This window comes from Equus asinus, chromosome 17 (genome assembly GCF_041296235.1).
Source record: "Equus asinus isolate D_3611 breed Donkey chromosome 17, EquAss-T2T_v2, whole genome shotgun sequence".
NCBI lineage: Eukaryota > Metazoa > Chordata > Mammalia > Perissodactyla > Equidae > Equus > Equus asinus.
This window is the reverse complement of record NC_091806.1, coordinates 20,389,547-20,461,635: the sequence shown is the minus strand read 5'-3', so window position 1 is coordinate 20,461,635 and position 72,089 is coordinate 20,389,547. Positions and strand designations below refer to the sequence as shown.

Sequence of the window (72,089 nt, the reverse complement as noted above, 5' to 3'; positions counted from 1 at the left end):
TAGCTGCTGGAGACACAAAACTGAAGTGCCTCAGGGTTTACTGGTCACAGAAAACTGAAATATTCATCTAAAGACCCTAAAAAAATGGTTTCAATGAGACAAGAGACAACCTAGCACAGTGACCTTCCATTCATATTTGATCTACTCACTTTGACTATGTAAATTACCCTAAATGGGTCTCAAGTATTACACTTTTTTGACTTTATGAACGGTGCACCTTTCATGGAATTCCATTTCCATCTTCTCTTGTTCTTTCACTTTTCATTTAAAACCCAGCTAGAACATTGCTTCCTTTGCGAAGCCATCTCTTATTCCAATTTGGTTGATACATTCCTACACTGTGTCCCTTAGCATTGTGTGAATATTCTTATAATGGTTCTTATGACAGTAGTCTAGAATTGACTTGTCATTCAATACATATCAAATCATTGAGGACAGGCAACAATGTCCTATTCAATTTGGTAATCACTGTGTCCATGACTCATTTGCCACAAATAGATACTGTTAATTGAATGAATAAATAAAATATTAAATTTATAGTACATTTAAAAGGTTTCCCACTTGCTTTGTAGGTAAAGTGCTTCTAATATCTGAAGTCAGCATCTAATAGAGATTAGATGGAACCAAGCAACAATGTGACTTACTTTGTCCTCTTGGGCCTCACGCAGAATCCAAAGGAACAGAAAGTCCTCTCCATTATTTTCTTGTTCTTCTATATTTTGACCATGGTGGGCAACATGCTCATTCTTGTGACTGTAACTTTCAGTAAGAGGCTGGACACCCCAATGTACTTTTTTCTTGGTAACCTGTCAATTTTGGATGTCATTTATTCCTCTTCCATTACCCCCTGGTTGATTTCAGACTTGTTCTTTGGGACAAACACCATGTCCTTCCAATATTGTATGATGCAGCTCTTTACAGAGCATTTTTCTGCTGGATCAGGGGTGTTTCTTCTGTTGGTGATGGCCTATGACCAGATGTGGCCATCTGTAAGCCCTTGCATTATTTGGTCATCATGAGGAGGTGGGTGTGTATTTGGCTGCTAGTAGTGTGTTGGGTTGGAGGTTTTCTGCACTAGTAATTCAGCTTTACACTATTTATGGGCTCCCATTCTGTGGACCGAACATCATTGATCATTTTTTCTGTGACATGTACCCCTTATTGAAGCTCATCTGTACGGACACCTATGTCATTGGCCTTTTAGTGGTGGCCAATGGAGGACTGATCTGCACTTTTGCTCTTACTCATCTCTTATGGTGTCATCTTGCACTCTCTAAAAAACCTTAGTCAGGAAGGGAGGCTGAAAGCTCTCTAGACCTGTGGTTCCCACATCACTGTGGTTGTTTTCTTCTTTGTTCCTTGTATTTTCATAAATGCAAGACCTGCACAGACTTTCCCCATTGACAAATCATTGAGCTTGTTTTATACAGTCATAACTCCCATGCTGAACCCATTAATCTACACTCTGAGAAATTCGGAGATGACGAATGCTGTGAAGAAAGTCTGGAGAAGAAATTTCATATCTTGTAGTAAACAAGTTTATTACCTACCATGAAGAGAGTCATTTCACATTAGGGTCCATTTCCTTGCAATGCAGAAGTCTTCTTAAATCTGATACTGACTTTCTTCAAAGAATTTATGATAATTATAATTAAGCAAAGAACTATGTGATTGTGCTATTAATTACTGCTTCTCTCCCTTGTTGGGGATCAGAACTGGTCACCTCAAAATATGTCTGTTTGGCTGGATTATTTTTAAGAACAAAAGACTCTGAAAGAAAGTTTGCCCTCCCCTACCTGCCTAAAAGAATTTAAGATAAAAGGCCTGTCCCCAGGATAGGCCATCACCATAGATAACTCTGGGTATTGATAGACTGAAAGAGTCCTTGCTAAACACATTCTTATCAAAGTTCTGTTTACCAAATATTTGCTTTTCCATTTCCATGTGAATTGCCTTCCTCCCCTTTGAAGTCCCAAACCACTACCACCAACATTCTCTTTTGTCCTTATCTAAAGATGCTATTTAAGGTGACAACTTTGGTCATTCTAGGGAGATACTCAGTTTTCCTGAGTGTCTCCCAACTACACACATTACAAAGCTTTGTTTGATTTTCTCCTATTTTTTTTTTTTTTTTGGAGGAAGATTAGCCCTGAGCTAACTACTGCCAATCCTTTTTTTGCTGAGGAAGACTGGCCCTGAGCTAACATCGATGCCCATCTTGCTCTACTTTATACGTGGGATGCCTACCACAGCATGGCTTTTGCCAAGCGATGCCATGTCCACACCCGGATCCAAACCAGTGAACCCCGGGCCACCAAGAAGCGGAACGTGTGAACTTAACTGCTGCGCTGCTGGGCCACCCTGATTTTCTCCTGTTATTCTGTGTCATGTCAATTTAATTTATAGCCCAGGCAGAAGGACCCAGAGGATAGAGGATTTGTCTTCTTCCCCTACACCCTGCTAGAATGTAGGGTCTTATAATGTCCTGTTTATCACTTCACCTAGAGCAGTAATGCCTATAAAGCAACGAGTCAATAATATATAATGAATTAGTGAGGAAATTTTTATTTAGTTACCTTAATTTTTAATCAATTTATACATTTCTCGTTTTTGCTTTTTTCCGAGACTATTATTTCTATTCAGATTCTCGTCATTTAAGTTCATTCTTATAATTACAGTATTTAAAATACTTAATGCTATATACTCTGTCTTCTTTGTGAAATTTTAGTTGCGTTATATATGAAATTTTTAATGTAATACGTCTAGATTTTAAAGAAAAATTGAAGTGTAATATATAATAAGTAGTAAAAATGCAAACTGTACAAAACGGGATAAAGTGAAGATAAATTTCTTATTTATCTCTGTTTAGTCTCCAGTCCTCTTCCCCAGAGGCAGTCACTTATCTTTTTCTTAATATTCTTCAGGTAATAATCTTTCCAAATGCAAATGCATTCAAATATATTTGTGTTTTTTCTGTGTATGTTAATACTTGCATTTGCTATGCAACATCTTGAAAAGATTTCCATACCAGTCCATATAGTTCTAACAGTTTTTCTCAAACTGTATTATACTGCCTTATAAACATATATTAAAATTCATATATGCATACCTCTTCATGCTATTCCTCTTTTTCTATGACAAATAATTTTACAATAAATATGCTTTTGAATATGTGCAAGTATGAGTTCCTAGAAGTGAAACTGTCGTACATATTTGAATCAGTGGTCAGATACTGTATGTATATGAAATGTTGGTATTCATAGTTACTGCCAAACTAGCATCCTTGAGGACATACAAACTGCCACACTCCTGCCCACCATCTATGAGGATACTTTTGTCTACAATCTCAACCAACAGCACCTGATAAATATTTATGCATACATCTTGAAGTTATTTTATTTCATTTTTTATACTTTATTTAAAATCCTTTTGATATAATTGAATTTGAGCATCTTTTTGCATTTACTGTGATTTGTATTTCTTTTCCTGTGAGTTGTCTATTAATATCTTATATGTATTTTATTCAATAGATGTTTTGCATACTGATTTCTGTGAGTTAATTGTGTACGGGAAATGACACCTTTTACTATTGTTCATGCAGTTATTATTTTTCTGGCTTCTGTTATGGTTTTGACTTTATTATACTATGTAGAATGCTTTTGGCATGCAAATTATTTTTCTTTACATGTGATATTTATTTACTTTTAGTTTTTTGTTTCTTGCTGAAAGACTTTCTCCACTTTACTCTTACCAAAATATTCTTCAGCTATATTTGGCATTTAATTTTTAAGCATTTTTGTGGTCCTTATCTTATTTTAAAACTTCTAATCCATCTGAAGTTTATTTGATATAGGAGTTAAATAGGGATTGCACTTTAGTTGTTTTTCTAAATTTTAGTTGTTTTTCATAGTTGCATAATTATCTCTTTGTCATTGATTTGAAGTCCTGACTACTGTTTTCTAAACTCCTATATATATTTGGATCCAACTGAGGACTCTATTCTATTTTGTTGATCTCTTTGTTCAGGTACCAATTGACACACAATGTAGTTGCTTTGATATATAATGCATTTTGGTATATGAGATGACTAGCAGTCCCTCATTACTATTTTTTTTTCAGAAGCTTGTCTAGTCTTGCATGTGTATGTTGCAAAATTAAGTTTAAAATAAAATAATAAATTTAAATAAGAAAATAATATAAGTTGAAAATTAAAGTAAGTTTACAATTAAATTGAAATGTTTAAAATAGTTTAGTTAGAAAAAGTTCAGTTATTATTTTCAAGAAGATTCAATTTAAGAAGATTAATTTAGGAAAAGTTTATATCTTTAGAATATTGAAGAGAATATATCTTTTCATTCATCAGGTCATCTTCTATACCCTTGGGTAGTGCTTCCATTTCCTGCCTGTGTTACTTTTCCCTTAGAGATAGCTGCTCTTCTTCACTCATGACCCTAAAATGTCAGCTGACACTTAGGCTGTAAAGAAAATCATCTCTTCCAGGAAGTGCATGACTCAAGTCTTTGCTGAGCATCTTTTGGTGCTGCTGAGATTGTTCTGCCCATGATGGATGCCAGTGACCACTATGTGGCCATCTGTAAACCCCTGTACAATGAAATCACCAAGAGTGACAAGGATGTGGCTTCCTCTTTCAAGTGGTTTGAGCCAGAGGCTTTGTCCTTGCAACCATTCAGATCCTCCTCACAGTCTGGCTGCCTGTCTCTGGCTCCAATGTCATGGACCTTTCATGTGTAACTTGAACCTTCTGTTGAAATTCGTCTTCATGGGCACTCATACCCTTCATGTCTTTGTTGCTGTCAAGAGTGAGTTCATCTCTCGGTTAAATTTTTCCTCTTGATGGTCTTCTATGTGGTCATCTTGTACTTTCTAAGGATGTATAACATGCAGGGGAGATGCAATGCTCTCTCCACCTGTCTATCACATGACTGTTGTCATCTTAGTCTTTGTGCCCTGCATATTTATATGTTTGCACCCAATCGCCACCTTCTCCATTGATAAAGCGGTGGCTGTGTTTTATACTATGACAACTCCCTTGTTAAACTTCTTAAACCTACACACTCAGAAATTTAGAGGTGAAAAATGCTATGAGAAAGTTCTGGAGTGAAAAAGTGACTTTGAGAAATAATCATAACAATATAAAATGAACTTATCCTTTAAATGGAGAAGAGAAAAGAAGATAATTTCTATGGTTCAGAGCCAAATGAACACTATTAGTTAAAAGTATGTTGATGTCATCCTATAAGCACATCAAGGAAAAGTCCAAGAGTAAAATTATATATCATTATAAAAATATTCTATTTAGATTTATGTATTTCCCAATGGTTGTAAAATTTTAAGGTAGCATCAAAATTAGAGTTTCTATAAAATTCAGATTATCATGACAGTGTTAAATTTAGTAAATTTGTTGTTGGATTGACATACCTACCTTTTAAATAAATTACTCAGGTGCGTCTGAAGTCAATGATCTTTGCATACACTTTGAGCTATTTTGCTGTAGTTTATGTTCACATAATGAGCCTATTAATGCAGTCACCTTAGTTCTTAAATTTATTTTTTAAATTATGTTCCAGTATATATAACAAAATTTGCAATTTTAACCATTTTTTAAATAAATGTGTTTTTTTTTTTGAGGAAGATTAGCCCTGAGCTAACATCTGCTGCCAATCCTCTTATTTTGCTGAGGAAGATTAGCCCAGAGCTGACATCTGTGCCCATCTTCCTCTACTTTATATGTGGGACACTTACCACAGCATGGCTTGCCAAGTGTTGCATGTCTACACCCAGGATCCGAACTGGCGAACCCTGGGCCACCGAAGCAGAATGTGCAAACTTAATTGCTGTGCCATGAGGCCAGCCCTCCCAATTTTAACCATTTTTAAGTGTTCAGTTCACTGGCCTTAAGTTAATTCACATTGTTATGCAAACATCCCCACCATATATTTCCAAAACTTTTTCATCTTCCTAAAACTGAAACCACACCCATTAAACAATAATTCCCCGTCTCTGAGCCCCAGGCAACCAACATTCTACTTCCTGTTAATGAATTTAACAACGTTAGTACCTCATGTAAATGAAATTATATAATCTTTGCCCTTTTGTGACTGTCTTATTTCACTTAGGATGATATACTGTATATTAATCTATTTTTTAGCATATGTCAAAATTTCCTTCCTTTTCTAAGCTAAATAGCATTCCATTGTATGCATATACCTCATTTTGCCTATACATTTATCTGTCAGTGGACACTTGAGCTGCTTCTACTAGAAGGACCTACAACTAGAATATACAACTATATATTGGGCGGCATTGGGTAGAAAGAAAATAAGAGGAAAAGAAAAAGATTGGCCACAGATGTTAGCTCAGGTGCCAATCTTTAAAAAAGAAAATCTGAATATATAGGAATGTTTTAGGTCTCTATTCTCCTTATTCTTTTTTTTTGTGAGGAAGATTTGCCCTGAGATACTGTCTGTTGCCAATCCTCCTCTTTTCTTTCCTTGAGGAAGATTAGCCTTGAGTTAACATCAGTGTCGATCTTCCTCTACTTAGTATGTGGCATGCCTCCACAGCATGGCTGATGAGTGGAGTAGGTCTTCACCTGGGATCCAAAGCTGTGAACCCGAGTGGCTGAAGCAGAGTGCATGGAACTTTAACCACTCAGCCATGGGACTGGCCCCTCTCCATATTCTTTTTTTGTAATTTCTACTTCTGCCATATCTGGGCTGATTCATTCTTTCTCTTTCTGCCCCCAAATGGAAGGTCTAACATTTACTGTACATTATTTGTACTAAAAGTCATTGTTATTGTTATCTTAGCTGCTTATTCAGAGTGAGAGCCTTTTTTTCTTCACGATTCTACTGTGTGAAAGAGATTTTCTGTATTATTTTTGTAAGCAAATTTTGGAGACATGGGTGATAAGATTTAGTATATTAGAATGATATATGACTATGACTGTTCTAATCATGATATGATATGATTAGAAATATTAGAGCATATTGTTTGAATTAGACAGTCCTAAGATAAAACTTAATTTTTCCACTTAGAGTTTGAATTTCTGCAAAACACAACATCTTGAGGATTCAATTAAAGAATACTGATAGAGACATTATCAGGATCAAATAAAGAATTCTTGGAAAGCTCTTAGTACCACTGAATACTTAATAGATGTTAGTTATTATGAACATTCTTTATTACTGGAGTCTGAGAGTATAATAGAAATATTCATTAATCTAAGCTTTCTGTGAGCTTTAGAAGAAATGATACTCTGCATTTTTTCCTGTTGTGAAGAATATTCTGAAAGCTGACTGCCATTTTAGAAGCTCTTGGGTACTGGAATGGTTTCCAACCTCCTCGGCCATTACTGAACCTCTGTCTCCTGGTTTTCTAATCTACATTTCTAATCTACATTGCCTCCACTTTCTTGGGGCTGAGTCATTTGTGCGTCTAATTTTCTCCTGACAAGTCCTTTTTGAGGAGTCAAGGTATTATTTTGTTATGAATCTGAGGCCAACAGAGCAGGCAACCAGAATATGAACTGAGAAAATAAAGGGAGATACTTGTCTAGAGAAGATAGTATGTGATAGAGGTTAAGAGAAGGCACTACAGTCAGATTTCCTGGGTTTCAATGCAACCTGGGAAAAGTTTTAAAATTCTACGCCACATATTCTACATCTGTAAAAACAGTAATGATAGTGATTATCTCATAGAGCCATTGGGCCAGATAGATGAGTTAATATTTGTTAAGTGCTTATAACAGTGCCTGACACATAGAAAACATTATAAAAGTGTTTTTAAAAGCAAAGATATGACCTTGATGAGTATGATTAATTACTCTTTTCTGAGATCACCAAACAACCCTAACCTATAATTAATTCAGCTCTAATTAAAGTCAGGATGAAGCTAAATGAAACCTTATATACTTATATTTATCTATCTATCATCTATCTGCATCTATCTCTCTATCTATCTACCTATCTCATCTATCTATATCATACATATTCAAGCAAATATTACCTTAAGATGCTGAACTATGCTGATTGGTAGAATGAAAATTACCTGGCCAAATTTACACTAAAATATAATAGGCTTTTCATAGCATCCAGGGCTAGGCACGGTTGCTCACCACTCAAATACAAATCTCTGTAGATTTATCCAGTACTACAGTTTACCATGTTGCCTATGTTTCAGTCCCAATGGCTTCATTTTTGCCCTAAGGTCTCAGCACTAGTTCTTTATCCCTAAAATGCTTGCCTTTCAGAGGTCTGCACGAGTGGCTCTTTGTTATTACTCAGTTTTCACTCCAACTGCCACCTTCTAAGAGAGGTCTTTCTTAATCATCCATGTAAAGCCATCCTCTTTCTCCTTCAGTTACTGTCTATCAAACAACCCTGTTAATTTTCTTCTCAGCATTTTTCACAATCTGATTCATCTGTTTTTTGTTCCTCTCTTCCAACTAATATATAAACTCCATAAAAATAGAAGCATTATTTGTTTTGTTCACTACTACATATCTAAGTATCTAGAACAGAGATTGACACAGAATAAATGCTTAATAAATATTTACTCAATAAATTACCATCATATCCATGTAATACTCTTGAGAATAAATGCATTTGTAAAAAGAAACCTTCTTAACTGCAATGCTTCTGAAGTTGATGATCTTCTACCTTGCTGGTAAATTGAAATGGAGAATTTCAGATTAGTCTGGTGTATGTCAGAGTTCTCCCTTGAAGAGATAGAATCATATCTAGAGAGATTAATTAGAAGGCACTTACTACATGAAATTATAGCATAAAGAACTTTTGGAAGAGCTAGAGTCACAGATTCTAGTCTGAGTGACAAGAAACAATTTGCATAAGCACCCCTGACAGGACTGTCAAGCTAAAGGACATGCTGTGTCTGCTGACACCATAACCATGCTGGCACTGGCTAACTGCAAAGGTGCCATCACTGCTCTGACCTAGAACCACTCTGACTCTGTTGACTTCATACCAGAAGCCAGCCTCAGATAACTAATTTCTACTTTAAAGACTTGCACAGATGATCCTGGTTGGCAGAACTAAAGTCACATGTCTGCACTCAATTGTCAAGGAGATCTGGAAAATGTAGTCCTTTGGATTTTATGTTGGGAGTGTGGACACTACATCCTCCGGGACACTAACAAAATGTCTGGGTGCATTCAAAGTTTTTGGGCAGCCACACACCTTTGGTTTTGAGTACGGTTGCTGATGGAGGCTTGTGTAAAGTATTTTATTTTATCTGTTAGATAGTTGTCCCTGTTTCTGTTTGCAATACACATAAGAAATAAGGGAGTCATAAAGGACCACAAGTAAGTTAGTGAGTAGAAACATTATTGATACTATAGAGAGCTGTTGATATATTCACTTAAATTTTATTGAACACCTACTCTGTAAGCATTGTGCTTAGTGCTCAAGCAGAAACACAAATAAGTGATATTTCTTAACCTTTCCTGTATAGTAAAGCATGTGATTTAGTAGCAATTTTAAAATAGCTCTTCGATCTTAATTTTGAAATATTTCAGATGGAAAATTTCCCTAATTAAAAAAATATCTAAGTTATTTACTCCCACTTTAAAAGACTTGAAAAAATAAAATCCAGATTCCTTGCTAAGCTCCGTACTGCCCTGAAGAGTATGGTTCCTATTCATGTCTTCAATTCCAGTTTGTTTTCTCCTCTGTCTTCCCTATTACCTCTATGTATACTGACCTTTCAGTGTCTTGAACTTGCTACGCTCCTTTTTTTTTTTTTGAGGAAGATTAGCGCTGAGCTAACTACTGCCAATCCTCCTTTTGCTGAGGAAGACTGGCCCTGAGCTAACATCCGTGCCCATCTTCCTCTACTTTATACGTGGGACGCCTACCACATCATGGCTTTTGCAAAGCGTTGCCATGTCTGCACCCGCGATCCGAACTGGCGAACCCCGGGCTGCGGAGAAGCGGAACATGCGAACTTAACCACTGCGCCACTGGGCCGCCCCGGCTACACTCTTTTCAACACTGAAACTACATGTAACAGTGCTTCCAATGGAAGCAACTTCCTCTCCTTTGGGTCTCAGTTTAAACATAACATTTAGGAAAGACCTTCTCTGATGCCATTATCTGTGATAGAATTCTCCTTCTTTTCTGTCTCAGTACCTTGTTTGTTGCCATTAGCACTGATTAAGATTATAATTATTTTATTAAAAAGTCCTCTTATTTATCATCTGTCTCTCTATAAGAGTATAAGGTTGATGCAGGCATGGTCTTTTATATGATTTTTTCCCCATGTTTTATTAGTTGCTGTGCCCTCTTTCATAGCAGAGTTCCTGATATAAAATACGTGCTCTAATTTTTTTTAAATAACCAAAAGTTGGATAGTTATTTTATCTAAATTGGTGATAAAATTTTTAATGTTTCTAGCCACGCTTCAAGACAGAATAAATTGAGTATTAAACAAAAGGAAGGAAACACTTGCTAGGACAAATGGGGACACTTGATAAATTAATCTTCACTGGAGCAAAATGACTCAGCTGATAATTTATTCTTGACTGGCAATAGTATCATAATTGTTCTAAAGCTATTTTTTTCTCCATGTTACATCTTTCTGATCCTAATTATGTGATTTGTCCTGGTCGTATGTTTACATATAGATGTACTTTTAAATGTTGTGGCAAATCCCAGTGAATTTAATTAAGGTAGAATTAGTCTTGGATATATTCCAATTCCAGGACTCAATGATAAATGTGGTTAGAAGGAATAAAATGACCAATGATCTTTGCCCCTGTTGGGAAGCAGAAGATATCCTCTTAAGAACTTGTATAAATTTTTCAGGAGGTGCATTGTTATATTTAAAGCATGACATAAAAAAAAGCACAAGAATGTCTCTCAAAATCTCAAGACAGATAGTCTGGCCAGACCAAAATGATAGAATGAGAAGGGCTAAGCAATTGAATGGTGTTTTCCTATTTGGAAGTTCATAGGACAGAAGTTACTCAGGAAAAATTTCCATGGGAAATGGTTGAACAGACAGCTGAATGAAACCAAATATATCCTCAAGTCATAATGCATCTTTTTGTCCTCTGTTGTCATACGGGATTAATGAAAAATTCCAGGTTCCTGTGAGTGAGTTAAAAAGTCTTCCTTCAGACTGTGAACAAGCCTCCATAAGGTAAGACTAACAGTAAATAGTGGCAACTGGGTTTCACAATTGTGTTAATTTCTTCATTCTGTAAGAAATTAAATCACTTTGAAATAAACAGATTCCAAGCCTAGTTTTATCACTTAAAAATGTGTGACCTTTGGGAAATTAATTAGATGTTCTGAGCCTCAATATCTTCAACTGGGAAATGGGGATTATAGTTCTTGTTACTGTAAACAGTAAATGGAATACATTAAATTGTGCGTATGTGATTGGAATCCACTGCAAGAGTTTTGAGCAGTGGAGTGATATAATCAGAGTGAGATTTAAAAGGGAATATTTGAACTGCTTCAGGAGAATAAATTATTGGGGACAGAGTTAATTTGGAGAGTCTTGGTAGGAGGTTATTGCTGTGGGCCAGGGAGGAAATGGGGGTTGGGAAATGATCAAATTTGTGATACACTGGAAAGTAGAGTCAACAGGATTTGTTAAGGTCTGAATAATAATTTGAGAGCACTAAAAGAGTGAAGGATGCTGTGAGATTTATTGTCTGAACAATAACATGAAGGTAGTACCATTTAATGAGATGAGGAACACCTATATGTATCATGGAAAATTAAAAATTTAGCTTTATAAATACCAAATTGACAGACAATTGGAGATGTCCAAAATTTGAGACGTAGCATGTATGTTTGAAAATTAGTGGAGAGAAGGAATGGAGACGCAAAATAGAAGTGCTTCTGCATTTATTGGTCACAGAAAAGTGATCTATCCATCTACAGACCTTAAGAAAGAGGTCTCAAGAGGTCTGAGACACTCCAGGTCAATGAGTTTCCATTCACAATTTGTTATACTCACTTTGAATATGCAAATTACCTTGAGAGTCAGGTATTACGCATTTCTGACTTTACAAATGGTGCACCTTTTCATAGGATTCCCTTATCATCTTCTTTTGTTTTTTGCCTTTTCCTGAAAAAACTCAGCTAAAGCACTGCTTCCTCTCGGAAGCCGTTTCTGATTCCAGTTTGATTGATATATCCCTGCATTGTGACACTTAGCATTGTGTGAATATTGTTATAATGGCACTTATTATATTGACCTGGATTGTACTGATCTCTCATTATGCATCATATCACCAAGGGTAGGGGACTATGTTTTATTCGACTTAGTAACCAAAATGTGACACATCTGACACAAATAGATATTCTGTACACTTTCTTTTAATTGAATGGATAAATAAAAGATTAAACATATAATGCATTTAAAAGTTTTCCCTCTTGTTTTATAGGTAAACTGCTTCTAATATCTGAAGTCGGCACCTGTAAAGACTAAATGGAAACTTGGAACAATGTGACTTACTTTATCCTCTTGGGCCTCACAGAGAATCCAAACGAGCAGAAAGTTCTTTTTGTTTTGTTTTTACTCTTTTACATTTTGACCATGGTGGGCAACATGCTCATTATTGTGACTGTGACAGTCAGTAAGAACCTGGACTCCCCGATGTACCTTTTCCTTGCAAGTCTCTCATTTATCGATGTCCTATATTCCTCTTCCATTTCCCCCAGATTGATTTCAGACTTGTTCTTTGGGGAAAATACCATATCCTTCCAGTCTTGTATGGCCCAGCTCTTTACAGAGCACTTTTTAGGTGGATCAGAGATCTTTCTTCTGTTGGTGATGGCCTATGACCGCTATGTGGCCATCTGTAAGCCCTTGCATTATTTGGTTATCATGAGGCAGTGCGTGTGTATTGTGCTGCTGGTAGTGTGTTGGGTTGGAGGCTTTCTACACTCAGTAATTCAGCTTAGCAGTATTTATGGGCTCCCATTCTGTGGCCCCAACATCATTGATCACTTTATGTGTGATATGTATCCTTTATTGAAACTCGTCTGTACTGACACCCGTGTCGTTGGCCTCTTAGTGGTGGCCAATGGAGGACTGATCTGCACTGTTGTGTTTCTGCTCTTACTCTTCTCTTATGGTGTCATCTTGCGCTCTCTAAAGAATCTTAGTCAGGAAGGGAGGCGGAAAGCCCTCCAGACCTGTGGTTCCCACATCACTGTGGTTGTCTTCTTCTTTGTTCCCTGTATTTTCATGTATGCAAGACCTGCAGAGACCTTCCCCTTTGACAAATCATTGAGCGTGTTTTATACAGTAATAACCCCCATGCTGAACCCATTAATCTACACTCTGAGAAATTCAGAAATGACCAATGCTATGAAGAAGCTGTGGAAAAAAATAATTATGTCAACTAGTAAGTAAGTTCATCATCCATCATAAAGAAAGTAATTTGGCATTAAACCCATCTCTTTTGAGTGTAAAAGTCTTCATAAATCTGATGCAAACTTTCTGTTTCTTCAAAGGATTTATGATAATTATAAGTTAAGGATAAACTGTGTTTGTGCTATTAATAGCAATTTCTCTACTGGATGTAAGTTCTATAATATCTTATTTATTATTTTACCTAGAAAGGTGAAATGCATGACAGTAGGGAGCCAATAAGTAATATGTAATGAATTAATCAATGAAATTTTTATAGTGTTGCACTAATTTTTAATTAATTTATGTATATTTTTATTACTTTATTTTTCATTCTTAGCCCTATTTTTAGTCATATTCTTGTCTTTTATCTTCATTATTTTCATTGTACTAGTTAGGATATTCAATGATTTATAGAGTTTTTTTTTATTCAATTTCATTTGTGTTACATATGAGCTCTTTAGTGTAATATTTTACCTTTTTAAATAAAAGTTTGCACGTATAATAGATGATAAATATTAAAAATAGAATCCTTACTAAGTGGTAATAGTGTAGAATAAACCTCCTACTCATCCTTCACCAAAGTCTCCGAGTTCTTCCAGATGTAATCACTACAGTCTGTAAGATTCTGCAATTAATAATCTTTGCAAATATAAGCACATTTCATATATGTCTTTGTGTTTATATCTGCATATAAATTTTGCATTTTACTACTCAGCCTCCTGAAGATCTTTCCACATCAGTCTATATAGATTGAAATCATTCTCAGTTTCCTCATATTGCTTAATGCTCCTTTATCGAGATACACTAAAATTAATTTATCCAGTCCTCTTCATGTTTCCCCCAATCTTTTTCTATGACAAATTATTCTGCATTGAAGTCTTTATGAAATTGTGTAAGTATGAGTTCATAGAAATGGAATTGCTGAGTCAATTGGTATGTGTATTTAAATTGTTGATGTTCGCAGTTATTGCCAAAATGCCATCCATGAGCTTGTACTAAACTATACTACTGCCCTCAGTCTGTAAAATGCTGTTTGACCACATTCTCAACAATCAGTGCTTGATAAACATTTATGGTATTTGACAATCTGATTAAAGAAATTATGTTTCAATTATATGGCTTAATTTGTAGTTAATAAATACAGGTGAATTTGAGCATCTATTCACGTTTGAAATGATTTGTATTTCTTTTTTGTGAATTGCCTATTAATGAATTTTACCTGTTTTACTTGATTGCTGATCTTTTCCATACCGATTTTTATGATTTAATTATATACTAAGAAAATTAACCTTTTTACCATTGTGTGTGTAATTATTATTTTTCCAGCTCATGATTTATTTTCCATGTTTTTATACTGTGAAGAATATTTTTGGCCATATAGAAATAGATTTATATTTACATAATCAAATCTTTCAATATATTCTTTGGCCTTTCTGTCTTTTAGAAAGACTTTATTTCAGTATTATCAAAATATTCTTCAATTTTTTCAATATTTAATTTTCTTCATTTTTGTAGTTTCATATTTTATGTTTAAATTTTTGATCTATCTTCACTTTATTTTGATGTAAGGAGTTAATTAAGATTAAATTTTAATTGTTTTTCTAGATGGCTATTTTCATAGATGCATAATTAATTTTCCCCACTGCTTTGATTTCCCCACTTTGTATTCTAAAATAGGGCACATGTTTGGTTCGAATTCAGGGCTCTATTATCTTCCATTGCTCTCTTTAATCCTGTGCTATTTAACACAGGATGCAATTGAATTTGATTTATAGTACACTTTGACATCTGAGAAGCTTAGCATTCTTTCATTACTATTCCTTATCAGAACTGTGTCTATTCTTGCATATTAATGTTTTAAAATTGAATTTCAATATGTTAGTCTAGTGTAAACTAAGTTTAGTTAGTATTTTCAATAAGATTTGATTTAGAAAGAGTTTATATCTTTAAAGAATTGAGAATTCTTATCCACAAACTGAGTGAATCTTTTCACTTAGCAAGTTTCCTTTTATGTTCATATGGATCTACTATGGTTCTTTGCAAATTTAGTATTTTTAAGTTTGTTTCTTATTGTGCTGTTATAATTAGGACCTTACCTTCTATTATATTTTCTGAATATCTATTTCAATGTAGGAAATCTGTTTTTTTAAATTTTTCAGTAAGATATAATCTTCACATTGCATCATTTATCCTCTTGTAGTCTAACTTATGCAAGTTTTGACAAATACGGACAGTTTGTGTAAGCACCATCACAATCACTATACAGAATGTTTCATCACCAAGAATACTTCCTCATGTATCTTAGTAGTCATCTTCTCCCTTCCTCTCCAAATCCTGGCAAAAACTGATCCATTCCTCTCCTAATAGTTTTGTCTTTTCCAAAGTGTTATATAAATTGAATCATACAATATATAGTCTTTTTGTCTCCCACATTTATTGAGATATAATTGACAAGTTAAAATTGTATATATTTAAGATATACAAATGTGATGATTTGAGAGAGATATATATATATATACACACACACACACAGTGAAATGATTACCACAATCAAGCTAATTAACATATCCATTATCTCATCTTATTACCATTTCTTTTGATAAGACCACTTAAAATCTACTCTCCTAGCAAATTTCAAGGATACAATATGGTGTTATTAACTATAGTCCCCATGCTGTATATTAGACTCCCAGGAATTATTTATCTTATAACTGGAACTTTGTACCCTTTTGAGAAATATCTCCCACTCCCCCACACCAAGTCTCTAGTAATCAACATTTTATTCCCTGCTTCTATGAGTATGACTTTTTTAGATTTCACATATAAGTGAGATCATACATATTTTTCTTTCTGTATCTAACTTATTTCCCTTAAGGTCCTCTAGGTTAATCCATGTCCCCAAAGGCAGAATTTCTTTCATTTTTATGGCTGCATAATATTTCATTGTTTATAGGTGTCCCATTTCTTGGGCAAAGAAATGGGGCACATATAAATCTAATGAACACTTAGGTTGTTTTCATATCTTGGATATTGTGAACAATGTTTCAGTGAACGTGGGAGTGCAGATATCTCTTTGAGATACTGATATCATTTCCTTTGGATATATAGCCAGAAATGGGATTGCTGGATCACGTGGTAGTTCTATTTCTAATTATTTTAGGCACTGTTTTCCGTAGTGGTTACACCAATTTATGTTACCACCAACAGTGTACAACAGTTCCAACATTTCTATATCCTTGCCAACATTTCTCTGTTTCAAGGGCATTAATTTCAATTATGAAGACTCTGCCCTCATGATCTAATCATCTCCCAAAGGCTTCTCCTCCTAATTCCATCAGTGGACATTAGGATTACAACATATGAATGTTGGGGGACACAAACATTCAAACCACAGTAAGTGTTCAATTTTACTCTTTTGCATATGGATATCTAGTTTTCCCAACAGAATGAAGAGATTTTCCTTTCCCCCTAGTGCGTTCTTTGTCCCCTTTTCAATGATCAGTTGACTGTATATGCATGAGTTTATTTCCGAGCTTTCTGTTCTGTTCCATTGGGCTATGTATCTCTTTTTATGCTGGTACCATACTGTTTTGGTTACTATAGTTTTGTATTATATTTTTAAATTAGAAGGTCTGATGTCTCCAGCTTTGTTCTTCTTTCTCAAGATTGCTTTGGCTATTTTGGATTTATTGTCCATAAATTTTATGACTTTTTTTTACCATTTCTGTGAAAAATGACACTGGGATTTTGATAGGGATTGCACTGAATCTGTAGATTGGTTTGGATAGTATGGACATTTTAACAATATATATTCTTTCAATATGTGAACACAGGATATCTTTAATTTATTGGAATCTTTGATTCTTTCATCAGTGTTATATAATTTTCAGTGTACAAATCTTTCACCTCCTTGGTTAAATTTATTCCTAAATAACTTATTGTTTTTCTACTATTGTAAATGAGATTATTTTTTAATTTTGTTTTTGGATAGTTCACTATTAGTATAAATAATATACTAATTTGTTTATTTGTTGAATTCATTAGTTTTTTTATTAGTTATAACAGTTTTTGATGGAGTCTTTAGGGTTTTCTATATATAAGATCACATCCAGTATGTAGTATATTAAATCTGGCTTCTTTCTCTTAGTATAAGCATGTGAGATTCATGCATATCATTGTGTTCATCAATAGTTCATTTTTATTGCTGAGTAGTATTCTCTTTTATAGAAGTATCATTTTTCAGTTAAGACATCTCTTGATTTTTTTCCAGATATTTCAATTTATAAACAAAACTATTATAAATATTCATGAATAGATCTTTGTGGGAACATAAGTTCTCATTACACTTGGATAAATACCTGGGAGTGGAAGAGCTGGGTTTTATGGCAAGTGTATGTTTGATATTATAAAACACTTTCAAACTGTTTTCCGAAGTATAGCATATGGTTTTCCTACTAGCAATAAATGATGTTTTTAGGTTTTCTCCACCTTTTTCAGAACTTGGTATTGTCAAGGTTTTTATTTTAGCCATTCTATTAAGCCAGTAGTGATATCTTGTTGTAATTTTAATTTGCATTTCCTGAATGGCTAATGATGTTGATCATTTTCATGAGCTGTTTTTTGCTATTTATATATCTTCCTTGGTGAAATTTCTGTTCAATTCTTTTGACTATTTTATACTGAGTTGTTTATTATTACTGAAAGTTGAGTGTACTTTATATATTCTGAAAACGAGTCCTTTATCAGATATGTGATTTGCAAATATTTTCTCCCAGTCTGTGGCTTATCTTTCCATTTTCTTTAAAATACCCTCTGAAGAGCAGAATTTCTCAGTCTTAATAGAATCCAATTTACCATTTTTTTTCTTGTATTGATCATGCTTTTTTTTGTTATGTGTAAGACATTTTTGCCTAACTCAGGGTCATAAAGATTTTCTCTGATGTTCCTTTTTAGAAGTTTTATATCTTTAGGTTTAACATTTAGCTCTATGAGCCATTTTGGGTTAACTTTTGTTTATGGCTTGAGATATTGATCAAAGTTCACTTTTTTGCAAATAGATATCCAATTATTGCAGCACCATTTATTGAAAAGATGACAATTTCTACAATGAATTACCTCTAGTACTTGTCATAAGTCATCAAATGTGTGGGTCTATTTCTAGACTATCTATTCTATTTCATTGATCTACATGTGTAACCTTTTTATAATACTATATATTAAGTTCAGAAAGCAGTAGTGTGAGTCCTTCAACCTTGTTCTTTTCAAAATTATTTTGGCTATTCTAGTTATTTTGCCTTCCCATATACATTTTTGAATCAGCTTGTGAATTTTGACAAAAAAATTATAGTGGGATTTTGTTTAGAATTGCATTGAAACTATAGCTTATATAGGAGATATGAATTTTTAATAATAATGTCTCCCAATTCATGACTACAGTATATGTCTCCATGTATTTCATTTTTGTTTCATTAGTATTTTGTAGTTGCATCACACTATAGCACATATTTATAAAGGATTCACAATTTTTGTTATTAATTTAAATGGTACATTTAAAAATTAAAATTTCAAGTTGTTCTTTGTTAGTGTATAGATATATGATTAATTTTTGACGATGTATCCTATGACATTACCAAACTCACTTATTAGTTCTAGCAGCTGTTTTTGTATTCTTTGAGATTTTCTAGGTATGTGACTATTTTGTCTGTGAATAAGGACATTTTGATTCCATTCTTTCCAATACAATACATTTTATTTCTTTTTCTTGCCTTATTGCTTCAGTTAAGACCTACATCTGGTGTTGAACATGAGTGGTGAGGGAGGCCATCTTTTCCTTGGTCATGATCTTAGGCTGAAAGCATTTGGGTTGTCGTCATTAACTATGATGTTAGCTATAGGGTTTAGGAGATGCCTGGTATCATATTAGGGGGTTATCTTCTATGCTTAATCTGCCAAGTGTTTTTATCTTAACTAGAAGTTGAATTTTGTCTCAGTATTTTTTGCATCTATTGAGATGATCATATGATTTTAATTTCTTAGTCTGTTGATATGTTGAATTACATACATTGATTTTCACATATTGAATCAGCCTTGCATTCCCAGGATAAATCTCACTTGATCATCATGTATAATTTTGATTTGCTAGAATTTTGTAGAATATTTTTGCACCTATATTCATGAAAGAATCTGCACTTTTAAGCTGTTTATTTAGTTTTGGTGTCAAGGTAACTCTGTCCTCGTAAACGGATTTGGGAAGTTTTTCATACTCTTCTGTATTTTGGAAGACTTTCTATAGAATTGATATTATTTCTTCCTTAAGTATTAGTAGAATTCCTGAATGAAGTTATCTACCTTTGCATTTTACTTTGTTGAAAGGATTTTTTTCTATAAATTCAAGTTATTTCATAGCAAAAGGGATATTCATGTTATCTCTTTCTTTTTGAGTGGGCTTTTGCAGCTTGTCTGCTACAAAGAATCTTCTCTTTAAGTTGTCACATTTATGAGCATAGAGCTGTCTGTCGTATTTCCTTATTATCCTTTTAATATCTGTAGGTTTCTATTATGTTCTCTTTTTCATTCTGATGTTTATAACTTGTGTGTTTTCTCTTTTTCATTCTGATATTTGTAACTTGTGTGTTTTCTCTTTTTATTTCTGGATTAGTCTGGCTAGAAGTTTATCAATTTTATTGATTTTTTTAACAAATTGTTTCTTCATATCATTTGTTTTTCTCTGTCCTTTTTCTGTTTTTAATTTCATTGATTTGTGCTCTTTATTATTTCTTTCCTGTTGCTTGCTTGGATTTAATTTGTTCTTTTTTCTTTTATTTTTTAGGTAGGTACTTAGATAATTGATGTGAGATGTTTCTTCTTTTCTAATTATACATTTAATATTAATTTACATCTAAGGACTGTGTAATGGTCCTTTATATATAAAGACTGTTTTAGCTGTAACCCATGAATTTTTAAAGGCTTTTTAAAAAAAAATAGTTAATTAATCTAAAATATTTTTGAATTTCAGTTTTGATTTTTTCTTTGGTCCTGGGTTATTTATAAGTTTGTGTTTAATTTCCAAATATTTGATGATTTTTCCTAAATATTTACTGTTATTGATTTCTAGTTTAATTTCGTTAATATCTAAGAGTATATTATGTATGATTTGAATCGTTTTGCATTTGTTATTGTATTTTTTATGGCCCAGAACATAGTTTATCTTGGTGAATATTCCATGTTCACTTGAAAAAAATGTATGTTCTACTGGTCACTTAATTTCCAAATATTTGGGAGATTTTATGGATTTTTTTCATTATTGATTTTGAATTTATTTTCTTTTTTGCTAAGGAATATGGTATGTATGATCAAAATTCTTAAGAATTTATCATTTCTTAGTCCCAATATGGTTTATTTTGGTGAATGGCGAATATTGTATATGCACTTGGAGAAAATGTATATTCTGTTGTTTTTGTCATTAAGGTCAGGTTGGTTAATAGTGCTATTCAGTGTCATCTATCTCCTTACTGATTATCTGTCTACATTTATATTGACTAATGGGAGAAATGAGTTGAATTCATCAATTAAAATTGTGGGTTTACTTTGATTTTATTTCTATTATTTTCTGCTGCATGAATTTTGAATTTCTCTTGTTAGAGGAACACACATTTAATATTGTTATGTGTTCTTGGTGAATTAACTCCTTTTTCATTATGTTATAGTTCTGTTTATTCCTGGTAATATTTATTTTTCTGAAGTCAGCTTTATCAGCATATTTACTCCACCTCACTTTTGATCAGTGTTTACATAGTATATGGTTGTGTATTCCTTTACTTTGGCATATCTATCTCTTTCCATTTCAACTGATTTTTTGTAGACAGTAAGCATATTGGGTCTCATTTTCTATCCAATCTGACAATCTTTGCCTTTTACTTGTGTTTAGACCATTTTTTCTTCTTCTTCTTTTTTTTTTTTTTGAGGAAGATTAGCCCTGATACAACTGCTGCCAATCCTCCTCTTTTTGCTGAGGAAGACTGGTCCTGAGCTAGCATCCATGCCCGTCTTCCTCTACTTTATGTGTTGGACGCCTACCACAGCATGGCTTGCCAGGCGGTGCCATGTCCTCACCCAGGATCGGAACCCGCAAACCCCAGGCCACTGATGAAGAATGTGCCGGCCCCTAGACCATTTTTATTTAATGAAATTGTTGATTTCATTGTCTCAAAGTGGTGTCTTTACTGTTGGTTGTTTTAACATTGTGCAACCAAGATCCAGTCATTGTATTTGTTTGGTATTCTCTCAGGTGACTTTTATTTTCTAATATCCACTCTCTCATTTTAATCTATTTTAGTGATTTAAGCTATCTATTTTTCAATCCCAAAATGGTCCATTTAATGGTCATTTTAAAGCTATAGATTTGTTAGAGAGACCAGGTCACTTTTCTTATAGACTATTCAAAAGTTTAAAATTGTTTGAGTTCAAATTCAAGTATTGTTTAAGTCATTCCTTCCTTTTTGGTACTTACTATGAGCTAATGGTAGCTAGAACTAAAGGCTCGAAGGGATTCAAGTTCAACTTTTTTAGCAAGAATTCTTCATTGCTGGGGTGAGTACTTCCTATTACATCATAGTAGAAGGTATATGTTGATGCTGTTTGAAGTGCAGGTTCTGGTTGTGTCAGTCTTTTTGCTTCATTTTAAAGTTTTCCATTAACCTTAACCCAATAGTTTCAGTATCCACTGGTTATATTGCTTATATCTATTATGTCATTATGGGTTTTAAAATGGTGATATTGTAATTCTAATATTTCTTCTATTAACTGGATTTCTCATTTAAAAAAGGAGTTTCCCTCACTTTTCACACCCTTCCCTGAAAGAAAGTTCATACAAGAAAGACAAGATGAATCTTTTTTTTTTTAAAGATTGGCACCTGAGCTGACATCTGTTGCTAATCTTCTTCTTTTTTTTCCCTTCTTCTCCCCAAAGCCTCCAGCCAGTACATAGTTATATATTCTAGTTGTAGGTCCTTCTGGCTCTGCCTTGTGGGATGCAGCCTCAGCATGGCTTGATGAGCAGTGCTTGGTCTGCACCCAGTGCCCAGGATCTGAATTGGTGAAATCCTGGGCCACAGTGTGAACTTAACCACTCGGCCATGAGGCCAGCCCCAAGATGCATTCTTAATTATTTCACTTTATTTAACAAACTTCACAGTAATAATTTGGTGCCCTAGTAATTCCAGTTGTGACCAATGAGTTTAGTATCTCATCTATTGGCTATAGTTTAATTCATTGCACTTCTTACTCTTTTTACTGGACACTTGATTCACCTTAGTTTAGTGAGAAGCCTTTCAAATGTGTCCTCTGTCTTTTTGGTATGGCTACGTTAGTGTCTGAGAGCTTCTTTGTTTTCTTATACTACTAAATATCCAAGCCTCATCTTTCACATTTCTGCACTGTGACTGGAATGAACCATTTTTCTGAAGAGCCCTGATTCCTTATGCTGATGAATCATTTTTAGAGATTATAACCTGAGTATCGGTTTTCATATTGCTCCTCCATTTTATTAGTTCTAGGCATTTTCAGTGAGTAAGACTAGAAATAAATATTATTGGAGAGAATATAAAATGACTCTTCTTATTGATATTTTTAATTCACAGTTTTTATTAACTTATTTGATATCCAATATGACAAATCTTAGTTCATTAATCTATTTCAATTTTACCTATTTATTTTATCCTACAGTATACCTATTTTAAAGTAACAATGCTGCTACTACTAAAATATAACTGCTACTCATTGCAGTTTAAGATTTCTTTGCAGTTTTTTTGTCTGTAGAATATACGATCATATTTTTTGTTTGACCTATTTTCACGAAATATAGATACATTTTTAACCATTCAATAATCATTGTACTTGGAAGGTTAATTAAGTCCAAGATGGGGAAATAGGAACCAGATTTACCCTCCTGCTTAAAACAAGCAAACAAAACAGAAAAGAATGTATGAAATAATAGTTTTCAGGATGCTAGATGTCAGAAACAATTGACAGTAATAACTGAGAAATGGGAAGTGAAGAAGCTGAGCCCTAGAATTGTCCCAGTTTATTGCCTTTAAAAAGTTTCCATGTCATGGTGCAGAGAGGGATACCTGAGAAGACCGTGGTAGACTCCTTGAGTTGAGAAGATGCAGCTAAGAGTGTGAAGAGATCAAGGCACCGAGGCAGACCAAGGCAGCTAGAATTCTGAGGGTAGAATACCAAAGAGAACAGAGCTGGAGAGAGAGAGTGACAGAGAGAGTATACTGGAGAACTGCAGAGGCTCTCCCTCAGTTATTCATCAGCGTACAGCTCAGTGCATGCATTTGAGGAAACTACTTGAGGCTGGGGGCAGATTTATTTAGATGGATTAGAGAGAAGAGTGCCTGGGCTTTGAATTCAGTACTTGACTATTTAGGGAGATCTTGCTTCAGTAGTGGGACATAATTAGCTCTAGACTGAGCACTACTCCAGACCTGCCTAATAAACCATAACAGCAAGCATTAAAAAAAAAAAAATACAGAAAGAAGACATCCAAAACAATCAAACTACATATTGTATTCAGAATTTTGAGTGTATATTAATGTGAGATATTGATCTGATTATTTTCTTGTGATGCCCTTGTTTCATTCTGGTATCAGGGTTATGCTGAGCATATAAAATGAGTTAAGAAGTATTTTAATTTCTCTTGTCCCTGAAAATGTCTAAGTAAGGTTGGTACTATTTCTTGATTAACTGTTATATAGAGTTCATTAGTGAAACTATATGGGAATGGAATTCTGTTTGGGGAGGGGAAGAATTTTAAAGAATTAATTTAGGTAACAAGCATAAAATTGTTCCAGCTTTTAAATATTTTACTGTATATGTTTAGAAAGTTGTGTTTTTCAAAGCAGTGGTCCATTTTCTCATAGTTGACAAGTATACTGTCACAAATTCATTTATAATATCCTTTTGTTATCTTTTTGAGATCTGTAGAATCTTCAGTGATGACACTCTCTTTATTCTTGATTCTGATAATTTGTTTTTTCTCTTATCTTTCCTTAATCCGTTTTGCTACGCACTTATCCATTTTATTAATTTTTCAAAGAATCAATTCCTAGGCTTATATATTTCATCTATTTTTCAATTAATTTCCATTTCATTGATTTCTGTCTTCTATTTACTATTTCCATTCTACAGTGTTCTCTGGGTTTATTTTATTTTTCCTTTTCCAGCTTCTTGAGATGGAAACAGTTCATTTCTTACATTTATTGTTTTCTAATACTTGCACTTAAGGCTATAAATTTCTCTCTAAGCACTCCTTTAGCTGCATCTAGTAAACATATATATAATCTTTCATATATATTTCACCCATATCTTTCATATCTGCTCTATATGCATATGGTATATCATTAACTTTCTGCTGAACAATTATTTTTAAAAATGATCTTATTTAATTTATACTGTGTTGCTTAATTTATAAATAATTGGGAAATGTTATATTTTTCTTATCAATTTCTAATTGAATTACATTATTCTAAGATATATATTCTGTATTATTTAACTCTGTTGGAATGCATCACAACTTTTTTGTGGCCTAGGGTATTGTCTATTTTGGTGAAAGTTCTTGGGTGCTTTGAGATAAATGGAATAGTCCCACAACTGTGTTCTGTTTCCTCACTCCCATACTAACACAGATTCTACCAACTTGCCTGTCTGAAACTATGTGAAAAACTTTATCTTCATTTGAAATAAGTTTTAAATGACTTGTTCTGAAATCCATGTTCATCATCATCTGGAAGTCAGTTCAGATGTCATCTGCGAAGATACAGTTTAAGCTGAAACAAGTTTGCCGGTTTTGAAGGTTATGATTAAACAAGAGAGTTTTTAGGTATTCCACTTCTGCCCAGACTGTACTTTTCCCTTTTGGTGGTTTGACCTCAAGTTGTTCTTTTTATGATTTGCCCCCCATCAGAAGACATTGTTCTGAAAGTCCTCTTCTACGTGGTGATTATGCTGATGGCGTCTCTGGAGATGCAGAGTCTACCTTCAAAATCATGATTAAAGTCCCAGTGAATTTAATTAGAGAGGAATCTTCCCTGGAGATGCACCAGCTGAAGGACTCAATAATACGCACTGTGGTTCAAACGTAGACAAAGTGTGTACAGACCTTTGCCCTTACCTCAGAAATGTTTGCCTGTTTCAATATTCACAGGACTGGCTTTTTCAGGAATTGAAATGATGGATGCAGAACATAGTAAAGTATGTATATAAAATTACTCTCCATCCTTCAGGCAAGCTAAATTCAGTGATGCTGTTTGAAGACAGGCCAGTATACCTGATTGAGAATCAAAATGTTGTTAAGGCTATTTCACTTTTATTGGTGTAAAATGCAAACTAAAAAACATTTATCTCAACAATTCCAAATTTTCTCTCCCACAAAGTTATTTTTTAACGTGAAAATATTGATTTACTATTTGTCTATTATTAGGACAAATTCTGCTGACAATGAAGTTTTGATTTCTTTGTTCACAATCAAGATTCAGACTTCTTTAGGTTACAGACACTCATACTCATTTTGAAAATCCCAGCAATTTGTTAGGTAACATTTTTCTGAAAGACTGAAATGAATCAGACTACCTGCAGGCATGGACAGAGTTGGTTACATGGAAACAGGTCAAAGTCCAGTGACGGTGCATGTGTTATTTTGCTCTCTGTGTTCACAGAAATGGCAGCAGTGCATGAAGGACAAGGGGGAAGGCAGCACAACGTGGAACCTAGGTGTAATGACTGTCTCATTATGCAGGTAACCCAGAAAGTATATTTATGCATAAGATTTTGAACTAGGCTTTACATTTACAGGAGTGCTTTAGTGGTATGGGAATTCACAGACTTAAAAGTTCTCCTTTGTAGTTCTGATAACCAGCAATATTAAGGATCCTTTGTGATCGCTAAAATATATGGAGGTTGATTCAATTGTAATACTCTTTTGCATATTTTCATATGAAAAAGTTTTAAAATAAATTTACCTCCTCTTACATCAGTATTTTTCAAAAATAATTTAAAGTGTGACTATTTAGGGATGTTATAATGGGCAGATATTTCTAAATCTCATGATAGTTTCAACTGATATGTTCTCTAAATGTCGTTTGTTAATCTGTCAAAATTAGAGGATGATGTAGCATGTTACTTCAATTCCTGTTTTTCTGTTCACAGGTGAGCTTCAGCATTTATCATATATTTGTTGACCATTTGTATGTACTCTTCATTCAACGTCTTGTTTATATGATTTGCCCACCTTGCAGTTGGTTTGTTTTTCTTTTGTTAATTGCTTAGAACTCTTTGTCTGTGTTGATGTTAACACTATATATGCCCTCTAAAATGTAAATTTTTTCCGCAAACTACTTTTGTCTATTGATATTATGGTATCTTTTCTTAAATCCTTAAAATTTTTTGAAATCTTCAAATATGTCTATTTGAGATTTCAATTATTAGTTAAGAAGATTCTTCTAAGCTTAGAATGTAGAAAGACAGCTCCTTTATTAACTGGATGATAAATATAAGTTAAATCTTGCTTTAGTTTTTAATTAAACCTTTAATTTATTTTTATTTTATTTTTCTGTAAGATATTAGCCATATGTACAATTTTATTAACTTCCAGATGGAAAGCTAGTTGTGGCAACCCATTTATATAATAATGTATCTTTTTCCCACGTACGTCTCTAATTACTTGTCTCTCCATTAGTCTGTAAGATTACTGAGGTTAGGGACCATTTTTTAAGCAGCCTTGTATTCTTATAATCTCTGAATGTACTGGAACATGATAAGTCATAATGCCTATTTGTTGAGTGAATAAACAAATCACCTTAAGATTTTAGGAAGCCACTAGTAATAATCCCATTTACAGGTAGGTTTGTTCTCAACTCTGAAATAAGATGTAGAGAAGAACCTATGGAACAAAGGAGCAATGTGACTGAGTTTGTCCTCTTGGGGCTCACTCAGAGCCCCCAGGGTCAGAAAATATTATTTGTAGTGTTCTTGCTCCTCTATATTGTGACAATGGTGGGCAACCTACTTATTGTCCTGACTGTGGTGGTCAGCCCAACCCTAGATGCCCCTATGTACTTCTTTCTTGGCTACTTATCATTTATGGATACTGTTTATTCTACTACAGTTACCCCAAATATGATTATAGACTTACTCTATGAGAAGAAAACTATTTCCTTCCAAGCTTGCATGAGCCAGCTTTTTATATGGCACTTATCTGGTGGTGCTGAGATTTTACTCCTGGTGGTCATGGCCTATGACCGCTATGTGGCCATCTGCAAACCCTTGCATTATTTGGCGATCATGAATCAACAGGTGCGTGTTCTGCTGCTTCTGTTGGCCTGGGCTGGAGCTTTTTTGCATGCTATAGTTAAACTTCTCTTGGTTTATAACCTGCCCTTCTGTGGCCCCAAGGTCGTCGACCACTTCATCTGTGACATGTACCCCTTATTAAAACTTGCCTGCACTGACACCTACATTGTTGGTCTCACTGTGGTTGCCAATGATGGGGCAATCTGTGTGGTCATTTTTATGCTCATACTCATATCCTATGGGGTCATTCTGCACTCCCTGAAGAATCTTACTCAGGAAGGGAAGCGCAAAGCCTTATCCACTTGTAGCTCCCACATCGCTGTGGTGGTCCTCTTCTTTGTCCCCTGTATTTTTGTGTATGTGAGACCTCCCTCTACCTCACCCATTGATAAATGCTTGACTGTGTTTTATGCTGTCATCACCCCTATGTTGAACCCCTTAATCTATACTCTGAGAAATGGAGAGATGAAAAATGCCATGAAAAAGCTCTGGACAAGAAAAAGAAAATGAGCCAGCAGAGAAATGTACTACATCTTTTCAATGAAGAATTGCTCCTTCCAGGAAAGTCATGTGTGATTATTTAACTGTAGTTAAATTTCTCCTCGTATTTAATAACTTGGGCATGATGATAAACATATATTACCTAAATATAGCCCATGATCAAGATACATTTTTTAAGATTTTCATAATTTATTAGGAAAATGTATTTCAGTTTTAGTTTGTAAAATGTCTCTGTTGAGACTATAGCTTTATGTTTTATGTTATGAGTTATGCTACAGTTCATGATGTAAATTAATTAGTCAATAGAAGATTTTCTCGTTTCTCTTTTAAATAATGTAACCTTTTTCAGAATTAATAGTGCTCATTACAAATTTCATAAATATAAAATAAAATATATAACAAAAACCTTGTCTCACTCCTCTCCACACAGACAGCTCATATTAATATTTAAAATATATCTTACGTTTGTATCTATGAGATACTTTAAATATGTAATTTTGTTCATATTTCTTAGTACAGTAAGGTTGAAGAGGAATGATGCTTGGGATTTCTAATATTAATCATAAGGAGGCTAAGTATATAAAAAGATTTGAACGAACAAGATAGAGATGCAGAAAAATAAATCTTGTGTATTGTTCTGATTGGGAAATCATAGTGTATCCTCAAGTGGAACAACTTTGTTTGGTGTTAAATTTTAAATTTTCGTAAAGATAATCTATTAATCTTCCCAGATAGTTTATAATATCTGATCACACCTCTTCTATTTTTCAATATCCCCATCTCATTTTTTTGCTTATAGCGTTCCACAGCCTTCTATGGTGACCCAGGCCCTACCTTTCATATGTAAAGTTAGCATAACCTATAATCCATGAGCTTCAAATATGCAATACAGAACTCTACACCAGATATTTCAGGTGATATTATTAAAAAAGATGCTGACAATATACGCTATTCTTTCTTCTCTTATTAATGGAATGTAGATTATTAGGTAATATAGAAGCCAGAATATATTGGTTTACTTGACAGAGACCTCAATCATAAAATCTTCTCTCTCTCTCTGAATGAGGCTTTAAAGAAAATATTATCATGGACATGGCAAAAAGATGGCTGTCTGTGAACTAGAAAGTGGGTCCTCACTAGACACAGGATCAGCCAGCACCTTGATCTTGGACTTCCAAGCCTCCAGAACTGTGACAAATAAATGTTTGTTGTTTAAGCCACCCAGTCTATGGTATTCTGAAATAGCAACCCAAATGAACTATGACTGACATTTAGTTAATTTTCAAATTTGTATTGTTGTTTCAATTGATGAGATTAAAATCTTTATTAATTGCCTATGTTCACTGGTCTATAAGCTTCCTGAAGTCAGGGAAAGTTACTTAGTTGTCTTTGTTGTCTCTCTTTCTTGCATAATGTCTTGGACATAGGACACACTCCATAAACTTTGTCTTTACTTGTATCCTTGAATTCTTGTTCTATGGGAATGAGAATTTTTACTGATGAATTTTGATGAACTCTTTCTACATTAAATATATATATTTGCTAAAAATATTTGCTGTTCTTTGATATTTGCTAAAAATATTAACCTTATGTTATTTGTGCTATAATTATGGGCATCTTATATAAAGATTTTATATTTTAATATTCTTTTCTTTTTTGACTTCTTCTATCACTGTTAGCACTTTCATATTTATAAAATCACTGAAGAAAATGGAATTTTCCAAGACTGGCCTCATGGCTGAGTGGTTAAGTTCACACGCTCCGCTTTGGCGGCCCAGGGTTTCACTGCTTATCAGTGCTGTGCTGCGGTGGCGTCCCACATGCCACAACTAGAAGAACTCACAACTAAAAATACACAACTATGTACTAGGGGACTTTGGGGAGAAAAAGAAAAAATAGAACCTTTAAATTGTTGTTTGTAATAACTTTTCAAAAAACTTTTTTAACCCGTCTGGAATTTAATTTTGTTTATGATTAAGAAATATCTAAGCATATTTTCCTGAAACAGGTAAAACAATCTGCCAACATTATTGTTAACATCAGTAATAATTGAAATTTTTCTATATAATATGTCATTTTATACATTTAAAGGGTTCAACCTTGGAGCCATTTCTCCTCCTTCTCCTAATACTCATTTTCCTTCTTCTTCTTTGACGTATTCCCCTACCACTAACATACTATTTCAGTGGTAAAAGATTTTTAATGTGTACTTGTATTTAGTAGGGGTGGTTTCCCCTAATTTTTCATCTTTTTCAAAAGTTTCTAACAATTCCTAAATCTTTAGTTTTCCTGATAAATTTTAGGATCATTTTGTAAAGTTTCAAAACTTCCCATAAAAATATATTTGGAATATCATGATTCTAGACTTTTATTTTAAGGAAAATGGCATGTTTTAATATCTTGTTTTCTACTAACAACTAGGTGGTCTGTAGGATCCAGGACATCTTAATTCACATTCATATTATCTTGGAAGTGATGTCTGGAAGAGATCCACGGAGTGCTTCTCCCTACCCATTTAGATGCAGGACCACAAGCAGGACAGTCATTATTTTATTCAATTCAAGGTGTCAGGCTTGAACACAATATATCTATTTACTTGGGTATTTTCAAAAAGTAGTTTTTAGTGTAGGGATATTATTCATCAAAAAATTATCAAATATTTTTGTTGTTGTTTTCAGATGCTATTGTAAAGGATACTTAACATTTTTTCCAATTGTTACTACTGCTAATATATAGAAATACAATTGAATATTTTATTTGGACCTTGAATCCTACAAACTTGCTAAATTCACTTATTTCTAGTAATCTCTGTAGATCCTTTAGGATTTTCTATGACACAATCGTTATCTACAAAAAAAAGGACAGTTCATTTCTTCATAAGATATAGGAGTATTTACCTTTCTAATTTCTTTTTGAGTCATTTTCAGAAGTATGTGTTTTTTCTATATTTTACTCATTTTATCTGTTATAAAATTTATTGGAATAATGTTTTTAACAAAAACCTTAACTATTCTTTTAAAGTCTGATGGATCTGTATGATGTCTATCTCCTTTTTCATGTCTGATATTGGTAATTTGGATTTTTCTCTCTTTTCTCTTGATCACTCTTGCTAGAAGTTTAACAGTTTTTCTATAAGAGTACCAAATTTTGGCTGTTTTGTTTTTCTCTGTTTTACGTTTTCTAATTTATTGATTTTTTATCCTATCATTATTATGTCCTTTTACTTTGGCTTTAATTTACTTCTCTTGTCCTAGCTTCTTAAGATAGAAACTTAGACAGCTGCTTTTAAGACTTTATCTTTAATATCACTATTTAAAGCTATAAATTTCCTTCTAAGTACTGTTTTGGTTGCATCTCACAAATTCCAATATGTTTTTATTGCTTATTTATAAAATCTACTTATTTCTATTATGATTTCTTCCTTGATTTATAGGTTCTTTAAATATTTATTGCTATTTCCAAATACTTGGAAGATTTTCTAGATATCTGTATTAAATTTCTATTTATGCATGAAAAATATCTCAAAACAGTGACTTGAAACAAGACACACTTCTAATCTCACAGTTTCTGTACATCAGGAAACTGGGCATGATTTATCTGGTCCTTCCACTTCAGGGTCTCTCACAAGGCTATAATCAAGGTGTTAGCTGGAGCCACAGTCTCATATGAAGGCTCAGCTGAGGAAGGATCCACTTAGCTTGCTCACATGATCATTGGCAGAATTCAATTTCTCAACATAAATTAAAAATCTCTTCAAACTATAATTCTAATTACATCCCACTGCTTTTTGAAATTGTTGTCATACATCTTACTACAGCAAATGTTATAAACCCCTGAATATATTATTAATCTTCCTTTAAATGATTACTTTTTAAAAATCATTTAAGAAAAAATAGAAAAATATATTCTCTGTTTTATCCATATATGTCATTTCCACTTTCTCCATTCTTTTCTGTAAATCCTTATTTCCACGTCTCAAATACCTAGCTGATTACTAAGCTGCTTATATGCTGGTTGAGACTACATTAAGCTCAACCAAAAAATAGCTGAAAGTCTGAAAGAGTGAGCAGAAATTTCACTTTTCTGAAATGAAGCTGAGCAGCTTCCCAGTGCAGAGGTATGGGGAAAGAGTTTGGAGTTCAAGTTCTGCTGGTTCAGAGTGACTTATTAAGGGCATCAGACTTTCCATTGAAACACAAGAAGGTGCATGCCTCACAATTAATGTCTACATCTCAGGATTAAGGAGTATACTATAGGACTTTTAGCTATTCCTCTACCAACTGGACTACCCTTTTCTTTCTTTACTCTTTACAATTTCTACCATTTAACAGTTCAGGTGGGTCAATAGAGGCATTGCATTATATCTTTCCTACAAATAATATACTTCTCAGGAAAAGCACTAAATAAACTTCAATCAAGTTCTCTCACTCAAGTAAAAAGGGATTGAGTACGTTTTCCTAACATCAACTGACTTAATGTCACACGTGAGAAGTAGCTGAGTTTTATTTTCTAGAGTCAAGATAATCTCATGGGAAAGGAATAATAGTGTCTTTCCTAAGAGTTATCACCCATTTGTGTGCTTCTTTGCTTTCTGTCATGATTTTCCCTTTTAACCATTTATTACCCTTCTGAACCCAATTTCAGATTTTGATTTAGCCATTATTGTTTGAGTTGTGAGGGGTATAATATGTTCATGTGATATACTTCTTAGTCCATTTATGCCCACTAGACATGGGGAAATTTGTTTGCCTTGGTTCAATAAGATGAAATTTGGGGGAGAAAATTGGCACGTTATGTATTGTTCCAACAGCTTGATAGTGTTTTCATTTATGATTTGGATCATAGGCTAAATGAAGTCCAAAGTGGAATTAAAAGTCTATTTCAAGATAAATCTATTTGAGGTCACCAGGTCACATCATTTATCTCATATATTCAAGTGGCTACTCCTGGAGGTTAGGTCAAAGGCATTCTATTCTTTTTTGAGTCAATACCTGGATTCTTTGGGGGGATCAACATTACCCACTTTAATCTTCCTTCTGAATACTGTAAGACCTTCCACAACAGCATTCTTTGTCACGGATATCATGATTATCCGTTCATCGAGGGCTTATTTGTCTGACAAAATGATGAAGCTATTACCTACAACCCATGGATTTATAAATATCCAGACATTGCTCTGAAGGTGAGGACCAAATGCTCCTTGCACTGATAGATAGGCTGCTCATATATCGGGCCACTGGGTGGACTTAACTTTGTCTTATTTGACCTACATTTTACCTTTTACATTTCAAGGGGAATTTTAGCAGATTTCCATGTGAATCCTACCCTTCAGTTTGGGAACTTCCATTGGGGAATCAAGTATCTTGTGTTTCTTTAGCAGGAAGCGAATAATTAAATTCATATCATTTAGCAATAAAAGTGAGTGGCCAACTCTGCCAGAGGTTCTATTTTGTTCTGAAAGTTATGCTTGTGAATATGAAGTACTTCCCCTGTGCCACCTCTCATAGCATATTTCTGTATATACTATTTCCATTTCATTAAAGAACTTTGTTATTCTACTCCATTTTTATGGAATGACCTTCTGACATCACCCATGGCATAAAGGACACTGGTGATGCATTTAAGTTGTGTCTACAAACATCCAAAGACTTTCAGTGGTTGTCTTTCAAATAAGCTGCTTCTGGACACTGAATCAAGGAATTATTGAATCCCAAATCCCAGTGTTCATTAAGGGTAGCAGTATTTGGCCTCTGCCAAAGTCTCCTGGCTGCAAATATCTATATGGTAGACACTTCTGATAATATCTGAGCACTGATATTATGGGATTCCAGGGAACTTCCCATTAAAATCTAGAGCCAGGGTCATTTCTTCCTTGTTACTAGGACTTGAAAGGGATAGAGGTGTGTTTGGCAGGGTTGGTAGAATGTCTCTAATGATCAAGGACCGTGTTATTCCTAGAAACTTGTCTGATTGCTTCAGGCTCTGTATTTTGACTAGATTGATGGGTCATATTTCACTAACCATATGTATCATAGCTTTTATATTCTCTCAAGCTTCTTCCTCTGAAAAAAAACTATTATGTTGTTATCAGTGTAATAAATTCACCTACTTTGAGTATAGTCACATCTAAATTTCATTAAAAACTATGGCAGTATGCTAAGTATATATATCCTTGGGACAAAATGGTAAACATATATGGCATTGCTTTCCACATAAAAGAAAACTATGCCTGACATTCCTTTGATTCTAAAAGTTCATGTGGAAACATAAAGATATGCAAATCGCAGTTAAATTTGAAAGAGTAATGAGGTATTCTAGATGACAATACAGATTATAATGTTGCAACAAGTAAAATCATGTGATAGTTTCAAAAAAATATATATATATAAATGAATAAAAGGACTTATAAAATAACCCAATTTCACATACATATTTGAAATGAGGGTATTTCAGTTAGGATAGTTTTGCTTGTAAATGACAAAAAACTCAACTCAAATTGTTTTGAAATATAAAGATACTTGTTGATTGGCTAACTTAACTGCAAACTTCGAAGTTATGGAAACCTTCATAATTAGTTGATCAAATGGATCAATTATGTTATAAAGGAATTCTTTTCTTAATTCACCACGTCCCATTTGTCACAGTCTTGGATTTATCTTAAATCTGGCTCCAATAGTGCTAGAAGGATTGCTATATGTAGCAAGTCAGAAAGAGGTTCTTTCTATGACTCTGGTAGAGGTAACTGACCCTGATTATCAGGTGGAAATGAAGATACTATAACACAGTGGTGACAAGGAAAATTATTTTTGCCTCTCAGGCGATCCACTTGGCTACCTCTTGCTTCTGTCATCCAATTGTGACAGTAAAAGAGAAAATACAGGAACCTTGGCCTGAAAAGACATAATGAAGAGGTGATAAGACATTTTTGGGGTGAAGTTCTGGGCTACATCTCTAGGTAAGTCACTGAGACCAGTCATGGTGTTAGTGAAAGGTGAAATAAGAACTGAATTGATAATGAAGGAAGAAGATGATGAGCGGAAGTTGCAACTCTAACATCCGCTGCAGTAGTAATGTACATAGCTTATCCATCTAACCGTTCTCTTCTAATTTTCCCCCAGAAAGAGGATCCTAGTGGAGCTGTCCCCATAATGTATATGATAAAATGGACTCAAGCAGCATAAGAGGTGGACTGTGGTGTATACGGTGATCTACTACCCTGCTCTCCGTTTGGGGAAGAAGACTTTGTTGCTCCTGCTGCTGTGAGTGCTGTTAGTAGTCATTCTCTTCAAGGTTAGCTTCTTCAAGGTTCATATAAGTTGCAGAAGGCCTCTTTATCAAAGGTCTCATGCCCTTTCCCAGAGCAGTCCCTCACTGTCTCCAGATCAATAATTAGATTCAGGTGTCAGTAGAGCCAAAAGAGGAAATACAGTTGTGTTTTAGAAGGAAATAGTTTATTTAACTAAAAATATTGCAGAATCTGGGTAATATGTACTGGTAATAGCTGGAGTAAAATAGGTGGAAATGGATCTCTTGGATATTGAAACAGAGGAGGGCAAAATATAAGGTTATACGAGGGAAAGTATTAGCATGGGGATATTCTGTCATGAATATGCACGAGATAAAATATAAGATGACTAAAAGTTACTGAGCACATACTGTATGCCAAACACATAGGAGACTATTCTAAACTTTCAGAGTAGGGTCTTCCAAGTGGTACCATAACTCAGCTTTCAGTAGGCCATTCCAACGTGCTATTCAACCAGTTGCTTCTAGGTGATGGACAATATGGTTACACCAGTGAATTCTATGGTGGTGAGCAATTTGCTTTACTTTATTTACTGTAAAATGTGTCTTTTGGTTAGCGACGACAATGAGTGGAATACCATGTCAATGGATAAATGGTTCTGATCCATGAATAATCAGGCAGACTGAAGCACTGCAAGTAGAAGGGACAAATATTTACCGAGAACATATGATGCGAAGATGCTGGCTCCTCTAGGTTGAGGCGTTTCAATGAAGTAATCTGCCACAGGTTGTTGGCTGGTTTCCCTAGATTATTGTGCCCTGTTAAGAAGTCAGTGATGGACTTTACTGATGGAATTTTGGACATTCAGCAGTACTAAAGCCAGCTCAGGATTGGTGAAAGATAGATCATGTTGTTCACTGAGCCTATGTAGAGCATTCGTCTCTGCGATAGTGACCACAAAAGTAGCTGGGGAAAATGCTGAATGATATGCACAAGACAGGTCCTCTTGTCAACCGAACTTTTGAGACCCTTCTCTGCAGTGATCTCTGATGGTACTTATACAAGAAACAAACCTTGTGGCATTCGGTGTCTATTCTAGGGGATCTATCCACATACCACTCCTCCAAACTGCTTTGTTGTCCATTCTTCCATTTGTTTTCCTTTCCCTCAATAGTTGTTCAAATCCGTAGTGATGGTCCACAAGTCAGCGTAGGTCCATAACTCAGGCCATTTCTCCTTCTATGTGAAGTGCAAAACCATATGTACTGCTCAAACTACTGCTTACTGGGAGGATTTCCCTTCACTACAACCCTTTAGGATCATCAAGTGAGAATGCAGTGCAGCAACTGCCTAATTTAGTGGTTGCTGCAAAATATGCAGATTTATTCATACATTTACTCTTATTTTTATTCTTTCCATCCCTCTGCTTATTTTGGCCTCACTTTTCTGTTATGTTAACAACTTCTTGAAAATACATTTAGTGCATTGGTTTTTCAAGATTTATCATTTTCTAATACACACAAATAAGATTTTAGTTGACTCTCACAAGTTTTGATATGTTTTAATTCGTTACTGTTGAGCTCAAAATATTTTCTAATTTCTCTCATGATTTACTTTACCCATGAGTTACTTAGAAATGCACTGTTTAATTTTCAAAAACACAGGAGTTTTCTAGTTTTAGACTTTTATTTTCTAGCTTATTTTCCTCATGTTCAGAGACACAACTTATGAATATAATTTTGAAATTTTTTGAGAATTGCTTTATGGCCCAGCATATAACCAATTTTGAAAAATGTTCCATGTGCACTTGGAAAGAGTATGTATTTTGCAGTTGTTGGATGCATTGCTTTCTTATGTCAATAGATTACATTTGTTAATGATGTTGTCTAAATTTTTTATATCTTTATGAATTTTTGGTGTGTATGTTCTTGCAATTACTGAGACGTGTTAATCTCTCTATTATTGCTGATTTATCTCTTATTCCTTTTAGTTCAATCTATGTTTTTTTTTTAAAAAGTTATGAAACTATGCTTTTAGTTGCATATCAGCTTAAAATTGTTATATATTTCTTCTCTATTGACGTTTTGCAGTTGTAAAACTTCTGTATGTGGAAATGTGTCCTGCCTTGAAGTCTACTTTTTTCTGATATTAGTATAGAAACAGTGCACTTTTTTTCAGTTAGATTTTATGCAGTTTATTCCACTATTTTATTTTCACGTTTTATCCTCATATTTAAGATGTTCATCTTGTAAGGTTCATGCCATTGAGCTCTGTTTTCATTTGGCACTCTGAAGATGTCATTCCTCTTCTTGCTTTCAGTCCTTTTAAGAAATTGGTTGTCAGCATTGTTGTTACTTCCTTGAATGCAATATGTCCTTAGGTTTTCTCTGTCTTTTGGGTTTATGCTGTACCATTTCTATTTATCCTTTTTGAAAATTTATCCTCTTAAAATTTTATTCTTCATGAAATTTGTAACTCCCTATGAATATACAGCTTAATGTCTTTCAGGAATTTTGGAAAAATTTCAGCCATATCTCTTCAAATATTTTGCCTAGTCTCTTTCTTTTATCTTTCTGGAATTATAGTTAAATTTAAAGTATGTTGGAGCTACACATTGTGCCTTTTAAATGTATTTTGTGCTATTTTCTGCATTGTCCAAACTTTTATCTCTCTCTGCTTTTGTTTGCATATTCTCTTCTAATCTTACTTCCCATTTATGAATCCTCTATTCATATGTGTCTACTTTGCTGTTAAAACCAATGATTGAGTTCTTAATTTCAGTTACTATATATTTTAGTTTTCAAATTTCTTTTATTCAATTTATTATCCATCTTGATCTTTAATTATTTGAACACACTAGGTTTATTTTAAAATGCTTGTTTTTTCATAGTCTGGATCATCTATACCTGTTTCTATTACCATTGCTTTTCACTTAGGCCTTGTATTCTCCTATGCTTTGTTGTTTTTGTTTTTGTGCCAGATTTTATATTTCAAAAGCTGTGGAGATAATTCAAGGATTTTATGATGTTTTCTTCTTTAAGAGGATTTTGTTTTGTTTCTAGCTACCAGCTAGGCTTGGGGAAAAATAAATCCCAGATAATCTAATCTAATCAAGAAATTAGATGATTAAGGTTGGCTCGAGGTTCTCTGAGAACTACTCTATAGTAGTAGAAATATTTACCATGATTCCAAGAGTAAAGCCCTTTGTGGTCTCAAATGAGAGCCTGTTTGTTTACAAAAGCCTCTTCTTGATAGACCCACAATTTCATTTGTTGTTGCCCAGGGTAAAGCATCTGTGGAAGTTCCACTTAGCTTTTCAGCCTTTCATTTGTGGCTTTTAGAATTGGGCCATATCTTCAGAAAAAGAAGCAGTGAAATGCAGGGTTTTAGCTCTCTAGTTTCTCTTCTCTTCAAAATTTTGAACCTACAAATCCTCGATTCCTTGTTAGATCTCTGATACTTTTAAACACATACATTTTATATTTTTCTAGCTCTTCCAATTGTTCTTATTGGAAGATTTGATGCAGAACAACCCATTCTTACTTTTCCAGATGACAAATATTATCTCTCTATTTAATTTTCTAGTTTGGAATGGATGTGGCTTGTAGAGAATTTACTGTGTATTATTACGTATTTTTAGGCAATGTCTATACCAGTTAGTATTTTAAGTGTATTATTCTTATTGGGGCACATAAATTCAGCCTCTGGGCTGCAGTAGACATCATCTTTCTAGAAAATCCCTTCACTTCATTCAGTTACACAGAAAGCTTTAGTAGTTCTTTGCATTCAGCTGGAAGGGGGACATAGAGAACTATACCTATGCATATATTAGTTCTCCAGCTCTGAGTCATAATTCAGTTCACAGGAACCCTGATCATATCAGATAGTTCTCTTAAATTAATAATAACTACTATATCCTTTGCCATTCACTGGTAAGAGAGGAAAAGTGCTTAGATCTATTCTTTAAGTCTTACAAATAATACACGTAACATTTGGGCTTACTGGTTTTCTTCCATTTATTAGGTAAGCTGAAAACTTCCAACTTTTGATGTGGCTTAGTACATAATAAAGATCTTCAGATGGTTCATACAGGTAGTTAATGACTCTTTACCTAAGACCCTTATGACCTAGAAAATTCAATATTAAACTAAATATGTGTGGAGATGAACATCCTCAGTGGAACCCATAGTAAGGTTTGATGTACAGGCAGGCTCTTGTTGAAAACTAATTCCTTTCCTGTAGAAACAGTTACCAGTTGATATTGAACTAAAATTAAGGGAATGAATATCATTATGATTCCACCTGACATAGATTCAGACAGTTCTCAACAACCTCCACTCCAATAGAGAACTACAGGTCTGTGATCACTTGTCTTTTCAAGAATTGAAATATCTACCATGTCTACTCAGGTAAGGGAAACATAAGAAAAAGTTAACAAATGGGACTATATGAGACTAAAAAGCTTCTGCAAAGCAAAGGAAACCATGAAGAAAATGAAAAGACAACCCACCAACTGGGAGAAAATATTTGCAAATCATTTATCAGACAAGAGGTTGATCTCCAAAGTAGATAAAGAACTCACACAACTCAACAACAACAAAAAGCAAACAACCGGATCAAAAAATGGGCAGAGGATATGAATAGACATTTTTCCAAGGAAGATATAGAGATGGCCAACAAGCACATGAAAAGATGTTCATCATGACTAATTAGTGGGGAAATGCAAGTCAAAACTACAATGAGATATCACCTTACACCAGTCAGAATGGTTATAATTACCAAGAAAAAAAATCAGCAAATGTTGGAGAGGATGTGGAGCACCACGCTGCTAGTGGGAATGCAAACTTGTGCAACCAGTATGGAAAACAGTATGGAGATTCTTCAAAAAACTAAAAATAGAAATACCATATGACCCAGCTATCCTGCTACTGGGTATATACACAAACAAGGTGAAATCAACAATCCAAAGTAACATATACACCCCTATGTTCATTGCGTCACTATCCACAATAGCCAAGACATAGAAACAATGTAAGTGCTCATCGACTGATGATTGGATAAAGATGTGATATATATATATACAATGGAACTGTACTCAGCCATAGAAAAAGACAAATTCATCCCATTTGCAACAACGTGGACGGACCTGGAGGATATTATGCTAAGCAAAATAAGCCAGACTGAGAAAGACAAACACCAGATGATTTCAGTCATATGTGGAATATAAGCAAATACATGGACAAAGAAAACAGTTCAGTAGTTACCAGGGAAAGGGGGGTGGGGCGGTAGGCGCAAGGGCTGAAAGGGAGCACTTGTGTGGTGAAAGACAAAAATAATGTACAACTGAAATTTCGCAATGATGTAAACTATTATGAATCTCAATAAAAAACAATTAGGAAGGAAAAAGAAAAATGGGAAAAATATTTTAAAATATACTACATGAATCTGAGTTTGTTTTAATTATGGAAAACTCATTCTTGGGTAAACTAACTTTATTTGATATGCAAATACAAGCCTTAATAATCTGAGGAAAAATGAGTACAGGTCTTAGGGAAGAATTCAGGTCTTTGATGGATTATTCATGAAAAGGCAAAAAATTACGTTTGAAGATTAGTTTTTCCATGTGTAATAGTTTCAGAACAGAAGTGCCACCACCTTCTCCTAAAATAAATTTATTTTCAGAAATTAAAAAAAAAGAATTCAAATATCAACTTCAATTACTTCTCAGTCTTAGTGCTTTCTCCCTCTGAGCCTCAGGGCCCCTTGAGCAAAGGTTATAACAGCTGCAGTAAGGAGCTCTTTTGTTGAGGATGTGAATCACAAGGAAACTTGAAACTGATTTTCCTTTCATTTTGGCTGAAATACTTGCCTTGCCTAAATATTTCCTAACATGAAGCTCTTAATTTGTTATTTACTTTATTTAACATTTTTTTCTTTTCACATTATTGGCTTTTCACATATTTGGCTGTTTACTACTCTTTGTTGGCAAGAGCCAAATCTTTTTTTCTCTATGGATTATTCTAGGGGAGAACACTGTCCAGAAGAGGTTACTTTACTTGAATTTGTTCCACATATTCTAATAAACTAATCTATAGTGACCTTACATCATCTTTCATTTAAAACAGCATGATGTAAAAACCGTAGGCTGAGTTCATGCAAATAAATGGAAGCATTATTTTCCTTATGGAGTGGCCCAAGAGATTTCCAGGATGGAGTCTATCTTCAACTCATGTCTGGTCCTCTAGATGTTTTCATGTTATATTTTCCTGTTCATAGATATCCTTCATTGCTTGTAGAAATTTATTAAATTTCTCAATTTTCTTGGAGGAAGTTGGATAGATGTAGAGACATGCTTTTAATTAGGGAGGAAGCAGCCTTAGGGATGAGCTATTTGAATGATTGAAAGTCTAAAGAGTTCTGCTGTTACCAGGAGGAATGCTCTCATTGGTTATTCTAGGAAGTTAAATCCCAGTATTTGTCTTGTTAGGCACCTGGATATATTAATGGTTAGAGACATGAATGTCATCCTAAATCCTCAAAGTAAAGTACTTTTTCGTTGCCTCACTGTAACTGACTGAGGAGAAACATTCAAATAACCAATGTCAGTGTTAAAAAATTTGGGGGCAGTTTGTTTTGGCAAGGAAGGGGCTTGGCCAAGTTAATCTCCACTAATTACATCACTTTTTACATAGTCTGAGAACAGAGCAGCTTTGTTTATCTTTGAAGAAATTTTCCCAGCAGGTGAGAATGTTCAATTATCTTTGCACAGTAAATATTTATGTTGTATTTAAAACTGTCTTTATATTCTAGGCATCCACACCCAATACTTCCACGTTTATCTAAAAGATTGAGGTAATGGGGAACCTGAGTGGAAGTATGGAAAGTGCGGCCACCTGAAGTTATTTCTAGATCCACTGATCAGTCATACGTGACTGTGTGTTCTGTGTTCACACATAGGTATATGAAGGTCTACGTTACCCTCAGTGAATGAAGCACTGATTTTAGAGATCAAGGAAAAAACCAAGAGGTGAGTTCTTGAAAAATCAACAGGGGATACTCATTGAAAAGTCATATGTTTAAAGATAGCTAATTCTTAAATATCATATATTTTCATTGGACGAAGTCTGAATTGAGTAAAGTAAGCTAGGAACACACAGAAATAAACCAGAATATACAAAGTGTATTTACTTTTAGTATTACAGCCTGACAGATGTTTGTTGTCCGTTTCACCAAATAACAAAGAGAAACGTGCAATGCATTACAAGTACACTCATGAATTAATAATCTTGGTTCACGGGCTATTATATTTTATGTGATATGTTAATATTTATAATTACTTTTACATGTTTAGAGAATTTAAAATCATATGTCATACCAAACGTGTTAGAATATAAAGCAATGAAAAACTATTTTGTTCTGGGAGCTTGATGAGGGCTTTTATGTGTGAATCTTTTAGAACTATCACAGCAACCACGTTTGTACACATTCATAAAGAAACCCATACTCAGGGAAGTGTCTTGCTTGCTGTCACTTAGAGGCATAAAATTGTAAAATTGTAAAGGACTGTAGTATTTTTCTACCTATAGTATTTTAATGTCTTTTTAAAAAATCATATTCTTAAGAAACTACGTTAAATGATAGTTACAAAATAAAGAAGTGTTAACTTACTGGTTTAATTTGAAAACCTAGTAATACTATCTTTTGGTTTTTATAGTATCAAATCTTTGATGACTTAAACTACGGAGAATATGTTATATACCTAATTTTCACATATAAATAATTTAACTGGTAGTAGAAGATTCATCCTGGTGAAATCCAATATTGATGATTAATGAGAGTAAGAGCACTAGATTCTGCAGAAAGTAAGGAGTGAAAAAAAGTAATTGGATATAGATGACCTTTTACTCTTATGTTCTTCAACAGGTGAGCCTTTAACAACCTACAGCTTCCACAACGACAGAACTTCTGAATCAAGTGGGAGCAGTGATGTGAGTGAGTGTGTGGAATGTTCACCACAGAGGCCTTCTAAAGAAGGGGGCAGTGATGTGAATGAGTGTGTGGAATGTTCCCCACAGCGGATTTTTAAAGAAAACTCAGACTTTCCTGCATATATCCTCCCCGCCTGCCAAATCCGTGTGAATGGAATCAACTTGTCTACATCTGAGGTTTAATAATTGTGTAAAGTTTTTCGAGCAGTGAATAATCTGCAAATTTGGGTTTGTGTCTGTAATTATACAATTCTTCTCTCTTGTTTAATTCTGTCCTTACCATCAGATGTAAGGTCTCTGAGAAATGAATGCTTCCTTTCCTTTTGAATTTTCTTTTCTTTTTTTACTAGGATGTGCTCTGTGTTTATTTGCTATGGCTTCCCAAGGAGCCTCCTGGGTAACCCCTGGAAGCCTCAGGGAATTGGGCTTCCAGCTCTTGTTCACTAAAGGAAATGTTTTTGAAGATTTTTTTAAAGAATATGACTTCACTTCATTATCACATTAATATTCTTATTGGGTGAACATTCATTTCTCAAATATAATTTCTTCTTACTGATTTGATCCTTCTTTTCTTTCATTTTCTACTTTTTTTCTAGTATTATGCTTGCTTCTAGCTAAAATACATTCCATCATAGGCAAATATTACTAGTCATATATACTAAAATAGATAATTCCTAAATATACCTTCTTATCTTATACCCAAATTGGGGTTCATGAATTCTATCTATGATATTCTTTTTATCCTGGACTATGTCTATAATTCTTATCAAATTGACAAAGATCCAGATGGCTTGTTCTGATGCAGTGTTCATAGTGAGGCACTCAAGAACATTAATAATAGCTGTCATTCATTGAGGCTTTATCAGGTGCCAGGCACTTACCAGGTTTTAGGGACTTTATATATAATAAAACAACCACCCCAATAGGTAGGCACGATTGGTATCCCCATTTCAAAAATGATGAAATTGAAGCATAGAGAGGTTTATTAAGTTGCCCAGTGTCACCTAGATAGTAGGTGGCAAAGCTGAGATTCCAACACAGACAGAGCAGCTCCAGAGTCCACATTACTCATCACTGTGCTGTCTTCTCTCTCCAAAGATCTTTTGGATCTTAAATAGGTACACACTGAATGAGAAACTTGTAGTCACTACTTGGTCTCTGTGGTTATCAAATCCCGTTACCACTGGCTAGCTTTTTTCAAGTAATGGTGATAAGCTTGAAAAGTTTTATTTAGTTATAAAAATATGAAGAAAAAAATTGTCAGCAGAGTAGAATAAGGTGGAGCTGCACTAATAGTACCATAGACAGTTGGACTGGAAAGGATTTGGGGCCATCTAGTTTAAACCCTTTGTTTTCCAAAGAGCAAACTGAGCAGGATTGTAATTACATTTTGAAAATGACTCAAACCCATGGCTTTTTATACTGAACTTGGACTTTTCCCTTGAGTACGCTGCTTTTTCAAATCTGAGCACTGAAGTTCAGTTTTTGAGTTCTCTCAGTACCTAAGAAGCATTGCAAATAAAACTATGTCGCATTGTCCTCTACCTCTCTTTCCAGTGCCTGTTTTCTCTGACCTCACTACCTTTCTCATCCCAAGAATTTTGAAAAAAAAAAGCTAGATGTTAATGCAATAGTTGGTGATAGTCATGAGGCATTTCAGTTCAGTTCAAAAATATTTGCTGAAAATTTAGGTAGTGTTGTGTGCATTAAGATTTGTGGGAAGGCAAAGATTAAGTGGAGAGAATTACTACTCCTTAAAAAGCTGACAGAAAGTCAGTCAGAACAAGTAGTGGCTACAGGGAATAATACTTAAATAATTTTGTAGTTATTTGATACAGTTCAAAGTCTAGTTTCTTTAAATTTAATGAGAGATTCATGAAGACTGAATGTCCTTTGAGACATAAAGGACTGTACATCTAATAGTGGAATATCATAGTATCAAGTGAGTTGTTCCAGAAGAGACATTGTCTTTGGTGCTACGTAGATCATATTGTCAAGGTACTTACTACAAATACTACCAACTCAAAGGTCTGAATCCATGCCAATTTATTTAGAGTTTATCACCACCACCAGTGAGTAAGTTTCTGGAGAATAGGAGCCCTTTCCCTGTTCATCATTGCAGACTTCTGTGCCAAAAACGGACACAATTTAAATGTCTTTATTAAATGTAGGACTTGACTATTGGCCTTTGATTACATTCTCCACAGAGGAGAAGATCCACTAGGACTTTGAGATAGAATCTGTTACTTGTAATCCAGGCAAATTCATCTGAGGAGAAGTAGAATTGTCAAAGGAAGATGTAATGGGCTCTTTGGTAGAAGACCTCAATAGATATTTACTAAATGTTTATTGAGTGTAAACCGCTGTGGAAGACATAATGATGAAGATGTGTCTATAACATAATAAACGTATTCACTGTCATGTTCACAATTTCATTTCAGGTCCTGTTCTGAGCTCTCATCCCTGAAACAGGCCTTATAGAAGAGTAAATGGGACATAGTAACAATGTGACAGAATTTGTCCTCCTGGGCCTCACTCAGGATCCTGAGGGGCAAAAGGCATTATTTTTCATGTTTTTACTCATTTACATTGTGACAATGGTGGGCAACTTGATCATTGTGTTGACTGTTTTTGCCAGCCCCTCTCTGGACTCCCCAATGTACTACTTCCTTGTCTATCTATCACTCATGGATGCAGTTTATTCCACTGTCATTTCACCCAAATTGATTATAGACTTACTCTGTGATAAAAAGACAATCTCCTTCCCAGCTTGCATGGGACAGCTATTTCTAGAACACTTATTTGCTGGTTCTGAGGTCTTCATTCTGGTGGCAATGGCCTATGATCGCTATGTGGCCATCTGTAAGCCGCTGTACTACTTGACTATCATGAATCAACAGGTTTGCATCCTGCTGGTAGTGGTGGCCTGGGTTGGAGGTTTTGTGCACTCTATGGTTCAACTTCTCTTTGTGTACAACCTCCCCTTTTGTGGACCCAATGTCATTGATCACTTCATGTGTGACATGTACCCATTATTGGAACTTGCCTGCACTGACACTTACGTGGTAGGCTTCACTGTGGTTGCCAATGGTGGAGCAATCTGTATGGTCATCTTTATCCTTCTACTAATCTCCTATGGAGTCATTCTGAATTCCCTTAAAGCTCACAGTCAGGAAGGGAGGCGCAAAGCCCTGTCTACCTGCATTTCCCACATCATGGTGGTTGTCCTCTTTTTTGTTCCCTGTATTTTCATGTATGTTAGACCTGTTTCCAACTTTCCCATTGATAAATCCATAACTGTGGTTTGTACAGTTATCACTCCCATGTTGAATCCTTTAATATACACCTTGAGAAATTCAGAGATGAAAAATGCCATGGAAAAACTCTGGTTTAAAAAGTTAACCTTAGGTAGAATAAGAATGTGTCACCCACACTGAACACATTTGTTACTAGTTCTAAAGCAACAAACAGGCAGTAAATTCTGACAATGGATGGTAGTGAATTCAATGGATTCTCTAGGCATGCTTTTCTTTGTTTATACTAGAGCACTAATAGTCCTTTGAGGTTAGAACTAATCTAATAGAGAAATTCTAGAGGAGGAATAAAAGGCCCAGATATTTGTCCTATCACAAGGAAAAATAAAAAAAAGAAACTAATTTCACCCTATAACTTTATTTTTCTCAGTTTGTATTCAAATGGGACTTTAAAAGAAAGAGTTATTTATTTTCTAAAGTGAAAAACAAGCTACCTTTGAAAGTTTACTGTCACTCAAAGTAATGAGAAAGTATTTGGCTGATACTTAGAACAAATTTCTGTGGGTGACATTCACGACTATGAGCTTTGCTGTGATGTGGGATTCTTGGCTAGAGACAATGTTGAATAGGATTTAATGGGAATGAATAAAAAGAGTTTTGTGAGTCCATGTACAGGAGTACTATAAACAGAATGTATCTATTCTTTTTTTGGAGGTGGGGAAGATTAGCCCTGAGCTAACATCTGCTGCCAATCCTCCTCTTTTTTGCTGAGGAAGGCTGGCCCTGAGCTAACATCCGTGCCCATCTTCCTTCACTTTATATGTGGGAGGCCTACCACAGCATGATCTGCCAAGCGGTGCCATGTCTGCGCCCGCGATCCCAACCGGCGAACCCTGGGCAGCCGAAGCGGAACTTGCGAACTTAACCGCTGTGCCACTGGGCCGGCCCGAGAATGTATCTATTCTTGTGAAGACAAATAAGTGACTCTTTCATGATTAACTGGGTCTGATACAATAAACCTAACATCAGATACCTGACTGGTGCTTTATCGAGTTCTCTGCAATGGCCTGTATTCATTAATGATATGTTGAGCATTATGCTACAGAGGTTGCCAGAAAAGCATTGGTGAGGACAAATACATATTATTAAGCCCATGCATGATATTAGACTGCCATTAGATCCAATTTTTACATTGACCCATTTAGCAAGCTGTGAGAGCTTGGAAAGAACTTGACTGTCATTCACAGATGGGTCATCCTGTCAACTTGCTCATCAAGAGTCTTCTCCTTGATGTCTGGTGGGCATTTACATGGAACAAATAGATTTTCATATCATGTTCATTCTAAAAGGTCCATGCACTGCCTTATTATCTACCATACCCTTGCTTTTAATCTTTTTCTTTCTAAGTTCTTGACCAGGTAGCCAAGCCATGAATGAGGTAGGTCTATGCCTCAGATTATCTCTTAGCAAAGTTTGTTACCAGATATGCCTCCTGAAAAAATGCCTACTGAGACTACTTCCTTCACTACTCCCTTTCATCACCACCTTGTAGGACTATATGCAATAATAATATTTTTCCTGAAGTCAATGCACTGTGTAAAACCATACATCTAAGTGATTTTTTTTGCCTTAAAAAAAATCTAACTCTCTTAGGTGACCTTTTATGATGCCCTAGGTGTGAATGAGAGAGAAATGATGAAGCAAAAGGAGAAGTTAATTAGGAACGTTAAAAATAGATTATCAAGTGTTAATCTTTAAAAATACTATTTTTTAAAGCAGTTTTAATATCACAGCAAAATTGAGTAGAATATATAGAATTCCCTGTATCCCTGTCCCAAAATAAGTGTGACCTCCTCCATTATTGACATCCTACAACACAGTGGCATACTTATTACATTTAATGGATCTACACTGAAACATCATCATTATCTAAAGTACATAGTTTGCGTTAGGATTCGCCCTTGATATTGTACTTTCTGTAGGTCTGAAAAAATGCACAGTGACAGGAATCCACCATCGTACTATTGTACAGACTAGTTTAACTGCCCTAAAAACCTTCTGTACTCTACCTGTTCATTCTTCCCTCCTGATTAACCCCTAATAAACACTGATCTTTCTATTGTCTCTGTGGCTTTGCCTTTTCCAAAATGTCATATAGTTGGAATCATACAGAATGTAGTCTTTTTGGATTGACTTCTTTCACTAAGTAATATACATGTAAGTTTCTTCCATGTCTTGTCATTTCTCTTTAGTGTTGAATAATGTTACCTTGTCTGGATATGCCACAGTTTATTTGTCCATTCTTCTACTGAAGGATAGCTTGGTTGTTTTGGCAATAATTGTGGGGTTTGGCAATTAAGAATAAAGCTACTATAAACATCCATGTAAAACTTCTTTGTGGATGAAAGTTTTCAACTTCTTTGGATAAATATTAAAGAAAATGATTTCAGGATAATTTGGTAAGAGTATGTTTAGTTTTGTAGGAGACTGCCAAAATGTCTTCCAAAGTGGCTTCAGCATTTTGAATTCCTACCAGCAATGAATGAAGAGTTCTTTTTGCTGTACATTCTTGCCAGCATTTGGTGTTACCAGTGTTTTGTATTTTGGCCCTTCTAATAGGTGCGTAGTGGTAACTCATTGTTAATTTAATTTGCAATTGCCTGATGATGCACAATATTTAACATCTTTTCAACTTGCCATCTGTATATCTTCTTTGGTGAGTTTTCTGCTAAGGCTTTTCCTCTTTTTTTGGTAAGGTTATTTGTTTCCTTATTATTGAGTTTTAAGAGTTCTTTGTATATTTTGGGTAACAGTCTATTATTATATCTTGCAAATATTTCTTGCAGTAGGTAGCTCGTATTTTCAATCTCTTGCATTGACTTTTGCAAAGTACAAGATTTTAATTTTAATAAAGTCTAGTTTATCAATATTTTCTTTCATGTATCCCACCTTTGGTGTTGTAACTAAGTCATCACCATTCTCAAGATCATCTAGATTTTCTCTTATGTTTTCTTTTAAGGGTTTTATAGTTTTGCCTTTTACATTTAGATACATGATCCATTTTGAGTTAATTTTTCTGAAAAATGTAAGGTCTGTATGGATTTATTTTTTGCATATGTGTGTCTGGTTGTTCCATACCATTTGTTGAAAAGACTATTTTTCCTCCATCGTATTGTCTTTGTGTCTTTGTTGAAGATCAGACAACTATATTTATATGGGTCTATTTCTGGGCTCTCTGTTCCATTCCATGGATCTGTTTAGTACATTTTTTTTGTCACGACTATATTGTCTTCTTTTCTGTATATTTACAGAAAATTTTGTATATAATATAAAACTTATATTATATATAAATTATATAGTAAATTTTTAAGTCCGGTGGTATTAGTCCTCCAGCTTTGTTTTCCTTCAATATTGAATTGACTATTCTGAGTTTTTTGCTTCTCCATATAAACTTTAGAATCATTTGGGTGATATCAACAAAAGAACTTGATGGAATATTGATTGGGATTGCATTAAATTTATTGATCAAGTTGGGAAGAACTGATATCTTGACAACACTGAGACTTCCCATTCATGAACGTGGAATATTTCTCTGTTTATCGAGTTCCTCCTTGATATCTTTCATTAGAGCTTTGTAGTTTTCCCCATACAAATCTTGCATATATTTTGTTAGCTTTATACCTAAGTATTTCACTTTAGAGGGAGGTGCTAATGTATATAGTAATGTGTTTTAATTTCAAATTCCATTTATTCATTGCTGCTATATAGGATTGACTTTTGTATATTAAGCTTGCATCCTCCAACCTGGCTATAATCTCTTATTAGTTCCAGAAGTTTTTAAAAATCAGTTCTTTTGGATTTTCTGTATAGATGCTCATGCCGTCTGTGAACAAAGACAGTTTTATTTCTTCCTTCTCACCTGTATATCTTTTATTTCCTTTTCTTGTCTTATTGCATTGACTATGATTTGCAGTACAATTTAGAAAAGCAGTGGTTGGAGGCGATATCCTTGTCTTGTTCCTGATCTTAGCAGGTAAGCTTTGAGTTTCTTACATTAAAAATGATATTAGCTGCAGGGTATTTTGTAGATATTCTTTATCAGATTGAAGAAGTTCTCCTCTATTCCTATTTTCACAAGAATTTTTATCACGAATGGGTGCTGAATTTTGTCAGATGCTTTTTCTTCATCTATTGATATGATCATGTGATTTTTCTTCCTTAGTCTGTTGATGTGATGGAGTACATTAATTGATTTAAAATGTTGAACCAGCCTTGCATACCTGGGATAAATCCCACTTGGTCAAGATGTATAAGTGATTTTATACATTGTTGGTTTTGATTTGCTAATATTTTCTTGAGGATTTTTACATTTATGTTCATGAGAGACACTAGTCTGTAGTTTTTTTCTTACAATATCATTGTCTAGTTTTGGTATCAGAGCAATGCTAAACCCATAGAAGAATGATCTTAGACGAGTTGTTGATTTTTCACTTTGTTCAACTTTTTACTTGTTATTAGGTTGGAGTGGCAGCTTTTAAGATCCTTATGTGCCAGACCAACTAATACTGGAATTTGAGTCAATGCTCAAGCAAATTACTTGTGCCTTCTACACCTGTTTGGGCCTAGATATATATATAGAGATAGATAGATAGATAGATTTATAGATATATATGTATCTCTACATATCTATATATATGTCTACATATATATATATAATTTCTATTTTAAAATAGTAAGCAGTTTTATTTACGTGTTTTCACAATTTGTTGGATAAAATAACATCTCCTTAACAATGGACATTTTGTTCTCATTTTCTCTTGGAATCCCACGGTTGAAGTTTGTCTATATCAAAGCCTGTTAGCAAGCCTTGAATTATTTTGTCAAGGAGAATTTTTGACAAACGAAGAGTGTACTGAGTCATTAAAAATCCTAATTGTCTGCACTGTGAGTCTCCTTTGGAGGCTTACCAGACACCCATATTATATCACTTTATTTCGTAAAAACTTTCCAGCATGATTCATCTGCATGGTTATAAGGCCCATTTCTCAGGGTAACTTTTAGTACACGAGTACCTTCTGCAGACTCTTCTCCTGTTCTGAACTAACTCAAAATTTTCAACTTTTTAGGCAACTCTATAAACAAAGGCACATATCTAATATGTTGTATGCTGTTTTCCAAATTGGAAAAGTCAAGGGAGTCACTCCCAGAATGGTGGAATAATGGCCTATGAAAATTCATTCCTTCACAAAGACAATGAAAGTACTGGTAAAAATCATCAAGATAAAATTTTTGGAAATCTGAAAATTAATAAAAGGCTTTCAACAATCCAGAGGTTATTTAAGGAAAAAAAATAGCTGAATCCTGATAACAGTGAATTTTGCAGCAGTATAACTTTCCCTATTAAATAACCCTCTCCCCAAGAACATAGTGTCTTGCAATCATGATGCTCATGAAAACCAGCAGTCTGACACACATTGGAGGGGGCTGAACAGGTTTAGAGCTCCTTCAGACTTCACTCTCAGAGAATTATTTTATTCATCTTTAAGCATCCTATATCTCCCATCTGCAGGGCTTGTCTTTATCTACTCTGTCTCAGAGCTCACTCTGTGAGGACATTTTCTCTGAGACATTTACTTAATAAAAATTCAGTGAACAACATTTAACTTCCTAGCTCTTTGAGGTGACAATAATAAGTGGGAAAAACATGAAACTGCCCAAAAAACTTAACGGAAAAATCTGTGGAATGAGATATGCATAGGGGAATTTGAAAAGCTGAGATATATCCCTGGGAATCTAGAAGGCCATGTGCATGCCCAAGTCTGGATGAATTTTCAGGAATTACCTAAGAAAGGTCTACTATTTAATGCCAACTAACCCTGAGGCTCTGCACAAGGGAGGAGAAGGGTAAAGTATAGTTGTAAACTTCTTGCTGGACCATTGAATCCGTGCCCCAATGCACACACATAACCCCTCACAAAGGCTGGGAAACTGATCACTTTAACACATTTAAGGAAATTTCCATCCAATATTAGCTGACCACTAAACTAATTGAGGAAAAACTTCGGGGGTCACTCATGATGAAGAATGTGGCTGTTAAAATTAGTTTTAGCAGTAAAACCAATGAAAGAACAAGTTGCAACAATAACAAATATGATGAACTACAAGAAATCCTGAGTGGTACTGGTGGGGTAAATATGATTTCCAGATTTGCCACATTATATCATTTAAATTTCCAGTTTTCACTAAAAAAAAATTAAGACATACAAAGAAACAGGAATGTATGTCTTATACAAAGGAAGAGAAACACTGTCAATACATAATGTCCCTAAGGTAGCCTAGATGGTGGACTTACTAGACAAAGACTTTAAATTAATGATTTTAAAATATTCAAAGAACTAAAAGAAACCATGTCTAAAGATCTAAACGAAAGCTATAGAACAATGCCTCAACAACTAAATGATTTATATCAATAAATGGATGGAAATTTTAAAAAAGAACAAAAAGAAATTCTAGAGTTGAAAGCATAATAATTGAAATGAAAAATATACTAAAGTAGCTCAATAGTAGATTTGAGGAAGTAGAAAAAAACAATCAATGAAGTTGAAGACAGGTCATTGAGATTATCCAGTCTGAGGGACAGAAAGAAAAAAAGAATGCAGAAAAATGAACAGTCTCTCAGAGACCTGTGGGACAACGCCAAGCATACCAACATACATATATGATTGTCCAAAAATAAGAGGAGACAGAGCTATGCATAAAAGAATATTTGAAAAAATAATAACGAAACTTTCAAAATTTGATGCAAAACATCTACACTTTGCAGAATCTCAATAAAGGCTAACTGGGATGAACTTAAAGACGTGCACACCAAGATACCTCATAATCAAACTGTGAAGGGCCAAGAAAAAAAGAGAATCTGGAAAATAGCAAGAAGCAAGCAATACAAGGTCTCCTCAGTAAGATTCACAGTAAGTATCTCACTGAAAACCATGGGTCTGTGAAGACACTGGGATAACATATTCAGTGTGATGAAAAAACACTGTAAATCCGGAATTATATATCATGCAAAACTATCGTTCAAAAATGAACAAAAATATTCCCAGATAAACTTGCCCTATAACAGATACTAAAGGCAGTGCTTCAAGCTGAAATGAAAGCTCTCTAGATAGTATCTTGAATCCACTTGAAGAAACAAAGAGTGTTGGTAAAAAAATAACATAGGAAAACATAAAAGACAATATAAATATTCATACATTTGCTTTTAGTTCTTTTATTGTCTGATTTAAAAGACAACAGCATAAATAACAAGTCAAAATCTATGTGAATGCCCTTGAAAACATAGGAAGATAAAATTTGTATGACAATAACAGTACAAAGGAGTGAGGAAGGGAATGGAGCTATATACAAGCAAGCATTTTATTTATTGAGGTATCATTCACATATCATAAAATTCAACATTTTACAGCAAAAACTTCAGTGGTTCCTAATGTGTTTATAAAAGGTGTTTAGTGTGTTACTACTGTGTAGTTCCAGAACCTTTTCTTCATTCCGAAAAGCAACCCATGTCAGAGGATTCTGGGAAAATGGTGGAGTAGGATGCACCAGAAATCCGCCTCCCCACCTGGACGATAATTTCACTGGCAGAATCTGTCTGATATAACACATTCTAGAACTCTGGAGTCTATTGAAGGCTTACAACTTCCAGGGCAAAGCTTGGATGGTAAATTGCAGTTAATGTCAGTCGACTTCAGCTTTTGGCACAGTACAGCTCCTCATCCCCACCCTCCTCAGCCCTGTGGCAGGCAGCTGTGCCTGTGTTCCTGGAGCAGCTTGCACACAGCTTTTGGGAGCCAGAGTGGGCTAAAATGACCCCACCCTCCAAGTATCAGAATCTGTGCTCTGATCCCTGATTACTATTTCTGATCAGACAAACTATTAGTATTATCAGTATTGTTATTATTATTATTAGTTCAGGCAAAGAGGTGGTGGCCATTGTTGCTGCCCCTCATCCCATTGTTACAAGTGCCTCTCTCTCTGGTTGAAGTGAATTCCAGGATGTTTAAAGGGGGTGACACCTTTTTCTCTCCATTTTTATTTTCCCCTTTTAGGAGCCAGATATCAAAGAATAGGACATTCAAAAGCAACTGCATATACTAGAGAAATTACAAAGTCGCGATGTTTGCCCAGGGGAAGGACCAGGCTCAGAAAATACCTGGGAAGAACTTAAGTTTCGTTCAGGTAGATCAACTGGTCTCCTCCAATAGCTAAAATACATATTTAAGTCAATTATATCACAGTAAAGCCCCGGAATCTGCCTACATTTAATTAAACTCTGGATACACATTTTTTTTTTTGCATGCAATATACGTATAACATTTGGGGAACATATTATTTTGTTTTACATAATAAAAGCCTTTCTGATTTTTTGTAACTATGCATTCTTGACCTAAGTGAGAAGTCAAAGATGATTTCTCTGTTTATAACTGCTCTATAGTAGTTCTGGTGATCAAATACTGTATTTAAAATATCATATTTTTAAGGCTCTGGCATTACATGCTCCTTGTTAGAAGTCAATACACAACATAGTTTCTAAGGCATAAAATACGCCTTCACCATTTTCTCATTTTATAATTGGATTCATTTGGTGTGCCTAGCAATGTTAATGCCTCACTTATTTAACGCATGTTGAGTAAATGTCAGCCATGAAGTTCTATTTACTTTTCAGTGAAGGAAATAAAAAGTACTCTAGATACATTAATCAGAAAGAAATACAAAACAGTGAATTAAATACTTCAAAATTATCAGAATTGGAGGAGCTGACATCTGGATACTGGAGTGAACACGGATTCACCACCTAAGCTATGATGCAGAAATGAGGAGCTGGACTCGGGATGAAAGATCTCTGCATGTACTTCTCAAAGTCTTTCTATGCCTTGAGTTTATAAAGATAATTCCCTTTAACATTTTTAAAGTTTTTCTTTTCACTTTTATATTTTCAACTCATGTAGGATATAAATTTTCAGGTGTGGTGTGAGGTAGAAATACGTTTTCATTTCTTATTATAGGGATAAATAATTTTCTTAGCACATTTATTGAATAATCATTCTGTTTCCCAGTACCCTGTCATACCACTACTTTCATATATAAAAATCTGTATTTCTATGATTCTATTTCTTAGCTTTCTACTTTGGTCAATAAGTGTATCTATCCATGATCCAATACTACAGTGTCTAAATTATTGCAGTGTTTCAGAGACTACTGCAGCATAAAAAATCACTCCAAAATTTAGTGACTTAAAACACCAACATTCATTTTATTATTTCAGATGTTTTTAGTGGGTCAGAAATTTGATCAGTTCAGCTGGGTACTTCTGACTCATCATCTCGTGGAGTTATAGTAAAAAATTGTCTGAGGCTGAAGTCATCTGAAAAGATTCTTCACTCATGTATATCTGGTACTAGGCTTGAAAGCCTTGAACAATGGGGACTGGAATAGCTGGTACTCTTTGATATCATAAGGGTGGGGCCCTAATTCACTAGAACTGTTGTCCTTAGAAGAGGAAGGGACACCAGTGTTCTCTCTCTTGTGTGCACAGAGAAAAGGCCATGTGAGGACAGAGTGAAAAGGTGGCCATCTATAAGCTAGGAAGAGAGGCCTCACCAGACACCAACCTTGCTGTCACCTTGATCTTAAACTTCTAGCTTCAGTAACTGTGAGAGAATAAATGTCTATTATTTTAACTACCCAGTATTTTGTCATGGCAACCCAAGCCGACTAATGTGATGATGATGATCATTATGATTATGATTGATGATTATGATGATGATGATGATAAAAATTAAATCTGGTCTTGGTGAGCAGAGCGCTGAATTGAATCACCAGGTTTCAATTCAGGAAAAGCAGGGCTTTTCATCCAATCACTAGATGTGAATAATTTCCAAATCAAGAGCTTGTTGAATGAGGGAGTCATCAGGTATCATAGAATAAGAACTCTGTGATATCACCACAAATATGTGGTGTAAATCTTGATCTTAACCTTTCTCTGAGGAATCTGAGACCATTTACCAGGGTAACTGCTCTGAGTAAAGAGAAGTACTCAAATCCTTCTGGAGATTACCGGAAATAGGTTCTAAGCTATTGTTTATTTCTGAGTGTTAGAATGCCACTATGGTCCACTAGTCAGAAGGTTGATTGAAGGTGAAATAATGTTGGCCCCAAGAGATCACAGTGGGCGAGTTCTGCCTATATATTAGACTAAATGTATTCCACAAGAGGCATAAGTTTCCATGGTGGGCCCTTGATCACTGGAGTACAGTTATCATGACATGAAGGACTGTGTAGAAGTATTTGGAACTAATCTTCCTTTCCAAAATAGTAAGCAAAATGTGGCACCACATCCTTGGGCTACCAAAAAGATTTGACAGATGCAGAGAACGAGTCTTATCATGTTTCCATTTAATTTATTTGTTTGGTTTGGCACTAACATGGAGATGGGCTAAATCTGTGCAGAAAATGGAAGCTTAAAACAATTCTGTATTATTAATCTTTATGTTTTGTGATTTACCATTATATGAGAAAATCCTGAGTAGAGAGTCAAAGGCTGTATTTGGTTATGATCTCTCAGCATCATCATTTCCCAAGGCAGGTCTCACTTGGAGAACAATGAGGTTCATTGAAGTAATTATATAGATCAATTAGGCAAACAAAGCAATATCTTTTATTTGAATTACTGTGTAACAAGTGAGAATTCCAGTTATTCCGGCTAGGCAAAAGATAAACAGGTTAGGATTTAGGAAACCTAAATTCTTAGCCTTAATCTGTCACCATCTGAATGTGCAACTTTGGGAATGATTCTTTTCTTTCCTGGGTTTCAGTTTCTTGATATGAAGTAAATGGAATGAATTAGATACTCTCCAGTAATCCGTTCAATTCTTGATGCCTAAGGTTTTTTAATTTGTTTATTTATTTATCGATCAAATTATCACCTCCATTTACTTGAATTCTCAGAATATTATCATTAGAATATAATTTGAAATCCAAGATGATTATTCTGCTTAAAGTGAAACATGGTTCAACACTTTCCAGAAACTTCTGATTTTGGAGGGTTCTTAAATCAGGCAGAGAACACTGTGGAATGAAAGAGCAGAAACTGGTTTTTAGTTCTACCACTTGCTAGTTACACCATCCTGGACAAGCGAAATAAACCATTCCAAGCCTTAGCTTTTGTAACTATGAATTGGGAAAAAAGTATTCATCTCACAGGGTTATTGAGATTAAATATGAAAGAGGATTGAAAATAACATGTGCTCAATATATGATACTTCCTTTTAACAGCAAATTTATGGCAGTTTAGAAATGAATAGGCATCGTAATATGTTGTTAACTGACTTAACAAAGTAAATAAATAAGTAATAATAATCTAAATTCTCTTGAGAGGGGAGATACGAGATTCTCAGAGGAAGAAGTGGACATATTTCAAATTCCCAAGTGTTTTTTGAATCCATTTTTTATGCCTCCATGAGTTAGGATGAGAAACAGTCTTTTTAAAGCCTCTGTTGAAAGATGGATTTTAAAGAAGGATCATGCTAACTACTTCAGTAAGTTTTTACATGGGAGGTAATGTGAGGCTAAGGTCAAGATCAAGACTAGGGGCCAGCCTCATTGCCAAGTGGTTAAGTTCGTGCTCTCCTCTTCAATGGCAGCCCACGGTTTTGTCAGTTTGGATCCTGGGTGTGGACATGGCACTGCTCATCAGGCCTTGAGGCATCCCACATGACACAACCAGAGGCACTCACAAGTAGAATATGCAACTATGTACTGTGGGGGGGTTTGGGGAGAATAAGAAGGAAAAAAAAAGGAAGTTTGGCAACAGTTGTTAGCTCATGTGCCAATCTTTAAAACAAAGAAAAAAAGATCAAGACTTGAGGCCAGACAGACTTGAGTTACATCTTCAGGTCTGCTCCTCACTAACTGTATGTCCTGGCGTCCAAGGCTTAACCTTTCCTTATCTCAATTTTCATATCTAGGAAAATAGGAGGAAACAGCAACCACATATAACCCTTTTTAAAAAATATTAAATGATATAATTTATGTAAACTTATTTGCACAATGCCAGCATATATGAAACAGTCCATATTAGTTTTTAATCATTACTTATAATAATAATGGCTAACCTTCATGCAGAACTCTATAATTTACAAAGTAATTCATATCTTTTTATAAATATATACATATGTATATACTTTTGAGGAAGATTAGCCCTGAGCTAACATCTGCTGCCAATCCTCCTCTGTTTTGCTGAGGAAGATTGGCCCTGTGCTAATATCCGTGCCCATCTTCCTCTACTTTATATGTGGGAAGCCTGCCACAGCATGGCTTGACAAGTGGCACCCAGATCTGCACCTGGGATCTGAACTGCGAACCCTGGGGCCACCAAAGTAGAATGTGTGAACTTAACCACTGCACTACCGGGCTGGCCCCATTCACACCTTTTTTTTTTTTTTTTTTTTTTTTTTTTTTTATTTTTTTTATTTATTTATTTTTTTATTAATGTTATGATAGATTACAACCTTTTGAGATTTCAGTTGTACATTTTTGTTAGTCATATTGTGGGTACACCACTTCCCCCTCCGTACCCTCCCCCCACCCCCCCTTTTCCCTGGTAACCACCGATCAGATCTCCTTCTCAATATACTAATTTCCACCTATGAGTGGAGTCATACAGAGTTCGTCTTTCTCTGACTGACTTATTTCGCTTAACATAATGCCCTCGAGGTCCATCCACGTTGTAGTGAATGGGCCAATTTCGTCTTTTTTTATGGCTGAGTAGTATTCCATTGTGTATATATACCACATCTTCTTTATCCAATCATCAGTTTCTGGGCATGTAGGCTGGTTCCACGTCTTGGCTATTGTAAATAATGCTGCGATGAACATAGGGGTGCAACGGACTCTTGAGATATCTGATATCAGGTTCTTAGGATAGATACCCAGTAATGGGATGGCTGGGTCATAGGGTATTTCTATTTTTAACTTTTTGAGAAATCTCCATACTGTTTTCCATAGTGGCCGTACCAGTTTGCATTCCCACCAACAGTGTATGAGGGTTCCTCTTTCTCCACAACCTCTCCAACATTTGTCGTTCTTGGTTTTGGATGTTTTTGCCAATCTAACGGGGGTAAGGTGATATCTTAGTGTAGTTTTGATTTGCATTTCCCTGATGATTAGCGATGATGAACATCTTTTCATGTGTCTATTGGCCATATTCATGTCTTCTTTTGAGAAATGTCTGTTCATGTCCTCTGCCCATTTTTTGATCGGGTTGTTTGTTTTTTTGTTGTTAAGCCGTGTGAGTTCTTTGTATATTATGGAGATTAACCCTTTGTCGGATAAGTGGCTTGTAAATATTTTTTCCCAATTAGTGAGCTGTTTTTTTGTTTCAATTCTGTTTTCCCTTGCCTTGAAGAAGCTCTTTAGTCTGATGAAGTCCCATTTGTTTATTCTTTCTATTGTTTCCCTCAACTGAGGAGTTACAGTGTCCGAAAAGATTCTTTTGAAACTGATGTCAAAGAGTGTACTGCCTATATTCTCTTCCAAAAGACTTATTGTCTCAGGCCTAATCTTTAGGTCTTTGATCCATTTTGAGTTTATTTTGGTGTGTGGTGAAAAAGAATGGTCGATTTTCAATCTTTTGCATGTGGCTGACCAGTTTTCCCAGCACCATTTGTTGAAGAGACTTTCTTTTCTCCATTGTAGGCCCTCTGCTCCTTTGTCGAAGATTAGCTGTCCATAGATGTGTGGTTTTATCTCTGGGCTTTCAATTCTGTTCCATTGATCTGTGGACCTGTTTTTGTACCAGTACCATGCTGTTTTGATCACTGTAGCTTTGTAGTATGTTTTGAAATCGGGGATTGTGATTCCGCCGGCTTTGTTTTTCTTGCTCAGGATTGCTTTAGCAATTCGCGGTCTTTTGTTGCCCCATATGAATTTTAGGATTGTTTGTTCAATTTCTGTGAAGAATGTTCTTGGGATTCTGATTGGGATAGCATTGAATCTGTATATTGCTTTAGGTAGTATGGACATTTTAACTATGTTTATTCTTCCAATCCATGTGCAAGGAATGTCTTTCCATCTCTTTATGTCATCGTCAATTTCTTTCAAGAAAGTCTTGTAGTTTTCATTGTATAGATCCTTCACTTCCTTGGTTAAGTTTATCCCAAGGTATTTTATTCTTTTCGTTTCGATTGTGAATGGGATAGAGTTCTTGAGTTCTTTTTCTGTTAGTTTATTGTTAGTGTATAGAAATGCTACTGATTTATGCACGTTAATTTTATACCCTGCTACTTTGCTGTAGTTGTTGATTATTTCTAATAGTTTTTCTGTGGATTCTTTGGGGTTTTCTATGTATAAGATCATGTCGTCTGCAAACAACGAGAGTTTTACTTCTTCGTTACCTATTTGGATTCCTTTTATTTCTTTTTCCTGCCGAATTGCTCTGGCCAGCACCTCCAGTACTATGTTGAATAGGAGTGGTGAAAGTGGGCACCCTTGTCTTGTTCCTGTCCTCAGAGGGATGGCTTTCAGCTTTTGTCCGTTGAGTATGATGTTTGCTGTGGGTCTATCATATATGGCCTTTATTATGTTGAGGTACTTTCCTTCTATACCCATTTTACTGAGGGTCTTTATCATAAATGGGTGTTGGATCTTGTCGAATGCTTTCTCTGCATCTATTGAGATGATCATGTGGTTTTTGTTTTTCATTTTGTTGATGTAGTGTATCACATTGATTGACTTGCGGATGTTGAACCATCCCTGTGTCCCTGGTATAAATCCCACTTGATCATGGTGTATAATCTTTTTGATGTATTGCTGTAATCGGTTTGCCAAAATTTTGTTGAGGATTTTTGCATCTATGTTCATCAGTGATATCGGCCTGTAGTTCTCCTTCTTTGTGTTGTCCTTGTCAGGTTTGGGGATCAGAGTGATGTTGGCTTCATAGAATGTGTTAGGGAGTTCTCCATCTTTCTCAATTTTCTGGAACAGTTTGAGGAGAATGGGTATTAAGTCTTCTTTGAATGTTTGGTAGAATTCTCCAGAGAAGCCGTCTGGTCCTGGACTCTTGTTTTTGGGGAGGTTTTTGATTACCGTTTCTATTTCCTTACTTGTGATAGGTCTATTCAGATTCTCCATTTCTTCCTGATTCAGTTTGGGGAGATTGTAGGAGTCTAGGAATTTGTCCATTTCTTCCAGGTTGTTCAATTTGTTGGCATATAGTTTTTCATAGTATTCTCTTATGATCTCTTGTATTTCATTGGTATCTGTTGTGATTTCTCCTCTGTCATTCCTGATTTTATTAATTTGCGATTTCTCTCTTTTTTTCTTGGTGAGTCTGGCTAGGGGTTTGTCAATTTTGTTAATTCTTTCGAAGAACCAACTCTTTGTTTCATTGATCCTTTCTATTGTCTTTTTTGTTTCAATATCGTTTATTTCTGCTCTTATTTTTATTATTTCCCTCCTTCTACTGACTCTGGGCTTTGTTTGTTCTTCTTTTTCTAGTTCTGTTAGGTGTCGTTTGAGGTTGCTTATGTGAGCTTTTTCTTGTTTAGTGAGGTGAGCCTGTATTGCGATGAATTTCCCTCTTAGGACTGCTTTTGCTGCATCCCAAATGATTTGGTATGTCGTGTTCTCATTTTCATTAGTCTCCAGATAAAATTTGATTTCTTCTTTAATTTCTTCAATGATCCATTGTTTGTTGAGAAGCGTGTTGTTTAGTCTCCACATTTTTGCACCTTTCTCTGCTTTTTTCTTGTAGTTGATTTCTAGTTTAATAGCATTATGATCAGAAAAGATGCTTGATATTATTTCAACTCTCTTGTATTTATTGATGTTTGCTTTGGTTCCCAAAATATGGTCAATCCTTGAGAATGTTCCATGTGCACTTGAGAAGAATGTGTAACCTGCTGTTTTTGGATGAAGTGTTCTATATATATCTATTAAGTCCATCTGGTCTAATTTTTCATTTAATTCTATTATTTCCCTGTTGATTTTCTGTCTGGATGTTCTGTCCATTGGTGTTAATGGTGTGTTGAGGTCCCCTACTATTATTGTATTGTTGTTGATGTCTTCTTTTAGTTCTATTAAGAGTTGCTTTACAAATTTTGGTGCTCCTGTGTTGGGTGCGTATATATTTATAAGTGTTATGTCTTCTTGGTGGAGAGTCCCTTTTATCATTATATACTGTCCCTCTTTATCTTTCTTTATCTGTTTTGCTTTGAAATCTACCTTGTCTGATATTAGTATAGCGACACCTGCTTTCTTTTGTTCGTTATTAGCTTGGAGTATTGTTCTCCATCCCTTCACTCTGAGTCTGTGTTTGTCTTTGGGGCTGAGGTGTGTTTCCTGGAGGCAGCATATTGTTGGATCTTGTTCTTTGATCCATCCTGCCACTCTGTGTCTTTTGATTGGGGAGTTCAATCCATTTACATTTAGAGTGATTATTGAGACGTGGGGGCCTTCCACTCCCATTTTGTGTCTTGTTTTCCGGTTTTCTTCAGTTTCCTTTGTTTCTCGTCCCATGGTTTAATCTGTTCTGATGTGGAGCTGCTACTCTCTGTTGTTGTCCTTCTACTTATCTCCTCTGCTCTTGGTTTTGTAGCCCCTTTCCTTTTTTGGATTTTTCAGGAGTGAGGGTTTTCCTGAGGATTTCCTGAAGAGGAGGTTTTGTGGCAATAAACTCCCTTAATTTTTGTTTATCTGGAAAAGTTTTTATTTCTCCATCGTATTTGAAGGATATTTTTGCTGGGTAGAGAATTCTCGGCTGTAGATTTTTGTCCTTCAGATTTTTGAATATATCATTCCACTCTCTTCTAGCCTGTAAAGTTTCTGCCGAGAAATCTGCTGATAGCCTGATGGGGGTTCCTTTGTAGGTTAGTTTCTTTTGCCTGGCTGTCCTTAATATTTTCTCCTTGTCGTTGACTTTTGCTAGCTTCACTACTATATGTCGTGGAGTTGGTCTTCTTGCATTGATAAAGTTTGGAGATCTATTGGCTTCTGTCACCTGCAGATCCATCTCCCTCACCAGATTTGGGAAGTTCTCAGCCATTATTTCTTTGAATAGGTTTTCTGCCCCTTTCTCCTTCTCTTCTCCCTCTGGTATACCTATAATCCTTACGTTGCATCTCCTAATTGTGTCTGATAATTCTCGGAGAGTTTCTTCATTTCTTTTAAGTCTTGCTTCTCTCTCCTCCTCTGCCTGCAACAATTCTATATTGCCATCTTCCAAATTGCTAATTCTTTCCTCCATATTATCGGCCCTACTGTTCAGAGCATCTAGATTTTTCTTAATCTCCTCTATTGTGTTCTTCATTTCCAATATTTCTGTTTGGTTCTTCTTTATCGTATCAAACTCTTTTGTGACATAGCTCCTGAACTCGTTGAGTTGTCGGTCAGAGTTCTCTCTTAACTCATTGAGAATCTTAATGATGGCTGTTTTGAAGTCGTCATCATTTAGGTTATATATCTCATTTTCTTTGGGATTGTTTTCTGTGTATTTGTTACCTTCTTTCTGTTCTGGAGATTTAATGTATTTTTTCATATTGCTTGATGTTGTTGATTTGTGCCTCCGCATGGAGATAGAGTTTAGTTGCTCCTTTCACTTGTTTCAGCTGCTGTGGTGGGGGGAGCCGCTGTTTATACTTCACCTACCAGGAACCCTGTCCGTAGTTGCTAACTGGGCCTGGGCCCCTCTTCGTAGCCACAGTGGCCCTTTGTATTCCCTCCTCTGCCGTGGGGGCCGTCACAGGGGGGCTTCAGGCTGCAGGTGCCTACTGTTGCAGCCCACCTAGATGTGCTCTCTCCTTGGGGCCTGCAACGGTGTTATGGGCTTTTCCAGCGGCCAGGGGTGGGATCACTTATATTTGTTGCTCCGTTGCTCTCTGCATCCACCAAAACTCACTTGTCCTCTATGGGTCGCAGGAGAGCTATTGGCATCTTCTACAGTCTGTGGTTAGTACACCTAGCTATGCTGCTTTTGCCCTGGGGTCTTCCAGCCTTGTGGCTGGCGGCTGGGTGCCTTCTACTGGTGCTGTGCAGAGGCTTTCCTTAAGGCTGCTGTGAGCCTGTAGGGTTTCCCACTAGGCTACTAAGCTGGGTCTCTGGAACTCTCTCCAGCCCCAGTCCTCTCTGAGATCTCCGGCAATCCCTAGCCTCACGGGGCGGGCAACGGCAGCTGGGGGTCGCCCCGCCCTCAGGGCTTCTCTCCCGGCCTCTGCCGGAAGCCCTGAATGCTGGGCGTGGCCCCTCTGCTAATGGCAGACAGAGAGTTTTGTCTGCTGCCCGGGCTGAGCTCCGGCGCTTCCCCTCCGGGTCGCAGGACCGGCCTTTGAAACTTCCCCCCGCCCCGGTCCTCTCCGAGATCTCCGGCAATCCCTAGCCCCACGGGGCGGGCAACGGCAGCTGGGGGTCGCCCCGCTCTCTGGGATTCTCTCCGGGCCTCTCCCGGAGTCGTGACTGCTCAGCGTGGCCCCTCTGCTAACGGCAGACAGAGAGTTTTGTCTGCTGCCCGGGCGGAGCTCCGGCGCTTCCCCTCCGGGTCGCAGGACCGGCCTTTGAAACTTCCCCCCGCCCCGGTCCTCTCCGAGATCTCCGGCAATCCCTAGCCCCACGGGGCGGGCAACGGCAGCTGGGGGTCGCCCCGCTCTCTGGGATTCTCTCCGGGCCTCTTCCGGAGCTGTGAATGTTCAGCGTGGCCCCTCTGCTAACGGCAGACAGAGAGTTTTGTCTGCTGCCCGGGCGGAGCTCCGGCGCTTCCCCTCCGGGTCGCAGAACCAGCCTTTGAAACTTCCCCCCGCCCTGGTCCTCTCCGAGATCTCCGGCAATCCCTAGCCCCACGGGGCGGGCAACGGCAGCTGGGCGTCGCCCCGCTCTCTGGGATTCTCTCCGGGCCTCTCCCGGAGCCGTGAATGTTCAGCGTGGCCCCTCTGCTAACGGCAGACAGAGAGTTTTGTCTGCTGCCCGGGCGGAGCTCCGGCGCTTCCCCTCCAGGTCACAGAACCGGCCTTTGAAACTTCCCCCCGCCCCGGTCCTCTCCGAGATCTCCGGCAATCCCTAGCCCCACGGGGCGGGCAACGGCAGCTGGGGGTCGCCCCGCTCTCTGGGATTCTCTCCGGGCCTCTCCCGGAGCCGTGACTGCTCGGCGTGGCCCCTCTGCTAACGGCAGACAGAGAGTTTTGTCTGCTGCCCGGGCGGAGCTCCGGCGCTTCCCCTCCGGGTCGCAGGACCGGCCTTTGAAAATTCCCCCCGCCCCGGTCCTCTCCGAGATCTCTGGCAATCCCTAGTCCCGCGGGGCGGGCAACGGCAGCTGGGAGATCTCCGTGCCCTCCGTGTCTCTCTCTGGGACCCTCCGGGCGCCCCGAGCACCAGGCTGGATCTCCCCGCCAATGGCGGGGAGAGACTCTCCCCGCGGGCTCAGGTGTGCAACTCCAAAGTTTCCCTCTGCGTTTAGGAGTAATTGCGGGGGGTTTAGGTAGGGTTCTGGTCACCTGTTTCCACCGTCGCTCCTCTGTTGTGTTCTCGCTCCTGGCCTAGATGTGTGTGGATCCTCTGGGGGCGTCTGTTGGAAGAAAGCCGCTTGCGGGTACTAGGCTGCCCGTCGGGGTCGGAGAGTTTTCACCTATTTCCACATCCTCCCGGAGGAAAGTCCATTCGCCTTCCGATGTATAGTCGCGTGGGTGTCTCAGACGTCCTGAGATGTTGTCTGGATATCCTTTGTCAAGCGATAAGTGTCCAAATAATTGTAGACTCGAAGGGCGAGAGACAAAGAGGACTACTCACGGCGCCATCTTGGACCAGCCCCTCCCATTCACACCTTTTAAGATGACAGTAGGCTTACTTTCCTTAGTCCTCAATTATCTCAGAATTTTAATATTTCTGACACCACAGAAATGGAAATAGAGGTGAGAAAAAGCTACTGTAACATTCACAACGGTATTAAAATTTCTTTAAATGTATCTTTTCTAAAATTAGAAAAAGATATAATCATCAAAGAAAAATATAAAATACAGAAAAGTAAAAAAAGAGAAATATATTAATTTCAGCATTACAATAAACCTATAAAATAATACTGTTTTGCCTTACTTTCTGTATTTTCTCACTCATGCTTTTACATAATTGTGCCTATATTTTTCCAAAAAATGTATAACATTTAAAAATACAGTAAATCAGTATATTTCTATCAAGGTGAAAGATTTTCAAGACGTGTCCTTTAATTCCTGAAAGCAGGGGCCAGCCAGGTGGCTGAGTAGTTAGGTTCATGCACTCCACTCTGGTGGCCTGGGGTTTGCCCGTTCAGGTCCTGGGTTCAGACCTGGCACTGCTCATCAAGCCTTGCTGAGGTGGTGCCCCATAGAGAGGAACTAGAAGAACCTACAACTAGGATATGCAACTAGGTACTGGGGGGCTTTGGGGAGAAAAAAAAAGAGGAAAATTGGCAACAGATGTTAGCTCAGGCCCAATCTTCCTCAAAAAAAAAAAAAGCCTGAAGGCAAAAATGGAAGCCTTATTTAAATGCACTAAAGTGACTTATAGCTCTGGTACCAATAGACTGTTAGTAGACCTTTTCTTCCTTGACTCAAGTAATTTGGTTCCTAATGGAGCTGAGCATTTCTGGGAGAGGTACTGTTGTTTGTTCGACATGTTATTGCATGAGCGAGGTTAATGAAAACACCATGGTTATTGGTGGAAGGTGCGGCTTCTGGTATCACATTTGAAAGCAATTAAACCTAAGGACTTCTCTCTCTCCAAAAATTTAGATGATCTTTCTTGATAAAATATAGGAAATCCTTGGAGTCTTATCACTTCCAAATTCTTAATCCTTTTGCACAAGAAGTAGCAGTCCTTTGCTTTCTGAGGTGATGGGAAACTCAGGTGGTTCTTTCAAGATCAGGCATTTGGAATTCTATTCCCTACTTTAAGTGTTCACTTAATCTTCAGTGCAAAATGTTGAAGTGCCTAACTCAGCAAGCTAGTCACAAGGACGTGATACAGTGCTACAGCATCCTAGGCATCTGCATTTGGTTATATGGCCTCTCTAGAGCCCTCAAGTGAATGTCTCTGACACTTTTTTTATTGTCATAATAGTTTACAACATTGAGATATTCCAGTTGTACATTAATATTTGTCAGACACCATATAAGTGTGCCCCTTCACCCCATGTGCCCATCCTCTGCCTCCTTCCCCCTGGTGACCACTAAATTGTTCTCTTTGTCTTCAAGTCTTTTTATATTCCACATATGAGTGAAATCATTTCTGACACTTTCAATGTTTTCTTTTTTTTCATTAGAATGTTCGCTGTACTTATCATAGACCAGGAGCTCTTTGAGAGCAGGTCGATGTCTCTGCATTTCTTCTTGTAGAAACCATTGCAACCCCTTACACATATTAGGGGCTTAATAAATGGTTATTGAACTAGCATGTGAGTCAATGAAAGTTTGGACAGTAAGAAAATGAATCAATGGATGAGTGAATGAATAATGGATTCTGAGAAATAAGGGAGTGGTTTTCATAAAAGGAACACGTGGATATCTGGTTGTGATAATACTGCAATCATCTCTTACTTGATAACTTCTCCATTAGTTCTCCAGAATATTTAGATGATATCACTGCAACTGCAAGCCAGAGACCAAAGCAACTATGTTTGTGAGAGAGAAGACGCTGAAGTTTTTAAACTAGATTCTCTCTGTTTGGCTCACACAGACAAAAATTTTCTTTCTTGCCTTATCTGATCTATGGTGATACTGCCTGTTAATATATCTTTATTTTTCAGCCTAGGGGCTGAAAAAAGGAGGCTAGTTAGAGTCCTAGCTATATAGCCATCCTAGTTTCTATATTACTACATGCATCACTGATAAGTATCTTCACATTTCCTGCCCTCTTGGCAGCTAAGCCTCTCCTAGAGCCTACTCAGATTATGCTCACCAATCTTTCTTTAGAAGGTACTAAAGTGATACCTTCTGGGATTCTAAGGGAAGAAATATCATTTACTCCTTAAGTGTAGACTATTACAGGTTGAAGGATAACTTTAGGAAAACCAAATCCAGAGGCACGAGAAGGGGATGGCTAGCAGTGGACAAACAGAGATCTCTTTTGTGGCAGAAGGTCGGTGCTGAGCAAAAAGGTAGAAAAAATGAGTTTGAAAGAGAGAGTATCAGTGAATGACAACACTTGTAAGTAAATCTATTTCTGTATGTCAGAATATTAGATTTGACATTCATGTTAAGACTGTAATCATGTGTGACAAACACTGTCTCTGTCTAATGCCAAAATTAATTCTGGTGTGTGTGGGGGGAGATATGTGTGTGTGTGATAAATAGCTTACAGTCACTTTGGTAAAGAAGTAAAAATTCATGCTGGGTGGTTAAAAGATAAGTGATAGACAAACACGTTCTCATTCTTTTTGGTAAGTCACTGCTTTGGATGACATAGATACAGCCTCATAGGAAGAATATGGTGATATTAATAGTTATAGTCAAATGTCATCAATTTGTACAGTCAATTTGTACTCTTCTAAAACTATTCAATAAGAATTGAAATAATTGATATTGCTACCTACTTATGTTGTAGTCTGCTTTGTGCCAATTACTGAGCTAGTAGCTATCTCACTCCCAGACACCATTTAACCCAATTATCTTCAGTAAACAGTAAAGAGTTTCATAAGTTAAATACATTTTATAGAATTATCTTTGCTCTTTATTTCAATGAACGTCGAGGATCACAGCCTACTGATTTACATTGGATGGCTTCTTCACCCTCTCTAAGTCTTAGTTATTTCACTTATTAAATAAGGATAACAGTGTCTCAATGTTGTTATGAAGGTTAACTGTTTCTAGCACTTGATAAACACTCAAATTTTGACTGTGTCAGTTGTGACGTCTAGACATGAAGTCGTTTCAGTAAATGACAGCATTGTCTTCAAGTGATGTCATCTAAAACTTTGGAATAATTTTTACTCTTTTCTTTCTTTACATCCACATCAAGTCCATCAGCAAATTCTGTTGGATTCACCTTCATTATACATCTGCCATCCTGGTCCAAACCACCATCCCTTTTCAGGTGGATGGTTGCAATAACCTCCTAATTAGTCTGCTGTTTCTACTCTTGCTCCTCTAATAACCTATTCTCTGTTTGGTAGCCAGAATAATCCCTTTGACAGTTATGTCAGGATCTGCCATTCTTCTGTGAAAAATCTTCCAATGGCTTTACTTGTCACTTAGAATAAAGTCATACCTCTTCCAATTATCTACAAGGGCCTCTCAAGATCTACCATCCACTAATCCTTAATCATTCCAGGCCAGTTGCACTGGCCTCCTTTGATCTATTATACCAACCATGCTCCCTCCTCAGGGACTTTTCACTTACTGATCCCTCTACCTGGAACTTTGTTTCCTTAGATATCTTTGTAGCTCCTTCCTTGCTTTCTTAAAGTTTGGCTTATGCATTTCCTTCTCAAAGAAGCCTTCTCTGACTCCGTTATAGAAAATCCTTCTTCCCAGACTCCATGTATCCTTTTCCCTGCTTTATTGTTCTCATAGGTATATAATTCCTTTTTTCATGTGCCATTTTCTGTCTCTCCCTAGTAGAATGTAAGTTCCATGAAAGTAGAGCTTTGTGAGTTTTTTTACAGCTATATCACCACCTCTTAGAGGGCTGGGTGCATAGCAGATAATTAGTAAATATTTGGAAATGAACTTATAAATGAATGATTAAATAGAGCAAAAACTATATTTCATTACATAATCCTTCTCCACACACACACACACACACTCACACACACCATGGATAAATTGACATAATTTCTTCAACAGCTTGGTTTTTCTTTTGATCGATAAGGATATTCATATTTGCTAATTCTGGCTGGGAGTGGAATTGGGAGGTTAATAAAAATGTTTTTTAAACAACATATCTTATTTTCATGTGAATTCAAAGCAAGTTTTAAAGGAGAAGTTTTATAAATTAATTAAATAGAAAGAAATCCTAAACAAAATAAAACAGAAAACTCATGATGAAATAACACAGTGTGAGAATATCTGGATTTTTATGAGTCTTTAGTTTCTCTCTCTAAAATATAATGGTCCCTATTCTAATATCTAAAAGCAAAAGAACTTTTAAAAAAGTGAATTCATGGCTCTCATACAAATGTAAAATGAACACACGAGGAAGATTTTTTTAGCCCATTAATTAGGGAACTAGTAATATATTATAATCAGTCTAAAGGAGAATTCAGTGCTCCACACTTACAATGTTCAATCAAGGATATGTAATAAATTTTCAAAGAAATGCAAAACTGGCTTTATCTGTAATTCAGAGAAATCAATTGAACTTTCATCAGACAATATTTGCATTTCTATAGATAAGAATTATTTGCATTATCAGTTTTCTAAAACTTAAAGAGTTGTAAGATTGCTTAAAGGTGTTGAAAGGCACAAACCCTATAGAATCACAAAACCCCAAAGAGAGTGCTGTAGATTTCCGTTTAAGACACTCAATAACTTTATGTTACATTTCAAAGTCTTATACAATATTTTTTCCCGAAAAAAGTTAAATTTATTTAACAGCTATACATCAGAAGAAGTAAAGATGCTTTTTACTTATTTATTCATTTATTTATTTATTTAATTTTTTTTAGGAAGATTAGCCCTGAGCTAACTACTTCCAGTCCTCCTCTTTTTGCTGAGGAAGCCTGGCCCTGAGCCAACATCTGTGCCCATCTTCCTCTACTTTATATATGGGACGCCTACCACAGCATAGCGTGCCAAGCGGTGCCATGTCCGCACCTGGGATCCGAACCGGCGAACCCTGGGCCACCGAGAAGTGGAACATGTGAACTTAACCGCTGTGCTACCGGGCCGGCCCCGTAAAGATGCTTTTTAAATAAAATAAATTTATTTAAAGGGAAAACTATCTTTTCATTTATTTTTATTTATTTACAAAGAAAAAAATGACAAACTTTCTGCACCTGTAGGAGTCCTGAAACAGCATACTTAAAATGAGAGATTAAAAAGAGTGTAATTATGATTATCGAGGTCTGGATAGGGTTAAGAGAAACTAATAAGGGATGATAAAGCACTCCAAGGCTAATGACAGAGAAAGCCATTCCCACAACTAGGCCTTAGAGAGCAGGGGAGAGAATGATCACAGGGACCCAGAGGGTCCACCTAGAAGAGTGCAGCCTCAGTTAAAGGCACTGAGTCTTTGACAGAACACAGGAGGGAACCTGGACAATAAATACTCTGATATTCTTTTCTTCTCACCTGCCCCCTAACATTCAGCTAGTACTACCTG

At 35.9% G+C, this 72,089-nt stretch overlaps 3 protein-coding genes across 3 annotated transcripts; all 3 read left to right on the top strand.

The window, feature by feature from the left end:
• Positions 1–12,483: 12,483 nt before the first annotated feature.
• LOC139040550 (olfactory receptor 4A47-like) lies at positions 12,484–13,413 on the top strand. Its single transcript, XM_070487309.1, has one exon. It carries the CDS (start codon positions 12,484–12,486, stop codon positions 13,411–13,413), a length of 930 nt encoding a protein of 309 aa, XP_070343410.1.
• Positions 13,414–27,357: 13,944 nt separating this feature from the next.
• On the top strand, positions 27,358–43,683 carry LOC139040549 (olfactory receptor 4A47-like). The gene is made up of 3 exons (XM_070487308.1): positions 27,358–28,266; positions 32,181–32,220; positions 43,436–43,683. Exons 1-3 carry the CDS (start codon positions 27,358–27,360, stop codon positions 43,681–43,683), a joined length of 1,197 nt encoding a protein of 398 aa, XP_070343409.1.
• Positions 43,684–45,989: 2,306 nt separating this feature from the next.
• LOC139040710 (olfactory receptor 4A5-like) lies at positions 45,990–46,937 on the top strand. Its single transcript, XM_070487470.1, has one exon. It carries the CDS (start codon positions 45,990–45,992, stop codon positions 46,935–46,937), a length of 948 nt encoding a protein of 315 aa, XP_070343571.1.
• Positions 46,938–72,089: the final 25,152 nt, after the last annotated feature.

Excerpts from the sequence above, each read along its gene's own strand:
- LOC139040710 (XM_070487470.1), top strand. The coding sequence starts at position 45,990 with ATGGGACATAGTAACAATGTGACAGAATTTGTCCTCCTGGGCCTCACT.
- LOC139040549 (XM_070487308.1), top strand. The coding sequence starts at position 27,358 with ATGGAACAAAGGAGCAATGTGACTGAGTTTGTCCTCTTGGGGCTCACT. Across the intron at positions 28,267-32,180 it reads AAAAGCTCTGGACAAGAAAA|TTATCCATATATGTCATTTC; the intron begins AGAAAATGAGCC and ends ATATTCTCTGTT. Across the intron at positions 32,221-43,435 it reads CACTTTCTCCATTCTTTTCT|GTGAGCCTTTAACAACCTAC; the intron begins GTAAATCCTTAT and ends GTTCTTCAACAG.
- LOC139040550 (XM_070487309.1), top strand. The coding sequence starts at position 12,484 with ATGGAAACTTGGAACAATGTGACTTACTTTATCCTCTTGGGCCTCACA.